The following is a 72089-nucleotide window of genomic DNA, read 5'->3' as shown; positions in this document are numbered from 1 at the left end:
ATGTAATAGCTACAGAACCTTATACTTACAACAAAGCTTTAAAATCCAGTTGTGTCCCATTCCCAGATCGACTGGGGTCTACTCCAACACACACTGAATGAGGTCTTCTGTTCTGACTAGAATCACAGAGATTCAATGTTTCTTGACTTTAGATTACCCTTCCTCAAGTGATTATGAGACCAAGGGGCCAAGGAATCCTTGGCTGGAGTCCACTCACACTTTTAGATCTCTTGGCTGCTTGGAGTAATCTCCAAGCAGCCAAGAGCCTAATAAATTTGTGTTAAAGAACAGTGTTGGAGAACAAATGCCCATTTGGTAATCCAAGACGCTCCCATTATTCCGAGATCAGGATTGGGGCCTTGCTGAATTCCTGTAAATTGGGAAAGAGAAAGGATGCTGTGTAGAATTATTCACCGTTGCCCAATAAATGCCATTGTGACTGTGGGAACATCTCCTTTGCTAAGAACTGTCCTCTTTGTGAAACTCCTTGTTGAGTAACTGCTCCAGGTACAAAAGTTTTCTTACCCAGCTCAAGATTACCAGAGTTGAACAATGAAAATGCAGACTCATGCAAATTCATGGTATACTCTAAATCTGTCTTCCCTGATGTGGTGTCTTCTGAATGCCATTAGTTTATAACGCCTGACATTCCTGGCCAGCGTGTGATGTCTGATCCTTGTCAAGGGCACCAAGTTATGGAAAGCTGGCACAGAAGTTGCAACCCAAACATTCTGAGCATTGTCCTTAGATTATTTATGTTGTTTTTTTTTTCATGGCAAGCTATATTTAAAGCAAAAAAGTAATTCTTCAGCCAAAAAGTTTCCTCGCTGTAGTTTAGGAAAATAGTAATTAGACCATCTCTGCCTTCTGGGTCTACAATCCAAAGATACAAGGGGAGGAAAAATAGAAAAGAAGGAGAAAAGAAAACATGACGATGATTGTTACTTTGGTAGCCCCAGAGAATAGAAATAAATATATTGTGGTCTGATTGCAGTATGTCTTCTTTTCTTCCTGAGCTGGCCTGTCATTCTTTTCATTCTTCTTTTGTTTCCCCCCCCCCCAATCACTATTTTTTCCCTTCTCCCCTTCTCTCTTTTTTTCAGGATAAAATGGTTCTTCTGAGTCAATCAAGCTAACCTCTCGAGCGTAGGTGAGCTGTTCTTTTTCTGCCAGCTGACTCACATTTCTTCTCCAGCTTTTGTTGTATTCCAAGGGAGCGATAGATTTCCAGTAGTATAAATTATCGTCTTTAAAACCAGTAGAGCTCTCAGTCCATACTTTAATGACCTCTGAGAGGGCCCAAACCAATAGTAGACAGCGTGCAACATGGCATTTATAGTGCTTTTACCCAATATATATATATTGGAGCTCTCGTAATTAATCTGATACGGCGAGAACACGCCCGTCAAGCAGAAGAAACAACTCTGTAAGGACCTTGACAGTGAAGCGGTGCCTCCAATTAGTGATTATCACACATATGCTTTGCAGGATAACACGTGGTTATTAAAATAATCTCTCCGTGGTACTACAGTCTGGACTGTCATTGTGTCACATTATCATACCCTAATGATCATCAATTGGCTCATTTTTCAGAATTAGGTCTGTAATTAATTGATGGATGGTTAAGACTTCTGAGTGCCTTTCAATTACTGCCAAAAACATAGCTATTGAAAGCGTGATTGACGATGAGGTTCTCAGACATTGACAACCAATACCTGACGCATCTTCATTTTTGAGTTATCCATGGGAAACAAATAAGATCAGAGCAGTGGCGCCTGCGGAAAAAAGAAATGAATCCAGAGCAACAGGAACATTCATAGCTGGTAACAGAGACATGGCTGAATTTCTCAACCACTCCATCCCCGGGGAGTCTCAACGCAAATGTGATTCATGCAGGGACTAGCCGAGATTTTCATTAAGTTCCACTTATTAAGGTAAATTAGCTGTCTCTTTCAGTCCAATAGCCCTAGGAATTTCTATACTGTAGAAAACGTACAGGCTATATGAACAGTGGAACACAATATTACTGTTGGACCATCTCATATTTCAGAGGTAGACAGTCTCTTTAGTTACAGGTAAGCCTCAACTTACGACCATAGTTGGGATCGCAACTTCCATTGCCAAGCAAGATGGTTGTTAAGTGAATTGTGCTCCAATTTTATTGTCTTTCTTGCTAGGCTCGTTAAGCAAATCACGGTGCTCGTTAAGTGAATCCAGTTTCTCCCACTGACTTTGCTTGCTAGAAACTGGCTGGGAAGGTCATGGAGGGCGATATGCAGGATGCCGCAACCATCGTAAATCCATACGGGTTGCCGAGGGCCCACCTTTCAATCACGTGAATGCAGGGACGAAGCAATGGTTGTAAGCGTGAGGACCGGTCAAAGGTCACTTTTTTCAGCAGCGTTATAACTTTGACTGGTTGCTAAAGGAAGGGCTGTAAGTCAAGGACTACTGGTACATATATTATTGTATGGTGAGTTGGGAAGAGTACATCTGCATGTAAACATATGTACACCAGCGCTAATGCACAAAATCTCTCAGTCCTGTAGCTGTCTCCCCACACATCTGCTTTTCTCTGTCCTATTGCCAATGTGGTTTGGATAGTCCTGAATCACCCAACAATTATGGAACCTTCTCAATACAGAAACAGGAGTGGAAGGACAGCCATGGCAGCTGCAGCAGTGCGAAAGCAGGAAGGAACAAGTGAATGGGGCGGTAGAAGTGGGTCATAAGCATTCTTTGTGGTTCACATCAAATCCCTGGAAGGTCACATGTAACCTGCGGACTGCCTACCCTAGTAAACCTATTTACTTTAGATGAAGTCCTTGCTGAATTCAATGAAAATTGCTTCTGAGTTGCCGCATAGAGAATACCACTGAAGTTATTTTTTTAGGGTTGCTGCGCTGTATCACTTTTAGAAGCTTACAAAGTTGTTCCTAGGAATTTGGAAGAGGAAATCAAGAACTGACTTTCACTGATCAGGTTTTAGTCAGTTGATGGATGGACGGTGAAACGTCAAAGCTAAGCAAGACAGAAAATATTCCACTTGCTGACACGTACGTTCAATTTTGTGATGACATGTTTAAGAGACCAGGAAGTATAGATACTCCTTTCTATCATTAGAAATTTGGGTCTACAAAACAACAGGCTAAGAAATGAAGTAGCAAATCTAGTCCCTAATGCAGCTCAAAATAAGTGATTAGAATAAGGTGCGTGCAAAGCACCTTATTCTCCTATGTTCCCCCCACCGGCGAATGGCAAGCCCCGTAGGGCTTGACAGAGATGAAATTGATTTTTTTTTAAAAAAAAAAAAAAAGAAGAAGTGGCTCTGCTTCTCAAATTGATTTCTGTAAAGGGAAAGTCATAGTAGATTCATGATTATTACAGAGTTAGATAAGTCACCGAGTTAGAAACATGTTAATGAGGCACCCACAGCGCTTTAGGAGAGGACCAGATGCTTGTCACAACATGTTGACCATCAAGTGGCAAAGCAACAGCATGGAGAATGGTATGAGTGTGAAAGAAAGGATTCTTATATATACATGACAAACCCCTGCATTGTGTGCAAAGCTAACTCATTTAATGGAAGAAGGAATAGTTTCACAAATTACAAGATATGACATATCAAAGCCATCACTTTGAAAACTGCTCTTCAGAAATGATTTATAGGTCAGCATCCTCGTGCTTATTTTTAAAAATGTGAATTTCCCAAAAGAAGTTAATAGATAATACTAAGCAATCAATGACCCACTGAGTCCTCATTTTAGAGGATTTAAACAGAGAAACAGAATGACAACCAATGGCCAAAAAGCAGTGAGAGCTGGAAAAACATTCAACTTTCTCTGGCTTCCCCAGTGAGGAGAACCTAGAGGGGAACTTTGGAAATCTTTTTCTTTTTTCTTCTCTTTTCTTTTTTCATCCTTCCTTCTTTCCTTCCTCCCTCCCTCCCACCCTATAATGTAAAGCCTGGAGGATTTAGGCAGTGGAACGGACCTCCAAAGTAGATTATCTGGATAGCAGCAGAAGCATCACCGAGCACTATAAAGGCCTTTATCCCAGTAGGATGTACTTGATGTGCCAGCCTTTCTTTCTTCTTCCTCTACACTTTCCCACACTCAGAAATAAAACAATAAGAACAAATTATATTCACTCCCTGGGAAAGCTGGCTCCTATGGACACAAAAAGAAAAGCAAGTGAGTCCACTGCTGTGACAATAATAAGGAGACTAGACCAGGAGGAAAACATTTGCCTTACTGATTCCAAGACCTGAAACCAGCCCTATAGTTTACTATTGAAATAGAAGCTGTGTATTAAAGGTATGTGCACAGATACAATCTTACTTGTATAAAATAGAACTCTATGAGAAAGCAGTAAATCTCCATCACTGCCATATAAGGCTATCAAGCTGCTGGTTTGTGTGTTTCTAGAAAGGCATTAGAGTATCCAGGGATAGCTTTTAGGTTCAGGACATAATTTATGGTAAAAAATCTCTCTTGTTGTAAATCAAGACAGTAGAGTGTATTGCTTTTTGGCTTTCCTAGCCAATGGAGAGTGCTTGTCCTTTGGATTATCTCAACCAAACTCTCAAGGTCATTTATAAATTACATGTAGTTCAGTGTAAACAGCAACACTAAAAATCTTAGCTACGTGCATGGCTCCTCAGTTGGTTATTGCATATTTAGCACAGCTGGGACATTGATCAGAGAAATGCAGTTTTTCCTTCACCCATATACCCTCACAGATGCACACAATTTCCAAACTGTATCACTCTTTTGATTTCCTTGGAAAAGAACTGAGTTAATCTATGGGAGGGAGACACTCAGGAAGATTCTGCAGACACCTTTTTCTGACTATAACACATTTTATTGAAAGGGTAAAGCTTTCATGAAAGGAGCTCATGAAAGCTTATACTGTTTAATAAAACATCTTAGTTAGAAAAAGTGCTAGCAGACTCCTGAATTTTTTTTCAATTTCTAGCTCTGGCTTCCAGAAAAAGGACTTAGAACATTTATTTATCCTTCAATTAACACCACTGGAATTCTCCAAACTGCAGAATGGTTTTAATGCCATCTAATCCACAGAGATGGTACTTACTTACTTTACTTACTTATTCACTCACTTACTCACTTACTTACTTAAATTTATATGCCACTCATCTCACTCTGAAAAGCAACTTTGGGCAACTTATGATTAAAATCATAACTATAAAAACTATGAAAAAATGTTAAATATAAAGGCAAGAAACAAAAAGGGAAAGATCAATGCCTTATAAGTATAGTATAAATGTAGTATAAACAAGAGTAGTGCTGTTGAGAAGTCAGGAATTTTTTTAAAAAAAAACCTTCTGTAATAAAGCATCACTATATTCTGATTGTAGAGAAAGGAAGGAAAAACTTGCATTCGTAAGCATATACTGCCCTCTAGTGGTGATATTTTTTACCAGCTGAACGGAATTATTGAGTGTAGCTGTACACTCTCATCTTCTCCCATAGGTCTCTAACTAAAGGATTGTCCCATTTCTGCATACCAGAAAGCTCTTCTGTAATCCATGTTATGTTCCTTTGATGATCTGTAGTAGTCCAGCATTTGTTTTTGTTTAATTAAATAAGATTTGTTGATAATCTCACAATTCCTGGCAAATAGATGGGGAAGAAATGGAGGTAGTGACAGATTTTATTTTCCTGGGCTCCAAGATCACCTCAGATGGGGACTGCAGCCAAGAAATTAAAAGACGCTTGCTCCTGGGGAGGAAAGCTATGGCAAATCTAGGCAGCATTCTAAAAAGCAGCGACATCACCCTGCCAACAAAAGTGCGTATAGTCCAGGCCATGGTTTTCCCAGTTGCAATGTATGGCTGTGAAAGTTGGACCATAAGAAAGGCTGAGCGCAAAAGAATTGAGGCCTTTGAACTATGGTGCTGGAGAAGACTCCTGCGAGTCCCTTGGACTGCAAGGCGTTCAAACCGGTCAGTCCTAGAAGAGATCAACCCCGAATGCTCTTTAGAAGGCCAGATCCTGAAGTTGAAACTCAAATACTTTGGCCACCTAATGAGAAGAAAGGACTCACTGGAGAAGGGCCTAATGCTGGGAAAGATGGAGGGCAATAGAAGAAGGGGACGACAGAGAATGAGATGGCTGGATGGAGTCACTGAAGCAGTAGGCGTGAACTTAAATGGATTCCAGAAGATGGACAGGAAGACCTGGAGGAACGTTGTCCATGGGGTCGTGATGGATCAGACACGACTTCGCAATTAACAAGAACAACAAATCTGTTGTGGAGAGGGCTAAAATCAATAGTAGGCTAGGCGGTAATTATTTTTCTCCTTCATTATTTTCCCTTAGGCAGCAGTTTGCCAAAGAGGAAAACCATTCACTCTGGTTTCCTCTCAAAACATTTTTGAAATGAAGCCAAAGACCACTTTTACATTAGACTATAAATTGGTTTAGGATAACAAATTATCTGTTCTGATACAATAAATCTATTACACTTATACATTCTTAATTTGTTCAGTATCTTTAGTTTATGTTATCCATAAATGACAGTGCCAGTCCTATATACATCTCACGTCATCTGGAAAACTATTTTATGTTCTCTAGCTGTAAGCTTCCTGGATTGGAACATAGAATAATAGGATTGGAAGGGAGCTTGGGAGTCTTTTAGTCCAGGGGTCTCCAACCTTGGCCACTTTAAGACTTGTGGACTTCAACTCCCAGAGTTCCTCAGCCAGCAAAGCTGGCTGAGGAACTCTGGGAGTTGAAGCCCACAAGTCTTAAAGTGGCCAAGGTTGAGGACCTCTATTTTAGTCCAACCCATTTAAGAAGATGGCCCTTCTGACTAGTGGTGGGATTCAAATATGTGAACAACTGGTTCTCTGTGTGGATGCCGCTTCTGGAAGTCCATTCTGGGCCTGGGCACCAAAAAATTAGCTACCAGTTCTGCCAAAGTGATGCGAACCAGCTGAATCCCACCACTGCTTCTGACCAAAACAAATGGCTGTCCAATCTCTTCTTGAAAACCCCCAATGATGGAGCACCCACAGCTTCTGGAGGTAAGCTATTCCATTTACTGTTCTCACTGTCAGGAAATTTCTCTCTAATTCTAGATCTATAGATTTCTCTGTGCACAGGGGTTCTCCTCCCATGCTCAACTGTAGTGAGGATAATAGGATTCTGTCTAGGGTGAGATAGGGCAGATAAGAGAGGGAAAAAGGACAATCCATCTTTCCAGCCCTCTCTAATGCCACTCACCTTGCTGTACATTTATCATACAAAGCTACGGTACTGACATTGCAACAGCCCTTTGCTAATGGGCTGTTTAACTACAGTATACAGGAAAATAAGACAATAAGTGTCTATGGAGATTCTCAGTCATCCAGGTTGTCCCAAAGGTGCTTTTTCAAGAGGCAACTGGACTTTGTTTTTCTTTGAAGACACTTGTGCTTCTCCTCCACAAGCGAAGAGAAGCGAAACATCTTCAAAGAAAAACAAGAAAGTCCAGTTGCCGCTTGAAAAAACACAGTTGGGACAAGACAACAAGTGGGTTGGGAGCAAAGAAAATAATTGGTGGATTGACAGATGGGAGTGGGAAAAAGAACTGCACGGGCTGAAATCAGGCTTGTCAGATGCTATATTTTTTCTATTCTGCTCTATGGACTAGAGCAGTGGTTCTCAACCTTTTTAATGCCGCGACCCCCCAATCGGTCGTAAGTCGAGGACTACTCAACCGGTCATAAGTCGAGGACTACTCAACTGGTGCAGCACCGTTTGCAGAATGGGACTTTTGGCGGGCTCAGCAGGGCAGAGACAGCCTGGACAATTCCTATTGGCTTTTGAAAGCCAATAGAATTAAACTCTATTCAAGAGAGTCTATTCTGTTGGCTTTCAAAAGCCAATAGAATAAAAGGGAGTAGCACAGCTAAGGAAAAGGGGGGAAAAATGGCAGACTGCGTTGTTTGGCGACCCCCGTGAAATGGTCGTTCGACCCCAAATGGGGTCCCGACCCACAGGTTGAGAACCACTGGACTAGAGAGTTGGTCTCTGACAGAAGGCCACCTGAAGAGACTAGAAGCATTTGAAATGTGGATTTACAGGCAGCTGTTAACGTATAAGCTGGGTTGACAAGATCAGAAATGAGGTGATAAGCCGCCTGGGAAAGCCAAGGGAAATCATCAAAACAATTAAAAAACCGAAAATTAGAATATTTTGGACATGTGATGCGACACTCAGAAAAATATGGACAAAACTCAGCAGCACTTTTTCGTGCGGCTGCTGATAAAAACAGGATCGCCAACATGATCGCCAACATCCGATAACGGATATGGCACAAGAAGAAGAAGAAGACGGGCTGAAAAGCAGAATATGCAGGATGGTCTTCGATTGCAAATGTTAATTGGGGAAAATACTTCAGACCACATTATAAGCACCCCAAACTCTTATTTTTAAATTCAGAAATACATTGCTCTGTAATAACTATAGTGTTAAAATTTTCTTTTTAAATTTTTGGAGCACCTTCATCTTACTTGTAACGTATACATGCATCGGGTCTAGGACAACTCGCTGTGGCCAACTCACAACAGCCAACACACTGTGGGACAACTCGCTGTGGCCAATTCACAACAGCCAACTCACTGCAGGACAATTCGCTGAGGGACAAGAGTTACACTAATATCAAAGAAACAGTGGAATAGAATCATTCAAGAAAGGATGCCAAAGGAGGGACGAAATGAAATGTGAATGACAAAAAACTTTTTTTTAATTAATTATTTTAAATAATTATATTGAATTGTTGAATTGTCCCTGGCGAGTTGGCTGTCGTGATTTGGCCACGGCGAGTTGTCCCACAGTCAGTTGGCCGTATCAAATTGGCCATGATGAGTTGGCCACAGCAAGTTGGCCATGGCGAGTTGACCACGGCGAGTTGTCCCATCCCAACATGCATCTCTACATCTCCAATGTTCATATTCCCTGTACATTATAAAATGAGACCGCCTTACATACACAATAGTTGAATTGCTTTTAGGTAAATGCCCCAAATTCCTTTTCTATGAAACTTCCCAAACTTCTTTACTCATTGCATTGACCATTATCCTCAGATCATGTGGCCAGCATTTTATTTGGTAAATGTGGGTCAATTCTTATAAATGTATCAATATGGTTGTTACACAGACTCCAGATGTGTTAAAGATGCATCCTTACTGTACCTCCAGCAACTCTGTAAGTGGCCTGGATTCTTTTCCTGAATTCACACAGTAGCCAAATATATGTTTTGAATTCAGGAAGTGGTAATGAGGCACCAAAAGAGTGTGGACATGCAGTTGTATCCTGTCACCGCACAGATACAATGTGAATATACGGGAAAAGACACAGCAGTCCTCTGGTGAGTACAATACAACACTCTCATGCCACATCCAAGGCAGCCTTCTCTCCTTTGATCTTGAACCAGTAAACCTCTATTGACCTGCATCCATTTCAAGTCACTGTTGTCTCCTGGCTCCTCAATCCCATCCCAAGTTAATGACTTTATAGACCTTGATTTTGGAGTGAGAAGGAATGTGCTATTTTAACACCAATGGCTAACAATGACTTGAGCCTCCACAGGTCTCACCATAGGTAATGAGCTAGGTCTGAGATGAAAGAAAAGTCATGGGTCATGGCACTTAAGGCATGGTTATGCCATGGTTAGGTGACAGCCAGTTTAGTGCAGTGGTTAAGGCACCAGACTAGAAACTGGGTCACGCCATAGGCATGAAAAACCAGCTGGGTGACTTTGGTTCAATCACTCTCTCTCAGCTCTAGGAAAGAGGCAGTGGGAAAATACTTCTGAAAAACCTTGCCAACAAAACTGCAGGGACTTGTCCAGGCAGTCATCAGGAGTCAAAGATAGGTAGGTAGATAGGTAGGTAGGTAGGTAGGCAGGTAGATAGAAAGACGCCATTATATATGAATACTAAGTAGCATACCTTTCCCACCCATTCATCCCCAAAAGACTGAAAATTTCATGTAGCACACATTATGCATAATTTTAATTTTAAATTACTACAAAACAATGAGGTGTAATGGGTAACAGCATTAAGTTTTTGCATGCTTTTATATCAACATGTGCATGTTAGAAATAATTATTACAGTTTATTTAACTTCATCGATAGCTAGGCTAACAAATTAATTTCTCATTTGGTTTACACCAAATAAAATAAATCTTTCAATTAATTTGTACCCCACCCCTGGATCATCTTTTTTCCATTTTAAATTAAAACTAATTTGCAATTAATGAGCAGGTGTGAAAAAGTGCACTGGAAAAAACAGTGCCTGATAGCAAGCCTTTTTATAACACACATGCACATAAAAATAGCAACTTCTGCGTTAAAATGTCATTTTGAAAATGTAATGGAACAGTAGTCCCAAACCAAGCCAAGGGCAAATCAAGGTGCTGTTCACAATTAATTTTGCAATTCTTACTCACATCCTACAGCAACCTTTAATCAGTTCTCTTCCAGTTAATTACTTTATTCATCAATCATTACCATCTGCACTATTAAATTCAAAATAAAGTGATGAATAATGCTAGGGATTTGTGGAAGAAAAGAGAGTGGGACAGAGAGAAGGGAAAACTGAGGGAGGAAATGCAGATATAGACATAAAAAGCAGGCTTGGAGCGTAGTTAGAAGCCTGTGATTAGTGAATGGAGGAGACCCATCAACCATTAGGTATTTGGTAGGGAAAACAAAGTCCATCCATCCATCCATCCATCTATCCATCCAAAATCATTATGTTGTTCCTTTTCAGCATATGAAGTATTATGCAAAGCACATAGAAGGTATAATAAATTGTAAGCCAAATTAGGCATGAGATAATAAAAATAGGGAAATGTTATATCTGCTCTTATTTTTCAAATCTTTGCAAATTATCATTGCTTCCACCACAATTGTATACTTCTTCATACATTGTCAAACTGCAAAGTTCTATCCAACCATAGCTTTTCAGTCCCTCTCTTTTTCTCAACCTTCTTCTTCCTATACTTGTTTTGCAATTCAGTCCTTCTTCATTCTCTCTATATCAGGGATCCCCAACTCCTGGGCTGCAATCCACTACCGGCTGCGGCCCATTTGGAACTGGACGGTGCCAGCCCCACGCACGCAAGAGGCAGATGCTGGTACATGCAGCCCCACTCACCCCTTTTGCGAGTGGGGGTGTGCACGCCAACACACACCTCTGGGTGTAACTGGGGTTGTACATGCTAGAATATGCCGCTCGTGCAAGTGGGGCTGCATACGCACACATGCTGCTGGCACAGCCCGATAGTGGGCCACAACCCAAGAGTCGGGGACACCTGTTCTATCTGACTGATTCACCTCAGTGTACTTCTTTCATTCCGGTCACTCGTTTTTACATTAAGTTCCAATTCAAGCAGCATTAGGAAGTTCCGCATTTTAGACCCAAAGCCCAAACAGTGCTTTGAAGCAGGCAGGAGGATGCATACATGATGCAGCACCTTTGAGTACTGTACCTCCTTAAAGAAACAACACTTTTTCCTGGTTTACAAAGTACTCATGCAAGCCAAAGGAAGTACCGTATTTTCCGGCGTATAAGATGACTTTCTAAACCATGAAAATCTTCTCAAAAGTCAGGGGTCATCTTATACGCCCAGTCATCTTATACGGTGGAAAATACGGTATGTTTTTAAATTAAGGAGGTGCCTGCATATTCCCATGCCTGCTCAAAGCCTCTTCTCTCATCCTGCTGTGTCAAGAGAATTCTAGATGAGTTCCAAGAATCCTGCAGTTTTCATTGTCTTAGGTACTAGAGGCACACCCATGGAGGAGATGAACACTGAGGTCTTTTGTAATCCTGTATGCTGAACTCTTTGGATGATTTTGAGCCGTCGGTATCAGATTTACTTTGTAAATGTATTTTATTTTGCTTCCCATACTGTAGCAGCATTATTTATTTCACACACATACAAATATTGTTATCAACTTGAATCAATTAGAGGATGGATACCTTTCCACTGAAGGTTATGGACCACGATCTACCATACAGGAACAGCACAGATTAATAGACCAGTGGTTTTTTTAAAAAAAAATTCCCATTTTAGGACTGAGAGAGTAACTGGCTTCCATGAATGCAAGCCTTTCTGCTGTTCATCCAGCATCTTAACTAATACAGCGTTAGTCTGGCTGTCATATATACACAAACATACAAACAAATTCATCAGGGTTGTATGAAAATGATGCCTTCCGCTTCTAAGTTGCCAACAGATGGCAGTACCAATGCATTACAAGTATCATGTGTCCTTTAGTGTCTACTGTTTCACTTAAGTTGGTAGGAAGTTGCTATGAGAAAAAAAATATGTTACTACCGGCGTATATGCCGGCATATAAAGTGACTTCCGCAAGCGCTAAAATCGGCGCCAAAGACGGGGGTCGTCTTATATGCCGAGTTGTCTTATACGCCAGAAATACTGGTAGTTTCCGGCGTATAAGACGAAGTTCTAGGAATGCGGCTCAGCGCCAAAGACGGGGGTCGTCTTATACGCCGGGTCGCCTTGTACGCCGGCATATACGGTATTTTTGTGAAATGAAAACCAACCGGCGTTATCAATTTGCTTAAGCGATGCAGTGTGGTTGAATTTTCAACTATTGAAGGAGTTTCTTCTATGAAAAATTCACTCTTCACTGTAGGTTAATTATGGTGAGGACATGAGTACTGTCTGCCACTAGGCCAGGGGTAGGCAACCTTGGCTCTTTTATGACTTGTGGACTTTTATGACCATGCTGGCTCAGGAATTCTGGGAGTTGAAGTCCACGAGTCATAAAAGAGCCAAGGTTGCCTACACCTGCACTAGGCCAAAAATGTATATAAAGTTGATGAATCAGGAAGTACTGATTTGTGGACTCAAGAGTGAAATGGATGACTTATGACATCAACCAATCTTGTTTCACATGAAAAAGGTTGATGAACAAACTGATTAAAGATGATCAGTGGCTCAGTTACAAGGAAACTGAAGTCAAGCTTAGCATTTCACAGGGATGTGTGGGTCTGTTTGTTTGTTTATTTAATAGGCTACTTGATTCCTAAACCCGAAGTTGGCGACCATGCATGGTTTGTATTATTTTAACTTAATCTGTTTTATTTTGGCATTTTGCTCTTCTGGTCAGCTGTATTATATATACAGGTAGTCCTTGACTGACAACCACAAAATTTCTGTTCTTAAGTGAGTCATTTTTGAGTGAATTTTGCCCCTTTTTAACAACCATTCCTGCCATGGTTGTTAAGTGAATCACTGCAGCTGATAAGTTAGTAACCCGGTTGTTAAGTGAATCTGGCTTTCCCATTGACTTCACTTGTCAGGAGGTCGCAAAAGGGGATCACATGACCTGGGACACATCCTCACTGGATGTGATTCTTATCAAGAGGACTGACCATAACAATATGGCCATAGCCTTTCATCTACTATCCCTCTGAAGTCTCCCTTCTGCCGGCAGCGAGGAAAAAGGGGTGGAAATGTAACTCCTGGACTCATTACTGGAAGGAAGGTGGGGTGGGGGCTGCTTGGGAACACTTAAAACATTGACTGGTAGGTAGGGGTTGACCCCTCAGATCCTGTCTAGAACGCCTGCAACCATCTTCTCTTAATAAAGATGCCTGTTGAAAGATATATTCCAAGAGTTCTGTCTCCTTAAGATGTAAAATGGGGTGGCTGTATTGATGATACTGGACCTGAAACTAGTAGATGACCTAATGTACATGCTAAAGGGGAGAAACTCTGTGGAAGAAAAAGTTGAACCAGATAGGAAGGATACTGAGGCTTTTGAACTTTAGCATTGGAGAAGACTCCTGAGAACACAGTTGTAGAGGTAAGGGCCAGGCAAAGGTCGTGTGCAGAAAACTGCCCTTCCAACTCCTGGGTGTCTCTTCTCTACATTTATCTCATTCCTTCACATCACCATGGTGATGTGAAAGTGCGCAGGCTTGTGTGACCTTGCCTGCCTGATAGCAGTTAGATCACACCAACAAAATGTTATTGCCAAACTGCTCCCTGTTTCTGGCCTCTGGTTTCTATATTCTTGAGGATTGGTAAAGGAGTTTAGCCAATGAAATGCTATTGTAATGTAGAAACTTTTGCTGCTTGTAAACTGTATATAAACAATAAACGCTGCGTAGGGAGCAGCCATTTTTTGCACCCTGCAATGACTAAGCACTGATTACTACACACAGTGGATAGCAATGAAAACAAACAAATGAATCAAATGCAAATCAATCCCGAGTTCTCACTTGAGGCAGAAATCGCCTGGCTTAAATTATCAATTAGGTGAAGTGTGTTTGGAGATTCTCAGTTATCCAGATTCATAGTTATCCCAAAGGCGCTTTTTCATGAGGCAGTCGGACTTTTTTGTTTTTCTTTGAAGATGTTTTGCTTCTTATCCAAGAAGCTTCTTGGATGAGAACTGAAACATCTTCAAAGAAAAACAAGAAAGTCCAGTTGCCTCATGAAAAAGCACCTTTGGGAAAACATTAGATGAAGCTTTTTTGAGAAGTCTATAATGCTGCAACAAGTGAAAGGAACAAAGAGGATGATCAGCAGCAAGTTGGATAAGATAAGAATCGTCATCAGCGAGATGGATAGCAAAAAAAAAATAACAAATAAATAACATAAATGAACTTTATAGTAGCAACAATTTCATCCCTGGAAGCCCTGAAGGACTAGATTGGGGACAGCTTGTCTTGGAGAAAATCTATGTGATCTCTAAGAATCAATGCTACACACAGACATATATAAAGTGTTTAGCCAATAGATCCTACCAATGGAAGAAATCAATAAACAAATATATTACAGAGCTCAACTCTTAAAACATTTCCTTTGTAAAACCATTGAATACAATCCAAATCCAGAAATCCAGAAATAAGTGGAAAAGCTCTAAATGTCATATAACTATTTCCCACTAGATGGCAATCAATTCTTAGCCAAGCCAATATAAAGTATGGGCCATTCATTTTGCAGTGACCTCTTGTTCCTATGTGTCACAAGGTCAAGTGAGGGCAACATACTTTTCAGAACTACACAATACCCTAAGCCTTGGCATCCAATGCAATTAATGCAGTCAGTGAAGAACAGAGTCCCAAATGCACAGTAACAACTACCTTAATTGTAAGCACAAAATAGGGCCTCCCATTCATTAAATGCTGCTTTCTTTGTGTGATGTACAGGTCCTTGACTTATGACCACAATTGGGATCAGAATTTCAATTGCTAAGCAAGCGGTTGATAAGTGAATCATGCCAGATTTTATGATCTTTTTGTTTTGTTTTGTTTTGCCATAATTGTTAAGTGAATCACTGCAGTTATTAAGTGAATTTTGGTTATTAACTAAATCCGGTTTTCCCCCATTGATTTTGCTTGTCAGAAGCTGGCTGGAAAGGTCATTAATCATGATCACATGTCCCTGGGACACTGCAAGCATCATAAATACATGCCGTTTGCCAAGCACCCAAATTTTGCTCATGTGACCATGGGGATGCTGCAACAGCCATAAGTTTGGGTCATTTTTTTTCATTGCCGTTGTAACGGAACGTCACTAAATGAATAATTGTACTGTAAGTCAAAGGACTTATCTGTAGTCAATGACTTCCAGACTGCAAGATATCTGTTCATCACAAATACCCGTTGGATCAAAATTGGTTTCCCGTTTAATCTCCTCTTTCACAAAATAAATGCAAAGTAAAATCTCTTTTGAAGTGAGCAAAACCACACATTTATATAGTTTTCTTGGCAATAATATGGAAGCAACTGCTGTAGCTTTCTTCCAGGGCTTCTTTTAGACTTTCCCTTGAGGAATAAGAAAGCATCCCAACAATAAATTATAAATAGAAAAACCTAGTGATGGAACTAGTACCCCAAATGGATACTATACCCTAATACAGGGGTCCCCAACCCCCGGTCCATGGACCAGTACTAGGCCGTGGCATGCCAGCAACCAGTCTGCACAAACAAGCAAAGCCTCTTTCGCAAGATGCAGGCAGCATACAAAACCACACCCCCTCTCTGGTCTATGGAAAAACCTCTTTCCATGAAACTAGTCCCTGGTGCCCAAAAGGTTGGGGATCTTTGCCCTAATACAGCGGTTCTCAACCTGTGGGTTGTGACTCCATTTGGGGTCGAACGACCATTTCATGAGGGTCGCCAAACAACGCAGTCCGCCATTTTTTCCCCTTTTCCTTAGCTGTGCTACTCCCTTTTATTCTATTGGCTTTTGAAAGCCAATAGAATAGACTCTCTTGAATAAGAGTCTAATTCTATTGGCTTTCAAAAGCCAATAGGAATTGTCCAGGCTGTCTCTGCCCTGCTGAGCCCGCCAAAAGTCCCATTCTGCAAACGGTGCTGCAAGTTGTCTGCAGCGAAAGCGAGCTGTCTGGAAGTTTCCACCCCTCCCTGCTGAGCAACTACTAAAAATGTAAGTAAAAGAGTGCCAGGGGTGAGAGGTGGGAGGCCGGCAGGCGCAGGGAGGGTTGCTGGTGCGCGTGGGGCCCGGCGGGTGCCTTACCTCCCTTGGGCTGGGCCAGCTGGTGGCCCAGCCGGTGGTCGGCCTGCTCCATCTCTGCCGCTTGCCAGCTACGCCTCAGCCGGCACAGGGGGCGGCACCACGCATGTGCGGCGCTCCCGGGCAGGGAAAGTCCTCAACTTACGACCGGTGGGTAGTCCTCGAGTTACGACTGGTTGGGTAGTCCTCGACTTATGACCAGTTGGGGGTCGCGGCATTAAAAAGGTTGAGAACCACTGCCCTAATAGAATAGAATAGAATAACAGAGTTGGAAGGGACCTTGGAGGTCTTCTAGTCCAAACCCCTGGCTGGCTCAGGAATTCTGGGAGTTGAAGTCCACGAGTCATAAAAAGAACCAAGGTTGCCTACCCCTGCCCTATGCCATGTTCCATAACGTTTTTGTCTGACTTCTCCTGAATTTATTTCTGATGCATTTTGTATTACATTTGTTTTGTAGAGCTGTGTTGTATCCTATTTCTTCCAACAGTTAAAAAACATTTTTTTCAGAAAAATCATTGAAAATTTTAGTCAAATGGGACCCCGTTATACTTACTGGAGCTCACTCCCTGATAACATGCCTAGACTGCAGTTGCAGTAAATAAAGTTAAAAGTTAACTGAACACGTAATGGTCATCTTAACAATACAGACTCCAAGAGACATTACGGTTAGGTTATTGATGGCAAGTGAGAACAGGAAAAATCAGAGGTGCTACTTCTATGTTAATTGGAAGGAAAAACCATCATCGTTATTGACCGAGAGAGGCTATGCATGCTTCTTGCCATTAAGTAGCAAAGCTGGGTATCAGTTTATAATTTAGTGCAAATGGCACTCTCGTTAAACATTGCAGTTTCAAAAGAGCACTGATGACATGCCTCCATTATTCTGGGCAGCACAAAGTTTTTTGTCTTCAGTTTATGGAAATCAGGGTTGAATACCTTTGGTATAAGGTGCTGTTGCTGACCATTAACTTTTGAGATGATAGAAAGCGTCATCCGGGAAGCATCAGATTGCAGATTTTTTTTCCTAAATGCACTAAGGTAGCTGTTTACATCCTGCTTACATTTTCTTCAGTGTCTTTTTTTTTCCTTTCCCCAGTCAAGTAAGTTGTAATTGTTAAAAAAAAAATCCCCAAGGTTGCAGTTAGCTCTGCCCTTCTCTTTTTAGCAGCAAGTTAACTCCAATAAAGCTTCACTAAACAAAATAAAGAAGATAAGGAGACTGAATTTGTTTAATTCCTTTGGGTGCCAAGCTGCCATTAAGGGGATAGGAACAAGGGCAATAAAAAGATAGGCAACCCCAATCTTCACTAATAGTTGCTGATCAGTAATGATTGTATTTATTCAAAATGTAAAGCTGCTTTATCAAATAGGGGTTTGGGGATATGGGGGAGCCGGGGAACAGTACACTGAAAGAATGCCAGGCATGCCCGCAATTCTTGAGGCTTCCCCTTACCCAATTCTCTCCTGGTGCCACTCCAGTTCTCTTAGCAAAAGCCCAATCTGCCAGGGATGTTTGGGATTATGCTTCAACCTCATTTCTTCCAACTTCTCCTACAGCGTGTTACAGTACTTCACCTAAGGCAGGGGTGTCAAGCTCAATTTTATTGAGGGCCGCATCAGCACTGCGGTTGCCCTTGGGGGGGGCAGGTGGGTGCAGCCAGGATGGGTGCAGCCTACTGAGTGGGCATGGATGGAGTGGGTGTGGCCTACTGGGTGGGCGTGGCCAGTTCTACATCATTCGTGTCAAGGGTGCCTATGGGGGCCTGGGCAGGAGTGGGACAGATCTGAGGGTCTCTGGCAGAAGGGGGTGGGTCCGGGGCAAGTGCCAAGGCATGGTCCATTTTTTTATTCCTCACAAAGGGTGACACCTCGCTAGCATGCACCCAGGGGGCGGGGCCGATACGGCAGGGGCTGGTTCCTTGCTGTTTCCAGACCCTTGTGGAGCTAAGACTGAATGTGTTTCAGCAAAATTGTACATTGGCTCCCGGCCGGCCTGGCCAGGGCCAAGGCAGCGGAGGCCGTTCCCTCACTGTTTCCAGGATGACTTCGTGGGCCATATGTAACCACTTCCCGGGCCGCATCTGGCCCCCGGGCCTTGTGTTTGACACGTCTGATCTAAGGGAAGCTGAAGAAGGGTTCCCTGCCAACTTGCCCTGCTTAGCTGATCTACTTATCCATTTAGTCCTCAACTATTGCAGCCATTTGTCTGGTGACTGTTTAAAGTTACTATAGCACTGAAAAAAGTAACTTAGGACCATTTTTCACACTTAGAATCATTGCAGCACCTCCATGGTGACGGGATCAAAATTCAGATGCTTGGCAACTGACTCATACTTAAGACGGTCGCAGTGTCACAGGGCCATGTGATCACCTTTTGCAACCTTCTGACAAACAAACTCAATGGGAAAGCCAGATAAGTGTTACTCACTTATCAACTGCAGCGATTCACTTAACAACTGTGGCAAGAAAGGTAGTAAAATAGGGGAAAACTCACATAATAACTCTTTTTTTATTATTAATTTTTTTTTATTTTTTAAAACATACAATCATTTATAAAAATACAATAAAATTTTAAAGTAAACCCCCCCTTACCCTCCCTCCCACCCCCAACCCCCCTCCCTTCACTTCCCAGAGCAGAATACAGGGTTAATAATAAGGAAAAAAAATTATAATAATTAAGAAAAAAGAAAAAAAGAAAAAAAAAGAGAAGAAAAAAAAATATCATAATTAACCTTTAACTCCATAACCTATAAAACAATTCTCTATAATATTTAATATTCACTCATAAAATAAATGAAACTTTTTAATTCCATACTTTTTCTGAATATAATCTATCTACCTTCCCCATACAGTAATATATCTTTCTTGTGTATGATCCTTTAAATAAGCAGAAATTTTTGCCATTTCTGCAAAAGTAGATACTTTAAATATCCATTCATCTAAAGTAGGCAAGGAATCTTTCTTCCAATATAAACCTACTAGTAACCTTGCTTCAGTTAATAAATTCAACATCAAAGTAGTTTCTTTTTCATTTAAGTCAACAAAAATACCAAGTAAAAATAGTTGAGGTGTAAACTTTATCTTTTTTCTAAAAATCTTTTGAATTTTCCACCAAATCATAATCCAAAAAGCCTTTACTTTTTTACAATTCCACCAAATATGAAAGTATGTCGCATCAGTATTGCCACATCTCCAACATTTGGGCTGTATATTGGAATACATACAAGATAATTTTTTAGGATCTAAATGCCATCTATAAAACATTTTATAAAAATTTTCTCTCAAATTTTGAGCTTGTGTAAATTTAACATTTCTTATCCAAATTGTCTCCCATAAATCCAATGAGATCAGCTCCTGTATATTCTGAGCCCATTTAATCATACAGTCTTTAACCAATTCTGTTTCCGAATCTAACTCTAATAAAACATTGTATATTCTTTTTATATGAGCCGGACTTTGGTTTTTAATCTGAATGACCAATTGTCTATCTTCTAGTGTTATTCCCTCTTTCTTGTCTACAGTCCATCTATCCATTATTTTAAATATTGAAACCATGACTGTAGAAAACAACTCTCTTGTTTAGCAATGGAAACATTGAGCTCAATTGTGGTTGTAAATCAAGGACTTCCTGGAGTTCTTCCTTCCTTTCCTGTCTGGAGTGTAAATTGATGGTTTGTCAGAATGCAAGGGGAGACTTGGAGAAACCTTTCTTTCCCTTCTTATTCTAGTAGATTATTTAAGATGGGTAGGTGGCTTGAGACAGGACTCCCCAACTTGGTGCGCCATTGCACATGTGGCCCTGTTTGAAACAGGCCACAGCCCAGGGGTTGGGGACTTCTGATTTAAGTCATTTTTTTTTATTTTTTTCCCGTTGCGGCTATAATTTTGAAAATACTAAAGGGCTATAAATTTCATTTTTTCCCTCAGGGCCTTGCCCAGGTCCAAATTAAAAATAAATGTAGATTCTTGACATTCTCATAATAGATCAATGTATAAATATTGCATTTTATGCAATATATATAGGTCTCTTTTTAAGTTAGCCCATTAAGGCTGTTCCTCAATTCTCTACGGCACTTCTGGTAATAATGTCTGTCTTATTTTTCTTATCAGATTTGCCATAAAAACCTCATCTGATCTAGCTTTAATTCCTGATTTTGTCACTAGGCAATACAGTTGGATCATTTTAGATTCTGAACCCAATGGCTTTATATTTCCTGTGCCCTTTGGAGGAATACAACCATTGGCTTCAAAACTGGCAAACAGTGGATCCTTCTGTCCCTGAAGTCAATATTGCTAGATTGATTTTAGGCTTTGTCATTTCAATAGTGGTCAAAGCCCTTGATCAATTGCCCACAACGTAACTAAAGAAAAATCTGGCAGAAAGTAATGACTGAATGTAACAGCCTCCTCCATATTAAAAGCAGTAGGCTGAAAACTTTAAACCCAGCCCAGCATTAACCAGTGTGGGAATTTGCTAGCCATTATGCTCCTCACAATGCAGCTCTGGACGCTTTCTTTGTAAGCAATCCATTGCTCAGAGCAGGGATTAAGCACAGACACTGAGGGAATGAATGACCTGAGTAGCACAGAAGAGTGAAGTTCTCACCTTTTAGGACTAAGGCAAAAACTGTCAGATGGTTTGTGTGAGAATTTGGCACATAGTTAAAACGGAAAAGAGCATATTTTAATCCTGAACACTAACTCCAAATTGACCTGAATAAACCAAGACCAGGTTATGCTCAATAACTAAGCTAATTACTTGAAGCTAATTATTCGGATGCTGCTTCTACTTTCTTCTGCAAGTCAAGGTAGTTATCTTCACTAGCAATACTGATCCCAAATTTTTATTTTTATTTTTTTGTCCTTTGAGTCAGTTTTTTGTTTTGTTTTGTTTCACTCTTGGCCATTTTTTTTTCTTTCCATGAGGCTCAGTTCACAAAGAAGCAGACTAACAAACCAACCAGATCTGATGCTTAATACTGTACTTTGTAAACTGGAGCAGTGACTCAGTCCCTCTAAATTGCACTCTGAGCTTGTCAGTTTTGCAATTTTGGGTGGAAAATGTGTCAGTTTCACCTTTTCTCAGTCAACAGGACACATGAAAACACACCTATATGCAAATAAGCAGAAAGCATTTGATGGCTGCAACAAACATTTCTGGGGTCGACTGGAGTGGCTTCTTGCTTTTTTTTCTAACCGAGGCAACCAGAGTTGGCAACCTGACCAAACACAGGGCTCCTTTTGCTCAGCATACAGATAGTTCTCGACTTACAACAGTTTGTTTAGTGACTGTTGGAAGTTACAACAGCACTGGAAAAAGTGACTTATGACTGTTTTCCACACTTCCAACTGTTGCAGCATCCCCATGATTAAAGTTCAGACGCTTAGCAACCGACTCATATTTCTGACGGTTGCACTATCCCGGGGGTCTTGTGATCCCCTTTTGCGACCTGCTGACAAGCAAAGACAATAGGGAAGCCAGATTCATGTAACAACCAGGTTACTAATTTCACAACTGCAACGGTTCACTTAACGACTGTGGCCAGAAAAGTCGTAAAACGGGGCAAACCCACATACATGTCTCGCTGAGCAACATAAATTTCGCGGCCGTTAAGTCGAGGTCTGTCTCTATTTAGTTTTCTTTCAAAACCCCAAAGGGCGCTTCTTCTGAAGTTAGCTGTGTACTTCCACTTCAATGCACCTGTTTGAAAAGGAAGAGGATTCAGACGTTCTCGAATCCTCGAGTTCTTTCGCACCATAGCATCCCGCGAGCTGCACCCTTACTCCCCTCTCTCAGTTTCCCGTCTAGCCATTCACCCCAAGAGCCCCGGGCCTCCGTTCCGCCTAGCGGCACAAGAAGTTCGGCGCTAGACCAGCTTCTCCACGTGGGTTCGGCCGGGCGCCTAGAGGGCAGGGGGCGTGGTCGTCTAGGCGGCTTTCTCGTCGCTCTTCCGCCGCGGTCCCCTCAGACGGTTGCTTCAGCGCCAGTCGTCGCAGCCGCCTTCCCTGCTCCCCTCGGATCTCGCAGCATGACCGCCAGAGGCTGGGCTCCGTGGCTATCGCTGGCTCTCTGCTGGGCTCTAGCGTCGACCGGTTCGGCGTGCGCTCCGTGCCAGCCGGAGCTCTGCGCTCTTGTGCAATGCGCCGTGCCGGAGCTGACCGCGCGGGACGAGTGCGGCTGCTGCGAGCGTTGCCTCAGCGCGGAGGGGGAACGCTGTGGCGGGACGCGGGGCGCTCGCTGCGGCCTGGGGTTGGTGTGCGTGAGCCAGCGCCAGGCAGGAGCAGCGCCCGAAGCCGACGCCGAAGAGGGAACCGGGCATTGCGTCTGCAAGGAGGACGGCGCCGTCTGCGGCTCCGACGGCCGGTCCTACAGTAGCGTCTGCGCTCTGCACCTGCACAGCTGGCGCGCGCTCCTCGACGGCCGAGAGCGCGTCCGGAAGGCCCACGACGGCGAGTGCAAACTTGGTGAGCCGCGCGGCGCGAGGGGGAAGCCGAGAGTGCTGCTGCGGGGAGCGGCCGGCACGTAACACCCTGACTTTCTTTCTCTCGTTCCTGACTGCCCCAAACTTTCGAAATATTGAACTCTTGACGTTTTAATCAGAGAGAAATACAGGTCAATCTAAATAGGAACAAAGACTTGTTCTTTATATAACCCCTCTCTCTCCCTCCCCCTCCCTCTCTCTCTCTCTCTCACACACACAGAGAGAGAGAGAGAGAGAGAGAGAGAGAGAGAGAGCGAGCAATCAAGGCGAGAGAGAGAGAGAGAGAGAGAGCAAGCAATCAAGGCGAGAGAGAGAGAGAGAGAGAGAGAGAGAGAGAGAGAGCAATCAAGGCAAAAACGCGCTAGAACATGTGCAAAGATTTCTGCAACAACCACAGCCTGGGGCACTATTTTTAAAACTTTATTATTGTATCTATTAAGACTTTTGGCAGTTTGCAGTAGCTTGCAGCTGTTAGTGTAGCTCTTGAGTGTGTGTATAGATAAGCACAGACATAATTACACCGTTTCATTCAGGTAAAGCAACAGTATACAAAAACAATAAATAAACTACAATATGGGGGGGAAAAAACAAGGGAATTCTAAATATAGGTCATTGTACTTCTCAGGAACTGTCTAGCTCTAGCCTGACAACTGTTCTTACTTCCATCTTGTTCATATATTGCCTTCGGTTCCTTGCATCTTTCCCCAGACTAAATATATGATCTGTTCAAAGGGGTAGCATCCAGTCTGCTTAGGGAAGCAAATATCAGTTCAAGTGGGGGAATTTAGAATTTGGACTATTAAATGTTCCATGAACATGAACCTCGTATGGCTGTCGGTACTCCAACAATCTGAATGTAGGCACACACTTGTAATCCTGGCTCCTTGGTTTCATGCAGTTACTCATAATTTAGTTAAATTAAGTCATGTTCTGGGTTCAAAAAGCATGGGTTATGCTTCCACAACAGGTTCGGCCACATTCCCCAGACACTACCGTCACACTAGCTCAGAAGTCACCTTCTTATGCCACTACAACATCTAGGCGCAAACTTTTCCTAACAACTTTCCATAAACACAGCCAGGTTGGGTATTACAGAAAGAGTGTTCCATTCGCGCAAATTAAGCAGTCTGGGATTTTATGTGGCCCGTTGGGCTTGGATTAAGAAGATCTAGATCCACCTCCCCTCCCACCTCTAAAGATCAGTAGATGGCCCTCAGCCAACTGATTCTCTTTCCGCTTAACTCGCATGTTTGTCACAAAATTAAAAAGGTGGGAAAGGAAGAAGGGAGACTCATCATGTGTAGTGAGCATGGAGACAGATGGAAGAACTGCTACCAAGGTCGGACAAGTGGGGTTTGAACTCAGGAGAGGAAACTAATTTGAGAAAACATCTCAAATTCACAGGAAGGTTAAAGTGAGACAGTGGGGAGAACATTTAGATACTTGAAAGATACTGTTCCAATAATATTAGTTTCAGACTTACATGGCATTGAATTCTTTGTCTAGTCTATCTTACAGAGCTGACACATGTGCTATTCCAACATGCGTAATAAATAATGGTTTAAATGGGGCTACCGTTGCCTATTATTGTATTATTACGTGCATCTTTTCAGCTGTCTATTTAGATGGTAATAAAAGTACGGGCAAAGGAGAAAGGGACACATTTCTCTGTTAGTAGGTACTTCATTATATCTTAACCCAGGGGCACTAATTTACACACATATAATCAGTGGGGTAATATTTAATGGCCCCCTTTGGGAACCAGGCTGTGCATAACAGCTGCTTCTGTTTCTATTGGTAATCAGAATTGTTCCTTTTAATTTGGTGTGTGTGTGTGTGTGTGTGTGTGTGTGTGTGTGTGTGTGTAGATATAGATGGAGATATATAAGCACTACATTCATAAACTACATTTCTTTTTTAGATTTATTTGTGCAGTGTAGCACATTACTATTTTAGAAATAAGTGTCCTTATTTCAAATCTCTATGGTGTGGCTAGAAATGCCCAACCACCTTTTGGATATTCCCCTATATTATTTAATGTAATGCTGCCCGTACTGGAGGGTTGAAGCCCTGGATAGGTGTTAATAAAGTCACTGTATTCATGATTTGTAGCACTTTCTTTATAAACAAAAGCCTAGTTTTTCCCCACCCACCCCCCTGAACTTCATTCAGTCTTGCTTAAGACAGGACTGGGAGAAGTGGGAATCTTAACTTGAGAAAGGACTCTTTCAAAAGGGCCTGTGTCTCCTATAAGCTGCTTTCTCCCAAGGGTCAGCCAGCTTTATAATGTTCTGACTACTGTGTCAGGAAAAAAAAATGACAGATCTCTTTTTGTATCACCAGCAGTGCTTTTCATACCCTGTAATCCTCTTGCTGACTCAACCAGTCTGAGATTAGTTTGAAATCTGCTCATTTCACTGCCACTTATGGTTATAGGTTACACCATTTCCACGAGTTTTGTATATACTTTTCTGTGGATGAGCAAATTTCAGAATCCCCTTTGATTTTAAAGGCAATTCAGGAAGGAAGGAAGGAAGGAAGGAAGGAAGGAAGGAAGGAAGGAAGGAAGGAAGGAAGGAAAAATCAAAATAATTCAAACAGAAATCAGCAATAATCACAGAAGTCCAAAATATAAAAAAATATTTAAGTAATGGAGGCTGGGGTGGAGTACCAGAATGTTTTTTTCCTATAATGTTTTTATGCTAATTTTGTTTTGCCTTTTTTTCAAACTTAACAACATCTGTTTATAACGTATTTTCATTTCAACCTTTGCTCTAATCTAGTGTAAATTTATTTTATGTATGTATATGCATTCTTATCCCTTTCCTTTGTTTCTGCTTTTTTGTTTGCTTTACCTAATTCATATAAAAATAAAACCAGGAGAGGGGAGAATGAAATGTTCTTCCAATTGTAGCTTAGGTAAAAGAACTACCAAGTAGTCTTACTTATTTATCCAATAAATAGGAAGATTAAGCAAAGAGTGATGTTCCTGTGAGAAACAAAAGAAGTGGGGAGTGAAATCCTGAAGAAAAGAGAATGGGAAAAATTCTTTTCATTTGTTTCCTGAGTCTGCTTTGGAGTGGAAGGTGAATTTGACCCTCGCTTTCCTATTTAAATGCAGTGTAAAAGTAGTTGTGTGTGGTGATGATGAAGATGATGACGATGACGACAACAACAACAACAACAACAACAACAATAATAATAATAATAATAATAATAATAATAATAATAATAATAATGTTGGAAGGGACCTTGGAGGTGATCAAGTCCAACCCCCTGCTCAGGCAGGTAACCCTATACCATTTCAGACAAATGGCTGTCCAGTCTCTTCTTAAAAACTTCCAGTGCTGGAACATTCACCGCTTCTGGAGGCAGGTTGTTCCACTGGTTAATTGTTCTGTCCGGAAGTTTCTCCTTAGTTCTAGGTTGCTTCTCTCCTTGATTAGTTTCCACCTGTTGCTTCTTATCCTGCCTTCAGGCACTTTGGAGAATAGCTTGACTCCCTCTTCTTTGTGGCAGCCCCTGAGATATTGGAACACTGCTATCATGTCCCCCCTCGTCCTTCTCTTCATTAAACTAGACATACCCAGTTCCAGCAACCGTTCCTTATATGTTTTAGCCTCCAGTCCCCTAATCATCTTTGTTGCTCATCTGTACTCTTTCTAAGAATCTCAACATCTTTTTTACATTGTGGTGACCAAAACTGGATGCAATATTCTAAGTGTGGCCTTACCAAGGCATTGTAAAGTGATATTAATACTTCATGTGATCTTGATTCTATCCCTCTGTTAATGCAGCCTAGCACAGTGTTGGCTTTTTTGGCAGCTGCAGCAACTGCTGGCTCCTATTTAAGTGATTGTCCATTAGGACTCCGAGGTCCCTCTCACAGTTACTACTATTGAGCAAGGTACCCCCTATACTAAACCTGTACATTTGGTTTTTCTTGCCTAAATGTAGAACCTTGCTTTTTTCACCATTGAATTTCATTTTGTTAGATAGCGCCCAGTGTTCAAGTCTGTCCAGATCCTCCTGTATCCTAAGCCTGTCTTCTGGAGTGTTGGCTATTCCTGCCAGCTAGGTGTCGTCTGCAAATTTGATGATTTCCCCATCTATCCCCTTGTCCAAATCGTTGATGAAGATGTTGAAGAGCCCTGGGCCCAGAACAGAGTCCTGGGGCACCCCACTACACACTTCCCTCCATGTAGATGCGGTTCCATTGAAGACCACATGCTGAGTATGGCCGGTCAGCCAGCTACGGATCCATCTGGTGGTGATGCTGTCTAACCCACATTTTTCTATCTTATCAAGTAGTAGGTTGTGATCTACTTTGTCAAATGCCTTACTGAAGTCCTGTACAATGTTTTTTTTTTTTAGATATATCTAAGCATAAGCACTTGAGAGTTGTGACCTTAGCATGCTTGAAATGATGTCCTTGAAATCTCTCCCAGTCCTCCTAAAGATTAGAGTTGGATTTTCTTCTAGTAACTTGGAGTGTTATGGCTGTCAAAAAGCATCACTGTTCATATGGCATTTACATAACCCTTCTGGGATTTACAGTTCCTATTCTGAGTTCATTTAAACTCAGAATATTTTTAAGATATTCACTCCAAACTGGCTTCTTTCTTCCTTCTAGTATCCTAAGAGCCAATATCTATTTGGGAGGGGGGCTATGAAAATCTATAAGGTGTTAATACAGAAGTTTGGAGAATCAGGAGGCTTGTTTGTGAGAGGCACCCAGAAACACACACTAACACAGAGATGGTTTTATTGTCCCAAATAGCCTGATGACTCTAGATCAGTGGTTCTCAACCTGTGGGTCGGGACCCCATTTGGGGTCAAACGACCATTTCATGGGGGTCGCCAAACCACGCTGTCTGCCATTTTTTTCCCTTTTCCCTAGCTGTCCTACTTCCTCTTATTGGTGGCCAAACCCACTTGGGGGTCACCACAACATGGGGAATTGTATTATGGGGTCACGGCATTAAAAAGGTTGAGAACCACTGCTCTAGATCTGTTAGAATTACAACTCTCATCAATTGCTCATTGAAGAATATTGTAGCTTTACACACCTGGAAAGATCACCGGATGACATAGAATCTATAGATTAGACTATAACATTGAAGAAAAGAAATAAGTTTACAAAGATACATTTTAGAAAAATGAATGACAACTTGAAACAATTCTAATTAACAATTTAGTGCACTGCTTCCCAAAATGTTTTGTTCATTACTCAAAGCTGCTTATCAGAAAGTCTTACTGAACTATGACCAGTCCTAAGTCCTTTTCTTTAGAGTCCTTTAACATTGCTGAATGAATGATTATAACTTCAAGATATTATTGTATTATAAAAACAATATCATTGAATATTATCTTTTTGTCATTTCAAAAAATTACCATTGCTAATTTCTTTGATTTTCATCTTATTGTTAGAATCTTAGTTTTTTTTGGGGGGGAATTTAAATATATTTTAGTGCATGTGGCAATCTTCGTGTCAATTTAAATGTCCCTGTTGTGATGGATTTGTATGTCATTACCCAAAGAAAACATTTTTACCCAATTTGAGGTAATTTACTCAGGTTTGGGATTTAATAGGCTTTTCTTTCTTTTGTGTATGTATTTCAGATTTCTTGTTCCCATGAGTATTTTCAAAGCTTTTTTATTATTATTCTGAGAACATATAAATGTCAAAAATCTTACTGTTCAAGCTTTTTCCTCATGCTCAGTTCATCTTAGAAACTGACATGGTGTGAAATGAACATATAATATGTAACATAGGTTTCACATGTTATACGTTACATAGGTCTTTACAAGAATAAGACAAGCAGTGGAATTGTGCCCTACTGATTTATTAGCTTCTTGATGACGCATAGGTTTTTTTTCCTCATTATAACTATTTCTATAATGCCACAGACACCAGCGCATGGCATGATTACCAGTCTCTCTTTTGAAATCCTAAGAACTAGTCTAGTGAAGATGAGCCTCAGTTTATTTATTTATTTATATCAGGGGTCTTCAAACTTGGCCCTTTTATGACTTGTGGACTTCAACTCGCAGAATTCCTCAGCCAGCGTGCCTGGCTGAGGAATTCTGCGAGTTGAAGTCCACAAGTCATAAAAGGGCTAAGTTTGAAGACCCCTGATTTATATCTACTAAAGGAGCCCAGCTATATTTACATTCTGATGGTAACCGTGGCTAGTAATAGGATATTCAGTGTCTAAAGTACAAAAATAGAGAAGCGGAAATTATAAAGGGAAGATGTCAGCATCTATGCAGAGCTAAAACTGAATGATGAAATGATAACTCACTGTAGAATTCAGCAAGCGAGTACATGGATTGGGAAATAAGTTTTGTTTCAAATCCCAAAAAAACAAATTACCTAGTTTTTCTGAATGATTCCAAATGGTGGTTTGAAAGGAAACCTGGAGCATTACAGGTAGTCCTCGACTTATGGCCTCAATTGAGTCCAACATTTCTGTTGATACGTGAGACATTTAAGTGAGTTTTGCCCCATTTTACAACCTTTCTTGCTGCAGTTGTTAAGTGAATCGCCACAGTTGTTAAATTAGTCACATGGTTGTTAAGTGAATCTGGCTTCACCGTTGATTTTGCTTTTCAGAAAGTCGCAAAAGGGGATCGCTGCAACCGTCATAAATATGAGACAGTTGCCAAGCATCTGAATTTTGATCATGGGACCATGGGAACCCTGCAACAGTTGTAAGTGTGAAAAATGGTCATAAGTCCCATTTTTCAGTGATGAAACGTCAAATAGACACTAAAAGAACTGTCGTAAGTTGAGGACCACCTGTAGTTATTCCAACTTCTAGGCCAGTGATGGCGAACCTTTTAGAGACTGAGTGCCCAAACTGCAACCCAAAACCCACTTATGCATCGTCGAGTGCCGGGTGGGTGTGGCCCATTGGCTGGGTGTTGCTAATTGGGTGGGCATGGCCAATTGGGTGGGCGTGACTGCGGTGGTAATGGCAGACTGGGTGGGACTAAAAAATTAAATCAATCAATTCCAACTTTGCAAGATCTTTTTTTCCCCGCGAGGTTGAAATTGACTGATTGAATCTTTTTTTTCTTTTTTTTTTTCTTTTTTTTTTTTTTTTTACACATGGTGGCAGAGGCCTAAAGTGAAAAGGTTTTATAAAACCCAGCTAAAGGCCTACGACTGGGGCGATGGCACGTGTGCCCACAGAGAAGGCTCTGAGTGCTGCCTCTGGCACCCATGCCATAGGTTCACCACCACTGTTCTAGGCTGCATTAACAGAGGGATAGAATGAAGATCATGGGAGCTTTATAAAGCCTTAGTAAGAGGTAGAGACTCTGGAAAGAGTGCAGAAAAGAGCAAGAAAGAGCAGTATTCCAATATTTGACGGCTGCTACAAAGAGGAGGGCGGTCAATCTATTCTCCAAAGCACCTGAAGGCAGGACAAGAAGCAGTGGATGGAAACTAATCAAGGAGAGAAACAACCTGGAACTAAAGAGAAATTTCATAAAGGTAAGAAAAACCATGGAAACTCTTGCCTTCAGAAGCTGTTGGTGCTTCATCACTGAAGGCTTTTAACAAGAGACCGGACAGCCACTTGTCTGGAATGGTATAGGGTCTCCTGATTGAGTAGGGGGTTGGACTAGAAGACCTCCAAGGTCCCTTCCAATTCTGTTATCGTTATTTTCCATTTCCTTTCCCTAGCTATTGCCCTATCTTAGTACAGTGTATTCCAAGGTCCCCTCCCATTGATTTCTCCAGTGACTTCGCTCTCTTCCATCATCTGTCACCAAGGAAATCTCTTACCCATAAGTTTTTTCCCAGTTGTATCTCTTCCACCCCTCCCCCCCCCAAAAAAGAGAATTCTCCAGGAAACAACCTCATTTTGGTCTGCATCTGGGGGGAAAAAGACTTTGTTCTGCATTGAGACCACACCCATCTCATTTGGGCACAAAATCCTCCTAACCAATTACTCAGTGCATGGAATGATTTTGCAAGTAACTATCGTATATCTGTGCTATTTTGCCTGAAATCCAGAGACGATCATTTTTGGCTTAACCAAGTATGTTCTTTGGAATCATCACATTGACCAAGGAGAAAGTATAAGGAGGATAAATCCTATGTGTCAAGTAACTGAAAATAGTCATCTACAAGCAGGGTTAGACATTCTCTGAAATCCAAGATGGCATCAGAAATATTTAATGAAACAGAGTGTGTAAATTTACTATGCTCTAGGACAGGGATAGGCAACCTTGGCTCTTTTATGACTCATGGACTTCAACTCCCAGAATTCCTGAGCCAGCATGAAGTCCACAAGTCATAAAAGAGCCAAGGTTGCCTACCCCTGCTCTAGGATGTAAAGTGCTCCCGTAACTATTACTAGAGAGAAGGGAAAAGCTGAATGAGATGATGCCACATAATTTTTTTCTAACTAAAATGTATCTACAGAGGATGGGGAAGACATAAGAAGACTGGGTTCAATGGCAATGAACAGAGTATTTTCCAGGAGAATTTCATGCAAAGTTATATTTGATTGTCTTAGCTGAACATGAAGACTTTCAGGTGTTTATTCCAAATATTATTATTATGATTCATCGCTTAGTCAGCCAGATGTTCAGACTGGATTTGGCATTTCTGTCCATCTCTCAAGTCCTTTCCAAGGACCTGGGATAGGCAGATGCTGATGTTAGACGGGGTTAAAGATATTGTTGCAGGATGTAAGATTATTATTATTTATTAAATTTATTTGCCACCTATCTCGCTGTGAAGCTAGTCAAAGTGGCTTACAACAGTAAAAGCAGAAAAAAGTGTAAACATAACAATAACAAAACAGTGAAACAATGAAATAAACAAATAATGAAAGTAATAACAGATTAAAAGATAGGCGGTGGAGTGGGGGGAGCAGAGAATGCAGAGGGGGACGTGGGGTTTGCTATCAATCTAGTACAGTGATGGTGAACCTTTTAGAGACCGAGTGCCCAAACTGCAACCCAAAACCCACTTATGTATTGCCGGGTGCCAGGTGGGCGTGGCCCACTGGGTGGGCGTGGATGTCATGGCAGACTGAGTGGGTGTGGCCAAGGTGGGTGTGGTCACCTAGATGTTGCTTGTGGGGAGGGAGCCTGTGGGGGCCTGGCAGGGTTGGGAGAGATCCAAGGGGTCTCTGGCAGGTGGGGCAATGGGCAGGAGGCTCGTCCTGTGGGTGAGGCAAGGCAAGGCAGGGCGGGGGTGCCATTGTCATAGGGCAAGGCAAGGCTGGAGCGCCTGCTGCCTGACAACATCGGTCCCCACATACAGAGGCCAAGGGGGCTGACAGTGTCTGTCAGCAGCCACAGCCTGCCGGCCCCTCAACCAGCGCACTCTGGGGCTCCGCAGCCCACGGCCAGCAGTTCAGAGAAGCCGCCTCTGAGCTGGACGGTCAGCCGACAGCTGAGGAGGCAATGCAGTGGGTTATACCTGGGAAAAGGAGAGCATGCGAGGCCAGGAGGGATGGGACGGGGGGGGGAAGGTAAACCAGCTGTGCTGGGATGCATCCAGCCATGTGGGACCTCAGGAAGTAAGCGGGCGGTTGGTTGAAGAGGGATAGTTGCCATCTCCTGGGCATGGCACGCATGCCCACAGAGAGGGCTCTGAGTGCCACCTCTGGCACACGTGCCATAGGTTCGCCACCACTGATCTAGTAGCTACCTCCAGGGTGGTACTTTCCCAAAATATCAGAAAGCATCTATCAAAATTCTCCAGCAAATGCTCTGTAATTATTTGTAAAGTTTGTAAGGCTTTTGTTACTATAGTTGTACCTGTTTTTCTTTTCGACCATCTTTGTGGGGGAAGGCAGTTCTTGCTAGCAATCCAGTAAAAAAAGCTTTTTTAAAAAAGAGAAAGGGAGATGCCTGACAACCCTTCAATAAAGGAATCAAAGGTTTGTCTGGATTAATCTTACAGGGACTGCTTTTGGTCCCAGGTGCATTGTCTCGCTTTTGAAATTGTTGGTTCTCATGCTTTCTACTCTGTCCTGGCTTTGTCGTCTGCATTTGCCTGAAAAACTGAAGCTTCTGTAAGCAGATTTAATAATGACCTAATGAGCAGAAACACATCAGAAGCCCGTCAAAGAAACAAGAACCCTTTTGAAGTGATGGGACTTTTCCAAAATCTTTGTACACATGCCATTCCAGCCAATCAGTTCTTGAACTGCAGAGTTATATCCCATAAAAGCATTCCTGTGAACTTATTTTTCTTTAACATGCCTTTGAGTGGGGGGAATTAATAGGTTATATTAAGTTTAAAATATACTACTTCTTGCTGGAAGACAACATGACTAAATTCACACATTGGGCCAAGCAATATCATGATTTACTTGGTTTTGTCTCAAAACCTGTGAATTGTAAACATGCTTTATGGCTTAAAACATTGTGTAAATGGAGGATATAAGTTCACGCAATATGATGAAAGAAAAGTCTCCTTCAGTCAAGCTCGGCTGAATGCAATGCTTCAACCTAGTCCTGCAGTGGCGAACCTAAGGCACGCATGCCACAGGCGGCACACAGAGCCCTCTCTGTGGGCACGCGTGCCGTCGCCCCAGTCCTAGGCCTTCAGCTGGGTTTTATAAAACCTTTTCACTTTAAGCCTCCATCACCGTGTGCAAAAAAAAAAAGGTTCAATCAATCAATTTCAACTTCTCGTGGGAAAAAAAAAGATCTTGCAAAGTTGGAATTGATTGATTGAACTTTTCAGTCCCACCCAGTCTGCCATTACCACCAGAGCCACGCCCACCCAATGGGCCATGCCCACCTGGCATCCGACGATACGTAAGTGGGTTTTGATTGCAGTTTGGGCACTCGGTCTCTAAAAGGTTCGCCATTACTGACCTGGTCTAACCCATCACCAGTGTTCAAACAAGATTCGCTTGCCTAGTCCTGTTGGTTTTTTGTACATGGAAGGAGATGGAGTGTCATCTTGTCAGTCACAAATTTCATTGGTGACATTTCTTTTTTATAATTGCCATTCATCCAATTGAAAATATATTAATTTGCTTGACTTTTTTTTAATCTTGCATTATTCTCGGGTAATGTTTCAAAGGTGTATTCCGATTGGGAACAGAACATACGTTTCTTTTTTCCTTTTTAATTAAAGTAAAAAAGTAGATTTTGTTGAGAAAATGAAAGTAGGCAGAAAGGAAGGAGGTAAACAGTGCACCGAAAGTTTTCATAATCAAACTTTTTGAAACTAACCATGAAATTTGTTATTGTTATGTAAATTAGGAAATTTCAATTACTATAATTATTATTAATATCATGTAAATTGCAGCATAAGAATGATGAAGTATGATCTGATTTAATACATGTCTGAGGTATCTGACTTAAGAAATACTAAAATGAAGAAACTTTTTAATCATGAATTTTCTTAATACACTGCTAAAAATTACAAGGCAAAATAAATCATTTTCTCACCCAAAATTAATTCAGGAGCAGCTCTAGGTGTCAGAAATTGAAAATACATATATATAAATTTTGTTTGAGAACTTTAGGGGTTTTACAAGGCTGTGTAAAATTACTGAATTTTTGATTATTGGATTACTATTGAAAAATTGTTGAATTATTGGATTGAGCCAACCAAGTTTAATGCTTCTGTGAATGATGAATATTTTTAACTTCATCTTTGTAAACCTTTAATATAAATTAAAACATGGTAGTCCTTAAAAACTGATTCTTTTTTTATGTACGGCAAGTTACCAAGCAATTATAAAATCTTGAATTGACTTCAGAGCATCAGTGCATTTGACGCTCAGCAAGTTGCATTCAGAAATGTCTTTTTAAAGTAAGATCTCACCCTTAAATAGCAAAGCTCATCAGCATTTATTTTTCCACTGTTGAAATCAGGGAGAAATCTGCTAATAGTTCTGCATTTGCAGTATAGAGAGTTCCTTCCATAGTCTTAAAAAAAGATCTGAACTTTTTTTTTTAAGCAATTCAGCTGGATACAGTTTGCCAAACACTTTATATTTTATTTATATAAAGGAATAATTTATGTAGAGCATTATGATTCTCGGTTTATTTTGAAAGTTCTACATACTGTGAAGTATTACTCCATCTGCCGCAATGCGAAGTCCCCACTAATCTTGTGCATCCCAGTTTTGCTTGAGGAACAGAGAGAATGGCAATTGCTGGATCAGCAAGACAACAATAGGACTAAGAGAAAAATTTGGCTTTCCAAAGGCTTCAACAGTGTCCATCAGAGCTGTGCCAATAAGGAAGTGCTGAGACAAGCTGTTCAATGAGACTACAAGTAGTCCTCGACTTACAACAATTCATTTAGTGACTGTTTGAAGTTACAACGGCACTAAAAAAACTGACTTATGACTTTTTTTTCCTCACAACCATTGCAGTATGGTCATGTGATCAAAATTCAGATGCTTGATAAACTAATAAAAATAAGAGTTTAAAAAAAATCATACGCTTGGCAACGGACTCGTATTTATGACGGTTACAGTGTCCTTGGGTCATGTGATCACCTTTTACAAATTAAGTAGGGAAGCCAGATTCACTTAACAACTGTGTTACTAATTTAACAACTGCAGTGATTCACTTAACAACTGTGGCAAGAAAGGTCCTAAAATGGGGCAAAATTCACTTAACATACTACGTCTTGGTTAGCAACAGAAATTTTGGACTCAGTTGTGGTCATAATTTGAGGATTGCCTATATAAGAAGTCAGGGACAAGAAAACAGCCTGATTCCCAACTACTAGGTTAGACTTTCTCTAATCTGTTTTTCTTTCTATCTTGTATAACTCTATTGGGCTGTATTGCTTCCTCCTTAGAGATACAATTTTTAGTGTGAAGCTGCCTCTTTCATGTGCCCTTATCTCTTTTCTTTTCTCTCTCCTTCTGAAATTTTTCCTTTTCTGGCTTACATACTCCCTGCTTCAAACTGTCTCTGCACAATTTGAGCTACCCTCTCCCTCACTTCTTTCTGTTTTTCTCTGTTGCCTCTGTGCTCACTAGCCATTCAACTACTAGAGTAGTTCTTTCTCTCATGTCTCCATTAATTGCTCATTCATTGCTAGATATTGAAAAATGAAACTTCTCTGTGTTTGGTCGCCCTAACAGTATGGCGTCCGTCTGCCCACCAGGATCCTGTTATTTCATAAGTTCTGGATTGTAGAAGGAACTCTGTCAATATTCTTGTTCCTGTCCCTTCTCACATTTCATGCCAGTACATCCTGCACTATTAGAAGTGCTGCAGGGATTTGACTCTCTCTGTTGTTCCTATTTACCCTAAACGCAAAGGGACTGAGACTTCAGGCTGAATGTGACAGCCCAGAGTCTGACTAGAAATTGCTATCCAAGGAGAGGTTTCAATCTGTGATGGAGCAATTATTTAATACATGAAGAACATTTATTGACACTGTTCTATAATAATGTGCAGAGTGATGGAAAATCATTCACAATAATATGAAAAAGTAGACTCAAAAATTTTACTGAGACAAAATGTTATACACACACATACACATCTCGAAAAGGTACAATTTGGAAGGACGAGGGAAAAAAACTTTAAGAAATTATAAAATGGATATCAGCTTGACATTACATCATACCAACAGTATCTCATAGAATAGAATAGAATAGAATAGAATAGAATAGAATAGAATAGAATAGAATAGAATAGAATAGAATAGAATAATTCTTTATTGGCCAAGTGTGATTGAACACACAAGGAATTTGTCTCCGGTGCATAAGCTCTCAGTGTACATACAAGCAACAGGTGATAACACATGATCATCATCATCATAAAAATATTCATCCATAAATCATAAGATACAACACTTAGTGATAGTCATAGGATACTAAAGAAGCAAACAACATAAATCATACTAAGATACTAAATAAAACAATATACATCGTAAGATACAAACAAGTTATAGTCATAAGAAGATAAGGAAATAGGTAATAGGAAAGATAAAAAGAATAATAGTAATATAACCTGACAGTATTGCAGGAATTAGTTGTTTAGCAGAGTGACAGCATGGAAAAAAACTGTCCATGTATCTAGTTTTGGCCAGCAATGCCCTAAAGCGCTGTCTTGAGGGAAGTTGAAACAGTTTATGTCCAGGATGTGAGGAGTTTGTAGATATTTTCTCAGCCATCTTTCTTGCTCGTGAAACATACAGGTCCTCAATGGAAGGCAGGCTGGTAGCAATTGTTTTTTCTGTAGTTGTAACTATCCGTTGAAGTCTGTGTCTGTCTTGTTTGGCTGCAATGCCAAACCAGACAGTTAATAGAGGTGCAAATGACAGACTCAACAATTTCTTTATAGAATTGTATCATCAGCAACTTGGGCAGTCTGAGCTTTCTGAGTTGGCACAGGAAGAACAATCTTTGTTGTGCTTTTTTGATGACAGTTTTGACAGTAGGTGTCCACTTTAAGTTTTAAGGTATTATAGAACCTAGAAACTCTCTCCTGTTGATACTGTGTTATCCCATATTGTAAGAGTTGGTAGAATAGGAGGGTTTCTCATAAAATCTACTATCATTTCTACAGCCTTGAGTTGTTCAGTTCAAAATTGTTCTGGCTACACCACAATGTCCAACCTCCCGTCTATATGCAGATTTCATATTTGTCGTTTCAAATGAGACCAATCACTGTTGTATCATCTACAAACTTCATTACTTTAGCAGAGGGATCCTTCAAGATGCATCCGTGGGTATAGAGAGAGAAGTGGAGAGAGGGGCCCCTGTGCTAATTGTACAGGTATCTCATGTGATTTTTGCCTAGATTCACTTCTATGCAAATGAAATCAAATGTATTCTGTATCCAGGCTGCGTTCATTTCTTTTTTCCAACCTTGCCTATATTTTAGAGGGCAAAGGCCAAGTCTAGCCTTTGGACAGGAGAAAAAGGGTTCTTCCCAGGCTACATTATCCAAAGAGTTGTTGCCCATTTCAAGGGGAGATGCTAATGAACACTGTGCCTACACAATGCTGCTGCCCATAACAGTGAAAAACAGACTGGGCTACAACACCTGATTGTGCTTATCTGTGCCAGGGACACTATTATTTGTGTCTTAGTGTAGACTAAATACTATTTTATTCAGGAGCGACAAATAAGAGGAGGGTCAAGGGGAAGATGAAAAGTGCAAGAGCATGATGTCAGGCTAAACTGTAGTGGGGGACAGGTCCTCCCTTTGTTGCTTATAAAGTTGGCAAAATATTGTTACAATATTTTCTGTAATGAACAGGCAACCTACAGCCTAGGACTCCATGTAGCTCCTCATTTTTTTTTTGCAGCTGTGAAAATCTTATCCAATTGCACCACAATTAATTGCAACGTTTCTAAAAAATGGCTGGCAGTTTTCCATCCTTTCCCAACCAAAAAGAAGAAGAAAAGAAAAAAATAGCACATCTAATGAACAACGCATGCAGGCTTGGTTTTTATCACTGCTAGTGTGGTTCCTGCCTGCCAAATATTACTTATTCCAGCTGTGGATAATGGTGTAGTAAATGTCTTTTTACTCTGTAACTGTAACTGTCTGAAATTGGCTGCGACTCTAGGAAGATGTTTTGCACAGAACATTCAGGGATGTTAGCCATAAGAACACACTGATTATTGTTACTGTTTGTCCAATGATTCACTGAAAAACAAGAGCCAAAAGAATAGACTATACCTGCAGATGTCACTCTGATTAAGGAGAGAGGGTGATATCAGAGCTGAGTTCAAAGAATCATTCACCTATCCTTGAAATGAGTGACAGTTTTCATACCTAGCTATGCTAATTATCACTCTTTCTGTTCACCAAATGCCAATTAGCCAGGTACCAGCATGCTGAGGTCAGAAATGCTAACAAAAGCTCTGCAATTTCTGCTTCCAGTGTTTTTGTTGAAAGCCAAGACGTTTGCAATGAATTAGTCATCATACTACGAGTATCTGCTGTTTAAATAAATGTGTTTGTATACAGTTTGCATACAAATACTCATAATTCAAATGATCCAGTTCAATCCATGAAAGCCTTCACTATACAGCAATGGCAAGCCTCTAGATTTCTAGAGAAATTGTAGAGAAATTTCTAGAAAAATTGTAAAGCTTCTGTACCAGAGGCAAATTCCTTGTGTGTCTAATCACACTTGGCAAATAAAGCTACTGTATCTCTCTATCATATCGCATTGCATCGCATCCTATCCTATACCCTACCCTACCCTACCCTACCATACCATACTAATTTTGTTGTCAGGCTTCTCTAATAATAGTTTTCCAAGGATCCAAAAGCTCAGATAAAGAGACTTTTTGTAGAAAAACTATGAATCAAATCAGGTAGGAAATAATTCTAGCAACTGCTGTATATCAAAGATGGATAGTTTCTGTTTAATTTGTTGATAATAACATTCCTGTCCACATTCTTATGTTTGTTTCTCACACCCATGGAATAGAAACTGCTGGAAGTCACTCTCTTTGAGGTAGGAGGAATTGCTTTCATTTGTTTCTGGATTTTATCATCATACCTTCTGATGTGAACTTATAGCATCTCTCACCATTGGCCAGGCTGACAGCAGATTGTGACAATTCTAGTTTGAAAAGCATCATAGCCTTAATAGGAGAAGCAGAATGGTCCAGAAGAAGACCTTTATTTACTATTGGGAAAAACATGTCACAGAACTTTGAAAGTCTGTTAATTAAGAAAATTACTTGCCACATAATCTTGACATGTAACCTGTTGCGGGCATCTATATAATATTTGATTGTTTGATGATTGTTGCTGGGTTGGGGGTTAGAAGTTTATTGGGCTTGGTGTTTGGTGTTTTACTTCTTAAACCCCCTGGAGTCACCATGAATCATGTTGATTTTCTTAATAAATAAATACAGTATATGCATGCATGCATGAATGAATGGTTTAAAATTATGATTACCGTGAAGGTAGATAAGGTGATTCTGGTAGTATTTGGAGGAAGGAGCATAAGGATAAGGTAACTAGCCAAAAGAAGTTTAGAGAAGTTTGGAAAACATAATTAATCTGTATTTTCTCAACACATATAGGGGTCCAAAGACAGGAGGCTAACTAAGTAAAAATGGGAAAGAAGTAGATGTCTTTTAGATCTGACTGTAAACTTTGAGAGACAAACTTTTTGAAGAAGTAAGCTCTGTTTTTTTCTAGAAATCAGAGGTAGGACAGTGGATTTAAGTACAAGTTGGAATGCAAAGTGTTTCCACTTATAAAAGAGCAACCAGATCTCTCTATATATGTAAATAAAATAAATAACAACTAAACTTTTTCTAACAGGACTGAAATCTAAAAACAAGTGTTAGCTTCTAGAGATTTCTCAACATGTTGGTGCAAAATTGTTCATCTCTTAGAGTGAGAGAGCACAATCCTTCATTTGTAGTAACTCCCTTTGGCATTAACTAATTCTCACATAATTTCACAGGAACAGCTATTTTTGCAAAGAAGCAAATTTTTGCATGGAAACAAAATTTTGTTCATACGCATCAGACTTATTCATGCCTTGATGGTAAATTTCATTACCATCTGACCAGATTATAATCACGAAAATTCTAGAAGGTGCAGAAATGTATAGACTAACGTTAGAGATTAAAGAGAAGGAAGACGCGGTATATTTTAAAACATGAGAAAAATTTTATCAATGGTTAACAATATGATCTAGCGAGAAGGGAATGTGAAATTTAATAGGCTGAATAATATTTACTAATTAACTATTACTCTCATGATTATTGTTACTTTTGGTGATTATAATTGTTTAGTATTATATTAATTACTGCTACTTAATATTTGTACCCAGACGATAGTCTGCTTGCTAAAGCGTTGAATGATTGTACCTACCCTAACCCTACTCCTCAACCCTACCCAATACCCATATCGACCCCATCCCTTCCTTATCCTTATTAAATCTAATAAAATATATTTAAAAAAGACTTATTCATGCCTTGTTTTCAAAACTAGGGAAAAAATAATATTGCTTCACTATGTTCTAGTAGTTAATGCAGCCAGATGAATTAGACAATGTCTGTATTTACACATTACATTAAACCAGGATTTTGTTGCTCTTTTAGGCAGGGTTCATTAAATGGACTCAGTAAGTAGCTGTGCACCTAGCCAATTTTGTCTGGGCTAAGAAGAATGGGGTTAATTAGTATTTGGATGGGTGAGTACCAAGGAGTATCAGGTTTGTAGACCTGATGGTTTAAAAACATCCAGGAGAAAATAGCAACGCCAATACTATGTGGATGGCGGTGGAGGTGGTATTCTATGTATTTGTACGAGTCCATCTGAAAGCAGGAATCTCACCTGAGCAATGATGAGGCAGGTTTTATAAAAAAACAGATACTATATAGATAGCCAAGCCTAATGTTTACCTGACTACATCCTGCAGAAGAAAAATCAAAAGGCATATGCTCTGCTAGTGTGCCTAGGGGAAAAAAGCAGAAGGAAGTGACCTCAGATTAGTAATCTCAATTTAGACAGGAGCTTGCAGAGCAATTACCAGAAAGGGCGTGCAAAATAAACATTTAACATATATCCCACTGCATTTTTGTGTTCAGTAGATGACGAAGACTTAAAGAATCAGTGCCATTGGATATGGATCCCCTTCTCAATGTCTTCAGTGTCAATTCACACTGTTGTTGATAAACAGTGTTTCAGTTTAGTGGGTCTCTCTTCTTGAGCACCTAACATATAGTGGTGCTTGGTGCCTGTTTTTTTTTTTTTTTTGGGTTGTTTTTGTCGTGGATGTAACATTCTTCATTTGAGGGAGTTGAATGCTTCCTTGCTCGTCTTCACACAGAAGAGTTGGTTTTGGTTCTCCTATCCAAAAGTGTTTGTGCTATAGATACATACTCTGTTTTGAGGGACAATATAATATAATATAATAATAAAGTTGGAAGGGACCTTGGAGATCATCGAGTCCAACCCCCTGCTCGGGCAGGAAACCCTATACCATTTTGGACAAATGGCTGTCCAGTCTTTTCTTAAAAACTTCCAATATTGGAGCATTCACCACTTCTGGAGGCAGGTTGTTCCACTGGTTAATTGTTCTCACTGTCAGGAAGTTTCTCCTTAGTTCTAGGTTGCTCTTTGCTTACTTGATCCCACCATCTCAATATCAGTGCAACAGTTTCAGTCTGCCCAGTCTTCTGCCGAACCAGTTTGATATTGCTGTGACACCTATTGCCGGCAATGGGAAAAAAGGCGCGATATGTCGCGTCATGTCACATGGCATTGCGAGTTTGACACCCCTGGTATAGGGTTTCCTGCCTGAGCAGGAGGTTGGACTAGAAGACCTCTAAGGTCCCTTCCAACTCTCTTATTCTGTTAAAATGCCTAAAAAGCTTGTCATCCTATGCAGGTTAAAAGGTGACAAAATAATCTTTCCTCCAATAGAATTTTGAAAAAATGAGTGCGGCAAAAAAAGTACGCCTCTCCTGAATTTGTACATCCAAATAATGATGCAAAACTCAGGAGGCAGACTCTGGCTGTAGAGGGAGATAGCAACAGCAGGGAAAGAGCATCCAAGGGTTTACCAATAAGAACTCATTTTTTCCAATCCAGTCCTTCCAGTGCCATTTGGAAGTCAAGGGGGATGCTGAGATTTTGTTTTCCACAAATTTGTAAAATTTTCCTATGCAATAGAATTGCCATATGGTCATGTACTTTAGGCTCCTTAGCAATAGTCATATTTAGGGGCTATGGCCAGAGGTTATCTTGATTCTCTTTCAGTGGATCCTTCCTGGCAAAATCCTCCTTAGAGACAGCTTTGTTTTTGTTTCTTGGTTCTATTAATTCAGTGGTTCTCAACCTGTGGGTCAGGACCCCATTTGGGATCGAACGACCATTTCACGGGGGTCGCCAAACAACGCAGTCTGCCATTTTTTTCCCCTTTTCCTTAGCTGTGCTACTCCCTTTTATTCTATTGGCTTTTGAAAGCCAATAGAATAGACTCTCTTGAATAGAGTCTAATTCTATTGGCTTTCAAAAGCCAATAGGAATTGTCCAGGCTGTCTCTGCCCTGCTGAGCCCGCCAAAAGTCCCATTCTGCAAACGGTGCTGCACCAGTTGAGTAGTCCTCGACTTACAACCTGTTGAGTAGTCCTCGACTTATGACCGGTTGGGGGGGTCACAGCATTAAAAAGGTTGAGAACCACTGTATTAATTAGTAATAGAACCTGAACTCATCTCCCCTTTTTCCAATACCTCAACTTATGGCCACAATTGGGACCAGATGGCTAAACCAGATGATTATTAAATGAGTCAATTTTATGACTTTTTTGCCACGGTCGTTAAGCAAATCACTGCAGTTGTTAAGTGAATCACACGGTCATTAAACAAATCTGGCTTCCCCTACTGACTTTGCTTGTCGGAAGTTGGTTGGGAAGGTTACAAATGACAATCACATGATCCTGGAAGCCATGGTAAATGCTGCCGATTGTCAAGCACCTGGAATTTGGTCACGTGACTAGGGGAATGCTGCAACGGTCGTACGTATGAGGACCAAATATAAGTCATTTTTTTCAGTGCCATTGTAATGCCAAATGGTCACTAAGCAAATAGTTGTAAGTCAAAGACCGCTTGTATTCACAAATCTTTCTAGATCTGCTTTAAGGACTTTATTGTCCTTTGGCCTTGGTTTAAGTGCATATATTGATATATTCACAGGTGAGAAATTAGTACATTATAGGGAAAATGAGAAATCTTAATCTGTACTGAATAACACCAGTGGACAGAAAAATATGGTGAGTGGGTAACTGTATATTTTTGTTGTCATCTTCTAGTTATCCAGAGTTTTATAGCCTAGCTATGAAAAGCTTAAACTTTTGAGGCCTTTTTACACCTAGCTGCTGACTCATCAATTCCACATAAGGGATGTTCAATGACTGTGACTGCTACACAGCCATCAGAGACCACTTCTGAACTGAAGCTGTGTTTGACCTATGTTGTTTTGTTGAACTCAGACAACAAATTTAAGGAGATTTTGCAACTCACGTGTGGATCTTTAAAAAGAAATTGCTTTCAGTTAGGTTCTCTGATTGAAAAATTGGCATCTCACTTAAAAGCCATTACTCTGCTAGTGATTTATAACAACTTCTAATCTCCCCAGACTGTTTACAGCCACTCTTCCTTCATCCATTGTAGCCCAGACAAAATTGATAGGAGTTTTGTCTCCCCCCTCCCACCATACTTCAGGAGGGACCAGCATGCTGCAAAACACCAGAATGCATAATTTTTTTTTCTGTTATCAAATAACATCCCTGGAGATACATTCTAAACTGAAATTGTACAAGGGAAAGAGAATAATGATTTCATTGAGTTAGGAGACAGGAGTTGGGGGTGAAGTGTTCCCTCCAGGGAAAAAGCTCAGCTTTTCAAAAGAAACTATTTGCTTCACTGCAGTTTCAGTTAATCTGTAGCTAAGCCAGAACTAAATTGTTTCACCTCTTGAATATTGCCAACATCATTGGAACACTGAAGTTTGGAGCTGCCTTCCTGGACTGGTTGATCCTGCACACTATCACTCAGGCTCTTGTGAGCCATCATGGTGCAGTGGTTAGAATGCAATATTGCAGACTAATTCTGCCGACTGCCATCAGTTCGATTCTCATTTGCTCAAGATTGACTCAGCCTTCCATCTTTCTGAAGTCAGTAAAACAAGGACCATATTGTTGGAGGCAATACACTGACTCTGTAAACCACATAGAGAGGGCTGTAAAGCACGGTGAAGCGGTATATAAGTCTTAATTTAAGTACTGTTGCTATTGCTATTACAATGCACTCTACATTGAGCTGCCCTTGACAAGCATTTGAAAGTTTCAGTTTGGTGCAGAATGTAGCAGCAATTGTAGTACTGTAAATGGCTCTACTTATTCAGGGTCTCTAACACTACTACTTTGTGAGCTGCCTTGGTTGCCAGTGTGCTTCCAAATAGAATTCAAAGTGCCGATTTTCACCTTTAAAGCCCTTCGTGACTTAGGATCAGGTTACTTGAGGAACCATTTCACCCCAATTGTTTTTATCAATCTAGTCCAGTCAGACTGGATGGGCATGCTTCAGATCCCGTCATCTAAAGAATGCCAGTTGGCAGGTCCTACACACCTATTCTGCCACGGTGTCCACTTTGTCGTTCATTCCTCCTCCAGAGATCAGGATGGCCCCGTCTGTGCCCTTTCTTTGTAAAATCTGGTTCTGTGCCCGGGCCTGGGGGGCCTGACAATGTACAGAAAGCCACTTTCTGGTTTTGATAGTGACGTGGCTTGATGTTGCTCAGCCACTGTATTTTAACTTTTAAGATGTTTAAAATTGTTTTTATTTTATAAAATAAAATAAATGATTAACTGTGTTCACCATGTAGAGGAGGGGTGTCAAACTCACTGCGTCACGTGACGTGTCACGATGTATCACGACTTTTTTCCCCTTGCCGGAGCTGGGATGGGCGCAGCTTCCATGTGACGCATCTGTCCCATGGGCCGGCAGTTTGACACCCCTGATCTAGAGTCACTTGTTGAAATGGGTGACCATATAAATCAGATGGTGGGATGGGTGGATGGGTAAACGAATAAAATAGAGAATCAAAGCATGGTTTCTTAAATTTTAATACTTTATCATACTTTTTTAAAATTTTCACCAAAATAGAAATTAAGTATTGCTGGTAGTGCTCTGCTTGTATTTCAGCCATGTCTTAAAATAGTTCGGAGCAAGTTATTGTTGCTTTCTGCTGCTAAGGCTACATTTAACCATTATATAAAGCTGAGCTTTATGGCCCCACTTTGCCAGCGTGCCACTTACTCTGCTAGTATCAGTAGAGCTTAATCCACATACTGTGTTTTCCCCAACACAAAAATGAAGGGAGAGGAGCATAATTCCATAGAACTTTAGAATAATACACTGTACTACGTGCTTCTCTTTCATGGCATCCCTTCAAGAGCAATTGTATAAATCAACACAGCCGTGAAATTCCCAGAAGAAATACTTGGGATGTTTTAGTACTGTTTTCTATTATCCAAAGAAAGAAAATGTGAAGGTTTTTAATGCTTTGGATTCAGTTTGGAAGAAACACTTCAGAATGTGCAGGGAGCACTAACTTTTATTGTTATAATTTCCTGGCTTTTTATATATATAACTCAAGTGGGTGAACATATCTAATACACCTGCTTCCTATTTTTCCCACAACAACAATCCACAAATTCAGCCTTTGTCTGGGACTGCAGTTTGTCTTATTCCACTATGTAATGTTACCTATTTGGAGCACTCTATATGATTATATTACTTACCATGACTGACATTCTTTATATTCTTTTTATAGAGATTTTTATCATTAAAACCTAAGATCTCCCACTGCGTATGTAGACCTAATTAAATGTTCAGAATACCAGCTGAATATTGTCGAATTTGCATTTATGGGCATGTTAATTGGACTTAGTTGATTTAAAACCAACCTACAGCCCATATGAACCCTTTTTTTTCTTTTTTAAAGCCAGTTTCAAACTCCTATTTGTTAGCTAAGAGCTTTTACCCTTTCCCTTCCAAGAGAAATAAAGCTTTGTTAAGAACTTAGTTTTCCTTCATGTCTAATTGAAGATAAATTGTAGTATTTGCTGTTAATGGGTAGTTTAAAATGTATTTTACGTTAACAGATTGCATTTGAAATCCTTATTTTTAAAACGTTGCCTGGTTTTTATGCTGTAAGTCATCTTGGGAGAATTTGAGGTCTTGCAAAATGGCTAGAAAAGTGATTAAAACAAAGTAAAACAATTGTTCGTGGAGTAGGAATTGTGAAGTAGGTTAGTGAAGAGTTAAACTTTAAGAAGCTTAAATTATAAGAATATTCCATAGACAGTGAGATTGACAGTATAATGGACTCAGAAAAGAGGCTGACACATGCTGGATTATCATATTGTATGGTTTGAAAAAAAATAAGAATGGCTTGTTTGCTTACATTTGTGTTATGAAACTGTCATACTGCAGATGTTGCCTTAAAAATCTGCATTATTTCAAAGAGTTATCGGTGTAGATGTCATGAAAAACTGTTTGTGAGCTGGGCGGGGTTGGCAATTTTTTATTGGGAATCTGAAATATTGCAGCATGTCAGCTGCTGATGGCAGCAACCACTGTATGGTGTTCCTTTGTCATAGAATGCCTTGTACCACTCAATTGCAAAACCTATCCTATTACACATTTTCTTTGGCTGGTCCCCCAACAGGAACCAGATTTTTGGGGAGGAGTGGGGGTTAGCATAGGAAAGGCAATTTTGTTGAAATAAATGGTTTGCAAGAAAAAAAAACCCTCGGATATTTATGCCCAGTGCATGGCTTCCATAAAGGTGTTCCATCTACAGGGCTATCTCTGGGAGGAAGAGTATAAAAAAGCCAATATGGCACCCACAACCAACCAATCATGATGCATATAAAAGGGGGGGGTAAGATTTCAATTGCATGATTGTAACTGCCATCTTTTTTTTTTACTGTTTTTACAGATAGTCTTCACTTAGCAAACTACCTCATTTAGCAACCAGAGTTACAACAGTGATGAAAAGTAATTTTGTGAGCAATCTACAAAGTTATCACCTTTGCAGATCTGTAAAGCAAAAGAGAGCTGAAGTAAAATCATAAACACAGTCATAGATTCACTTAGCCACTGCTTTGCTTAACAGCTGAGTTGCCGGTCCCAACTGTGGTTGCTAAACAAGGGCTACCTGTACTACTTCTTTTGAGTACGCCTACTCTTCTATCACTTTCTCACTTACATCCAGCTGCAGCTCTTAGACAGTTCTTTGAACTAGGAAAGGCTATGAGTTCAAAAGCATGCAAATGCGAGTAGATAAATAGGTACCACTTTGGTGGGAAAGTAACAGTGTTCCACGTGCACCTGGGCATATAATGCTTGCCACGTGACCCCGGAAGTGTCATTGGACAATGCTGGCTCCCTCCAGATGAGCACCCCTAGAGTCAGACGTGACTGGACAGGGGAAACTTTTACCTATGACAGTGTTTCCCAAACTTGACAATTTTAAGGCATGAGGACTTCAACTCCCAAAATTCCACAGCCAGCAATGCTGGCTGTGGAATTCTGGGAGTTGAAGTCCACATGCCTTAAAATTGTCAAGTTTGGGAAACACTGACCTATGAGGAAGATAAAACTAACAGACTTTCACGCACCACATCAATCTCTCTGCAGAAGTCCTTTCAGGGAATGAAATTGGCAACAAGTTTAAAACATTCTTGGACAGAAACTGTGTCGGTTTCATATTCATTCTAAGCAGTATTTCTTTAAGCCTAAAAGGATGCGCAAATCCAGATATCCAGTTAAGCAGTTTCCCCCCCATTTTCCATTGTCAGCACTTGTTTCCCTACTATTTTCAGCAAAGATCTGCAATGGCCACATTATTTATTTGGATTATCATTTAATTTGATGACTGCATTTTTTTAAAAGGCTAATTCTCATAGTTTGCATATATTTAAGGGAGAGAGGTGACCACGCAGAGATCCATTCTAGCCTCTAAAGGAGCTTTGTGGCCTTTGTCTGTGGAGATTCTCAATCATCCAGGTCATGACTGTCCCAAAGGTGCTTTTCCAAAAGGCAACTGAACTTTCTTGGGGTTTTTTTTCCTCTTGAAAACGTTTTACTTCTCATCCAAGAAACTTCTTCAGTTCTGGCTGAATCTCCCCTTGGAGAACTGTCAGAACATTTGGTCAAAACTGAAGAAGCTTCTTGGATGAGAAGTGAAACATTTTCAAGGGTTAGGGTTAGGAGGAAAAAAAAAAACCCCAAGAAAATCCAGTTGCCTTTAGGAAAAGCACCTTTGGGGCATTTGTGGCCTTTGCTATTGGTTTCCTTCCCAGGACTGATCTAATTGGGTGTTGTTAGAAAAACCACAGCTAGTAGTACCCTGACCATTAAACCACTGTTTATAAACCACGCTGGCTGACTATAGTTAGCAGACTATGCCAAAATATAAAATCATATTTTGGCTCTACAGGATGTACAACTGCATACCAAATGCATACATTATTTACCTCAGCTGCTTTCTTCTCCAAAAGCAGCACTGGCAGACTTCACACAACTCAAAAAAGTAAAAATGTGTTTGGATAATTTACAGCTTTAGAGTTCAGTTGGCTGCCTGAGGCTTGGACAATTAGTTAATTCTGATAAATCATGATAATGGATTACCATGTTTGAATGGCTTGTATGAACTGAAGTTCATCTACCTCTGTTGCTTCCTCTGAAAGAAACAAGCATCCGGCTGTTTTTTGTTTGTTTTTGGCTTTTTGTTTGTTTGTTTGTTTGTTTTACATGGAGGAAAGAGAAGCACCTCATTCCTCCCTGAACGTTGATTGCAACACATGAAGTAGCTTTTTGCTAGAATCTCTTATTTTCACAGTGAGGCTTTGTCCATAGGCTCAGTTCATATGAAAGTGACTCAGAGGCTTCTTTCCTTGCTCTTCCAGGACTTCTAACAATACTAAAAATATTTTGGAGTCTGAATCGGGTTGGGTAAAACCAGGTAAAGTAGTAAAAAGCTGCACATTCATTAAGAGGTTCTTATTGGTTGGCATCGTTTTTTTCAACGAGTTTAACTATGAACCCAAGACTTAGCAAGGAAAGGAGATTTGGGGGTGAGGGAGAGAATGGGAAGAGGTCTTTAATCAATGGCTGAGATTCAAGAAAAGATGCTGATTTGCATGTCTTCTCTAGTTTTGAGTAGTCATTCTAGCTGCTTCAATTTAGGCTTTACTCAGCCTTTATGAAGCATCTGCGGGAAACTCTGCCTAGACTGAATTGCATTGACATCTGTGAAGCTTAGCTCTGTAGATGAATAAACGGTGTCTGGGCAAATCCCACTTATTTTGGCTCCTGTGAAAATGCAGAAAATATGGAAGAGATAATGAACAAAGCAAACCAATACAATGGCAGTGTGGAAATGTCATCCTTGTAATTGAATTTGTGGTGGATAAAATGATCTGCCAAGTTACAGACGGGGCAAATCCAGGCACAATCCTTTTATTAAAATACAGGAATCAAGCTCATTATTTATTATAACCATGGCTTGTCTTTATTTAAAGCAGACATGTCAAACTCGCGACGTCACGTGACGTTGCACAACGTATCGGAGCTTTTTCACCGTTGCCGGCAATGGGGTGGGCGCAGCTCCGGTATGATGAAACCAGCCCGCGGGCCGGCAGTTTGACACCCCTGATTTAAAGGAATTTATGATGGTATTTATCAAAGATGCCCGTTTATTATTATTATTGTTTTGACAAGATATAGCTTAGAAGAAATACCATGTTCTTAGTCATGAGCAAGAGCTATTTCTTGAAGCTATACTTTTTATGAATTTGAATTTGATTTTTAAAAGCTACATTTTTATCAGTTTGAGCCATCATCTCAATTAGCTCTTTATTTTACATGCCATATTGGTTTATTAGAAAGCCAGTTTGATATAGTGGTTAAAACACCATGCTAGGAACTAGGAGATTGTGAGTTCTAGTTTTGCCTTAGACACAAAGCCACCTGGGTCACCTTGGGCCAGTTACTCTCTCCCAATCCCAGGAAGGAGGCAATAGCAAATCATTTCTGAAATTATTGTCAAGAAAATTACACGGACTGACCCAGTTTCCAGGAGTCAAGACTGGCTCAAAGACAAAAATAGTTTATTACTTCTTTTTAGTTATTCTTAATTAAAAAGATAGAATCTTATACCACTGTTGTAACAAAACCTTCCTGTTATCTATGTGTCCTTGAAAAAGTAATTGAAAATGGAGATTCTTTATATATCCCAGTGTTTTAGTATTTTGAAACAGCTCCCCTTCCTGTTCTTTTTTGATGGAGGGATAGAACATGTTATACTTAAAACAATGAACAGAAAAATGTAGCATTTTTTTCTACATTTTTTTCTTTTACATTCTTAATAAATGTCTACTACCTTTTGTTAAAAATGATGCTTTCTCCCAAATTCTCTACATAATAAATACATAGTAATATTACTGACAGAAATGGATTCTGCTTTTTTATCTCATCTCTTTCATCTCTTGTCTAAGATGTCATTGTTCATCTGTCTATAACAATGTTTTCTCAGCCTTAACGTAGTTGGCTGGGAAATTGTAGGAGCTGAAATTCACACATCTTAAATAAAGTTTCCAAGGTTGAGAAACACTGGTTTAGAAGGAAGCTGTATTAAGTCTGCCAAAGCAAATGCAGCAAGTTTTATGACATCTTAAGAACTACTGATTTTATCATGGTGTATATTTGTTAGTTCTTGCAGGCTAAAAGTTTCTAAAACAATATTGTTGATCCTAATAGTGTTGATTTTATCATGTGCTATGACCATTCTGATACAAACTGGAGAAATACATGATTTCTCAGGCCTATAAAACAAGAGAAGAAGGGGTCAGTCTATTCTCCAAAGCACCTGAAAACAGGACAAGAAGCAATAGATGGAAACTAATTAAGAAGAGAAGCAACCTAGAACTAAGGAGAAATTTCTTGACAGAACAATTAATCAGTGGAACAACTTGCCTCCAGAAGTTGTGGATGCTCCGCCACTGGAAGTTTTTGAGAAGCAATTGGACAACCATTTGTCAGAAATAGTATAGGGTTTCTTGCTTGAGCAGGGGTTGGACTAGAAGACCTCCATGGTCCCTTCTACTCCAGTATCCATGCCGTATTTCTTACTGGATTCTAGATAATGAGATTTGTTTATAAATCTGTTGCCTAATGTCACATTTTTGCAGACCATTTGGATTTCATTCTTTGGCAATCTAGTTTACATCTTTTTTTGCCCACCAAAAGAATTGGCAAGGGACTTAATGTGGTTACGACATTGCTGCCCATTAAACTTGGCAAATCTAGTACAAATGGAAGAACTGTAAAATAAAAAGTTATAGCCATCTGCTACAAAGAATAAAATCTAAAACTATTCTGCTATTGCTCCTCACCACCAAAGGTACAGTGCATCTAACAGACAACCCTGTATTAAAGCACATGTAAACAGTTATGTTCCCTCGTTATCCTAATTCAGGAACCAGAAGAGTCTCAGCAGCTATACAGGCACTCCTTGTTTAATGACAACTGGGATCAGCAACTTTGTTGTTAAGTAAATACATTGCTAAGTGAAACATCACAATTTTACGTTCTTATTTCCGTTTTCCTTGGCTTTACAGACTTGTGAAAGTTGTAAATACAAAGACTGGTTGCCAAGTTTCTTTTCCATCCTCATTATAACTGCTAAATGGCTACCTGTAATGCTGGCATCTAAAGGAAATTAGTAGATGGGACATTTCACCTTTTTTAAAGAGGCAGTTAAATAAAATTACTACAAACATTAATTTCTCATTTGAAATGTTACAGATGGGAGTTCTTCTAACAGATGGCCTTTCACTCCCTCGCTTTCCCGTCATTTTCAAAGAACATTGTGACAAGGGACAGGTGCCAGCCATGCATCCCTGTCTTCTATGTTGCTTTAGCTGCAGGCATCTTCTATTTGGGATTCTCCCAGCATGCCAGGTGTGGAACACATCTTGCTATGTCAGTTGCAAACCGCCAAGCCTAATGGAGATGGGGATTTTGTATTGTGTTCTCAGAGGCAGATTCAGAAGTCTCTCTTCTTCTCTCCCTCTACCCCACCCCCAGGGTGATAATTGCCATCTGCAAAGGAAGCAGTGCTAATGGCAAGGGAATCCAGGCTGTCTGCATATTCCTTGTGAATTGTGGAAGCTGAAAGGAAATTGGCTTAATTTTGCAAGCCTCCTCCCTCCATCCCAGAAGGCTTGCCATCATTCTGAAATGTTGCCATAGATACAGCTAAGAGGGAACTCTGCGTGAAATCAAAAGGGGGACTATAGAAAGATTAAGTAAGACAGGTGAACCTGTCTTAGTTGCCTTGCTAGTTTGAAAGAGCAGTCACTACTCTCAGGATGTATATTTATGCCATTTTCACTTCTGCCAAATAAGACGTAAAGAATAGCTGCTGACAATTGGTCCTGGGTGTCCCGGAACAATAGAGACTCGAGAATAATCAAAAACATGGAGTTATAATCCTTTCCAGTATAGAAAACCACGCATATGTTGGCTTTGGAACTCCCCCCACCCCACCCGGCCTTCAGAAGATAATGTTGAAAAATCCTGATATTAAAAATCTCTTGGGTGCATAGAATTAAGAATTACTATAGAACAGCTGTTCATTACGTCCCGTTTTTTTTTTCTTTGGGGGTGCATAGCAGAATATCTGGGAATCTTCTTTTCTTGCATTTAATCATTTCAATAGTAGTTCCAATACAGGTGATTGGATTCAAAAGCCCCTGACCCAAAAGTCACCCAGTCAAATAGAACATAGTTGAATGAGGAATGTGTGTTTTCATACCAGTAGTCTTAAATCACTAAGCCTGTTAATCTTAAGAGGCTTAGAATTGCACTTTTACTAAAATAATACTTAGTAACATGCAAACCTAGATAGATAGATAGATAGATAGATAGATAGATAGATAGATAGATAGATAGATAGATAGATAGAGACATAGACATAGATATATGCATGCATCAGAAGCATAGTTTTCTTTAAATCCTTACCAAAATTAACAGCAGGAGATTATACTAAAATTAAGTATTTTAAAATATTAAATACTAGGGAAGATAATTATTTTTTTTACAAACTATTTAAACTGTTAGAAGCTTTGATAAGTAAGCTCCAGCTTACCTTCTTTGAATCATGATTTAATATTAGGAATTTGGAGGTTGTTTAACCACAATTCCCAGAAGTCCCAGCATTAGCTATACTGGTTGGGGGGGGGGGGGGTCTTGGGAATTGAATTCAACAACTTCTGGAAATTCCAGGTTGTCTGTTTCTGCATTTAATGGAGTGTGGACTGTTTTAATAGCAGACTGAACATTTTGTTTCAAAATTCTTTTTTTCTTACCAGGATCAGATCAGGGCATAATTCAATTCCCCTGAAACTCACATGTTGCACAATGGTGCAGATCAGGCACTTCTGCGATTCTTGCTTTGTACATCTGTAATCATGTTCATACTTCATTTACATGTTTTAAGAGTCTGATTTTTTTCAGACCCTGAAATTTTCTTGCACAAGAATTTAAGAACTCTGAATACAGGTAGTTAAGAAAATCTTCATGAAAAAGCACTATTGGATTCCATGAAAGAGCAACAGCACCACATCCTGGACAACTGCAGCTTTTTTCTTAAATTGTCTTTGTGTTTCCTGATGTATCTCTACAGTTGCCCCAGAAGACTGGACAATGAAAAAGATATACTACATATCTTTAATTTATATGCCACTCAAGAATCCAAATTCTTTGCAAGGCTCCAGATTGTTCTTCATGAATTGTTAAGCATTAAATTTCCACCCTAGCAAATGAAATACAACTTTAAGGCAGATGTACTAATATTAGTGCAAAGAATTAACCTGCAACCAACCATTAGGGGAACTATTTTTATGGTCTGCATTCAATGAAAACTCACAAGGCTAAAAAGTGCAGCCTTCAGATGTATCTGTTTATTTCCATATAGATGCACAGTAATTCTAAAATGCTATATATCTGTTTCTTACAGCTCCCGCTATAGTTGTGCCACCGAAAATGATTCACAATGTAACTGGAGCCCAAGTCTATCTATCCTGTGAAGTGAAAGCAGTTCCAACACCAATCATCACTTGGAAGAAAGTAGGTTAAGGGTCTTTCTAGATGCCAGTTGGTTGAATCAGGCAGCTACATCAATGCCAGGCAAATTTCTGATTCAAAAGCAATATCTAACTTGTGAGAACAGGTTGTGATCTATATACAGTTGATCCTGGATCCTCTAGAACAGGGATGTCAAACGGCCGGCCTGCGGGCCGGTTGTATCATACAGATAACGTGCCCACTCCAGCTCCAGCAGTGCAAAAAAGTCACGATACGTCACATTACGGGACGTGGCAAGTTTGATACCTGTGCTCTAGAACTCAAAAAAGATCAATTTACAAGATATAGAGGTGTTCACAGAATGGATCTTAAAGGTTCCATTAAAATCCTTCAGGAGTGCAGAGCAGCTCCTTATTTGGATGTATTAACAATTTTTTCTGTATCCTTAATTAGCTGGAGCTGACAAAAGCATTGAAGTCCTGAAGATAGATGTATTTTAAATTCAGTGAGCTCTGTTTATTCTTAAATATACAGTGTAAGAAGAGACTGTTGTGTGGTAAAGGTAGATTAGGGCCAGGCTATTTACGAGACCGCCTACTACCTCATAGTTCCCTACGTCCGGTTAGATCCCACAGGCTGGGCCTCCTTCAGGTCCCGTCGGCCAAGCAGTGCCATTTGGTGGGGCCGCGGAGGAGGGCTTTCTCTGATGGCGCCCACGTTTTGGAACCAGCTCCCCCCGGAGATTAGGACCGCTCCCACCCTGTTGGTTTTCCGTAAGCTGCTTAAGACCTGGCTTTTCCGGCAGGCCTGGGGTTTATAAAATCTGACCCCTGGATGACTGTTCTTGTACTGTTTGTTTTGTTATGTTTTATGTGTTTTTTATTGTTAGCCGCCCAGAGTTTTCCGGGAGTGGGGCGGCTTATAAATTTTAAAAATAAAATAAAATAAAATAAATTCTCACCCTTTTTGAAGGATTGTAGCGAATGAGGTAAAGATACAATATACATATGGCAAGCCTTCTCTATTATTTTTTAAATAAATCTTTGCATTGTGGCTATTTTAGGACTTGCACAACAAATGTCTTGTGTTTCCTTTCTCATAATGCTTTTGATTTTTGGCAGCAGATACCAGAAGGGGCTCTGAGGATGCAAAAAAGTGGTCCAAAGGCCTCTCACTGTCCACCCTACATTAGATGGTTAAGCCTATGACTATCCCAGGAAGGGGAATCTTGAGTTACGGTAGGCTAGGAAAAGCAGTACAATAGCTATAGCAAATAAAGTGTCATAGAGTATTGGAATGTAAGGTTATGATGAGGCATAATATTAAACAAAGCAAGAAAACAACTAAGCTCAGAAAGCACCAAGGACCCGTCATTTCAACTCTGAGTGACAAATATTCCCCGTTGAACAAAGCCGTAAGATTTTTTTTTTAAATTACAAGTTGTTACATAAAAAATGTTTGAATAAAATATATAATTTTAAGCCAATGAATCTCTTTCGAACATGCTGTCTTTGTTAAATTCCACAGGTCACTGAGTCCCCAAGGGGAGTTAGGCTCTTGGAGGAATTGCCCGGAGACAGAGTTAACATGGCTGTTCAGGTTCGAGGTGGTCCTTCTAAGCATGAGAGCACCGGTTGGGTTTTGGTAAGTACGTCAGAAGGAGCAAGAAGGCAATTTGTAATGGGACAGCTACAGGGACATGGAACGATTTTTCTGCGTAGGATCTCATTTCTTTGGTGAATGATCCATTAGGATTGCATATCATCAGTGAGTGTGATTAAACTCAGTCATTTGTGGTATAAAAGCCAAATTTATTTATTTGTCAAATGTATTTGCCTCCTATCTCACTGTGGGGCTACTCTAGGCAGCTTACAACAACATCAACAAAAACGGAGAAATGAAAAGAAGTGTAAACATAACAGTAGCAAAGCAATGGAACAATAGAATAAACCGTGAAAAAAAAACAATAAAGATATAGCGACATGAGACTAAAAGATGGGTGGCTGGGAAAGCAGGAGGGGGAAGGTGGGATTTGCTGTCAATTAGTAGCCCCTCCAGCGGGTTAATGGTTTCATCTCCTCTTTTATTTTATTTTATTTTCTTCTGTCATTCCATTTATTCCTACCGTCATGATCCTACCCTTCTCAACAGACTGTCAGGCGATAGATAGGTTGCCCATGCCAGAAACTGATTTGATTGCAACTAGACAGATTTTGAAATTTAGCCAAAGGATTGGGATTTTATGGGGAAGGGTGCTTTCTTAGAAGTATGAAACAATAAAACTGGGAATAATTGACTCAGTTGCAGGGTTTCAGAAGTATTAGGGCATAAAATGGATGCTTAGAGTGGGCGTGGTTTAAAGCACCCATTTTGCCTCACGAAGTTCCTTAATTCTCTCTTATAAAAAGAACGTGCTAAAAGTATTAGCTCCACCAAATGCAGTGGTGCTTTGCTGCATTTAGAAATGTCCTGGGTCTGCTAAAAGGATACTAGAGGCAAGTATGGAAACTACAGCTTCTGCATCTATGGGTGGAACAGGATCTCCACCATTATTCATTCTATTTGTTATGCTGGCTTAAAGGATATCATTGGTGTAAGGGAAGATCAAAAGGACTTTAGGCTTTGTAGCAAGTATGCAAGTCTCTTTTAAGTGCCTTTTCACTGACAATAAGAATATTCATCCTTACACTCATCCTTACACGCATATTCACAAAGTAATGTGCTGAAACTCTTTGTTTTCTACTTGGAAATCTGAACTTGAGCAACCCATAAAACTGAAATATATTATGTATGAAGTAGTATTTCCTTCTGTATTTTTTCTTCAACTATTAATTGAATTCTAGTGACAAGCACATCTTCCTACTGATGTTATATTTCAAACTGCATTCTGTTTTTTCCCCTATTTTTCCCATAAAAATTATAGCTGGTGAAAGTTAATAATATGTTTAAAAACCCATAAAAATAATTATATATTGTGATATAAAATAGCAATATATAACATGATAAAATTTGGAATAGAATAGAATAGAGCTGGAAGGGATCTTAGAGGTCTTCTAGTCCAGCCTCCTGCTCAAGCAGAAGAACCTATACCATCTCAGACAAGTGACTGTCCAGTCTCTTCTTAAAAACCTCCAGTGATGGGGCGACCACAATTTCTGGAGGCAAGCTGTTCCACTGGTTAATTATCCTCACTGTTAGGAAGTTTCTCCTTAATTCCAGGCTGCTTCTCTCTGATCAGTTTCCAACTATTGTTTCTTGTCCTGCCCTCTGATGCTCTGGAGAATAATTTGACTCCCTCTTCTTTGTGGCAGCCCCTCAAATATTGAAATACTGCTGTCATGTCTCTCCTATTTCTTCTTTTCTTTAGACTAGCCCAGAAGTAAGCAACCTTGGCTCTTTTATGACTTGTGAACTTCAACTCCCAGAATTCCTGAGCCAGCATGGCTCAGCTTGGAAACTTCTCCCTTTTCCCTCAGCATGGCTGAGAGGGAGTTGAAGTCCAGGAGCCATAAAAGAGCCAAGGTTAACTACCCCTGGACTAGCCAAACCCAAGTCATTTTATTGATAAAAATGTACTTGAAGATTTAATATGTATTAGAATGTCAATACCATTTTCAGTAATGTAGAATATCTTCCTAGACCAGGGGTCCTCAGAATTGGCCACTTTAAGATTGTGGACTTCAACTTTTTTAATAGTTGATTGTAATATTATAGAAAAATAAGTAACAACATAGCAATAAATAACTTTCTATTTATAATAAAATCATAAAGCTTACAATAGAAACCCAATTAATTATATATATTGTAAATAAACCAAAACTCCTTCTATCTTCAGGAAAAAACCTCTTAATAACAATTTTGTCTACGGAGAATTGCCCGTAGCTGCCATTGTCTAATCTTAAAATGTTAAGCCGTCAAACCAATATGTCCTCAGGATGTGATCAAAAAAGTCAAGATGACAGCACAATGGTGACATCAAAGCCCCTTTAATGTGTGACACAAATTAAAGACCAGTACTTGAATGGGGGATCAAGAATAGAGCCTGCAGCTGTAGGCTAACACAGGAAACGCAAAAGCAGCCAGGAAGGAGGCTGTAGCAAACCACCTCTCTTTTTGCCAAGAGATCCACCATTGATCTTAATTTAGGGAGCCTTTATCTTTGATGATGATTGCCGTTGATTTTATTGGACGTTGTACATGTCATGTTTGCTACTAATTTTATAGGAGTTGTATACCTTGAAATAATAAACAATACAATAGACAAGGTTGTTTTTCCCAATTGATCACCAAGAAATTATCAAGTTTGTTCTGGACGGATCAAAACGGTATCTATACTTGGCAGACAAGGAGAGGACTTACCATTTAACAAGAATTATTGTTCCTAAATAGCAAAGGAACTGCTGTACCCAAAGGTTCACTGAATGATGCTGTCAGAAAGAGGTATATATAAAAAAGGATTGTTGTTGTTGTTAATTGCGAAGTCGTGTCCGACCCATCGCGACCCCATGGACAACATTCCTCCAGGTCTTCCTGTCCTCTACCATCTTCTGGAGTCCATTTAAATTCACACCTACTGCTTCAGTGACTCCATCCAGCCATCTCATTCTCTGTCGTCCCCTTCTTCTATTGCCCTCAATCTTTCCCCGCATTAGGCTCTTCTCCAGTGAATCCTTCCTTCTCATTAGGTGGCCAAAGTACTTGAGTTTCAACTTCAGGATCTGGCCTTCTAAAGAGCAGTCGGGGTTGATCTCTTCTAGGACCGACCGGTTTGAAAGCCTTGCAGTCCAAGGGACTCGCAGGAGTCTTCTCCAGCACCACAGTTCAAAGGCCTCAATTCTTTTGCGCTCAGCCTTTCTTATGGTCAAACTTTCACAGCCATACATTGCAACTGGGAAAATCATGGCCTGGACTATGCGCACTTTTGTTGGCAGGGTGATGTCTCTGCTTTTTAGAATGCTGTCTAGATTTGCCATAGCTTTTCTCCCCAGGAGCAAGCGTCTTTTAATTTCTTGGCTGCAGTCTCCATCTGAGGTGATCTTGGAGCCCAGAAAAATAAAATCTGTCACTACCTCCATTTCTTCCCCATCTGTTTGCCAGGAATTGAGAGGGCCGGATGCCATGATTTTGGTTTTCTTAATGTTGAGTTTCAAGCCAACTTTTGCACTCTCCTTCTTCACCCGCATCAAGAGGCTCTTTAGTTCCTCTCCACTTTCTGCCATTAGAGTGGTATCATCTGCATATCTTAGGTTGTTGATATTTCTCCCGGCAATCTTAATTCCAACTTTTGATTCATCTAGCCCTGCCTTTCTCATGATGTGCTCTGCATATAAGTTAAATAGGCAGGGCGAAAGTATACAGCCTTGCCGGACTCCTTTTCCAATTTTGAACCAATCAGTGGTTCCGTGTTCGGTTCTCACTGTTGCTTCTTGACCCGCATATAGGTTTCTCAAGAGACAAATGAGATGGTCTGGTACTCCCATCTCTTTAAGAACTTGCCACAAAAAAGGATTACGGATATGCAAACACAATCACACTGCAATTATAGGAGAAGGAAGGAAGGAAGGGAGGGAGGGAGGAAAGGAAAGAAAGAAAGAAAGAAAGAAAGAAAGAAAGAAAGAAAGAAAGAAAGAAAGAAAGAAAGAAAGAAAGAAAGAAAGAAAGAAAGAAAGAAAGAAGACTCCAAATAATACGTTTCGTGTGCTTGTTTGTCCCCTAGATTAATCCACTGACAAAAGATGATGAGGGCATTTACCAGTGTCATGCCGCAAATATGGTGGGAGAAACACAGGCAGAGGGGACTATTAAAGTCCTACACCAGAGTAAAAATAAGAAGAATCACTTCCCAGCATCAGAAGACGCAAAGTAGTAAGGTAACCTTGATCCCTTTAGTCCTCGTTGGTAGAAATGCCTTTTTAAATGAATGTAAATGCCTGCCTTTTTTTTTCAGACAAGGATGGCATAATAAAATGAAAAAGGGGGGAAAGGCTTACAAGTCTGTTTTAACCTAAAGGCAAACAGATCTTGACCACCGTGGAATATTTATACGCACACGGTTGCAGTTTCCACACCATTATTGCACATGTTACAGGAATTATCCACTGAAAGAACTTTATACTACATTGGCTATGTTTCTAACTTTTTAAAAAGGAAATTAGTAGGTATCCTTTGCCTAGTGCTGTCGAACAGAATCAATGTACATTTTACTATAGGCAAAATCAAGGCACTGTAGAAACTATGGAAACGTTGCTGGAAATAGCCACTCTATGGCTATCTCCTCAATTCTGATCTCTGAAGCATCTCAGAAATGAGACCTTTTGCAGCAGTGATTTATTTTTGGGTAATTGGGGATTGCTATCCTCAACTTCATAATTTACATGATGGATTTCAATGCAGAAATATCTGTGAAGCCAGATAGGTTGGCTCACTTTCTCAAAAAAAAAAAAAAAAAAAAGATGGAGAAAACTGAGACTTACTGGGACAGTGAAATGCTTAGACCACACAGTAATGAGAACAGGTTAAGGGACTTGGTAGCATACATGGATCTCGTATTGCTTAAGGTGGTAATGGTAGTGGGGAGACTGGAGCATCCTTTCTTATTAATGCAGTATCATAATTGTTTGTGTCTTTAACCTGTTTAACTCCACCGAAACATGTTAATACGGGGCAAAATAAAAGATTGTGAGCCAATCACAACTCCTTTTCTCATTGTATTTGTAGTATAGAGACTCTATACTAGATGCAAAATTAAGATTTGTGGACTTAACTCCCATGGCCGGCTAGGTATGTAATTCTAAGAGTTGGAAGTCCACAAGTTGCCAAAATTAGACACCCCTGCTCTACAGTGTGTGATATTATCCTACATTTTTCCAAGAACTACTCCATGTGTTTGAGAAATACAGCAATTGATGCCACATTTTCTGGTATATGACTGCCAATCATTCTGCAAATAGCCCACAATCATTTATATGCACACTATGCAAGTAGTTTTGGCTGTAAAAGCTGCCACACAAAGCAGGATCAGTGAATGTTGGCCAAAGTTGAAATGTAGCACTTTCCCCTCCTCGTCTTAAAAGGAAAACAGAGAACCAGAACAGATGGGACTATGGTAGCACAGGAGAAAGTGCATTTTAGGATCTTATAAAAATAGGAATTAAAAGGTAGGAATGAAAAGAGGAAGAGTATGCATCTTTGGATACAAAGAAAATTAGTGGGTTACATAAGGACAGTGCATGGAAAGAGAACAATTAATGGAACAATAAGCTGAATTATAACCAATTATTTATCTGTACCTGACGATACAACCCTCTGAATCTAAAACAGAAGCCTTCAAATTAATTTTCTATAAAACTGCATATAAATATTATTTGTGGATGCCACTAGTTAATTTTTTTTCTCTCCTTCCCCCACTTCTGTCTAGGAGACATCCTCCAGTGGGACTGGAACTGAACACAATCTAGAAGCCAATGAATTAGTGAATGCTTTCTTACTTTCTGAAGACTAGAAGATACCATCTCAATCTTTTCTTGAGTAATAGCGATATTTGTACCCCCTTTTTTAGTGTTTGATGAATATTGAGCATATAGTTAGTATGTAACAAAAACATAATAAAAGCATGTTTTTTTAAAAAAATGTTTTTATTACCACTCTTAAGTGTATCTAGAAAACATTACAACTTACTATAGCAACCAACTAACTGGCAAAACATTAATTATTGTATTCGAGGCCATTTAAAATTGAGACAAAATATTCATTGGACCTCTCCCTTCACTAAGCAATTGATTCTCCATCATTTTTGTCCCTAAAATTAAATGGCCCTGTGAGAAATATCAGAAACAACATTGTATTTACAATGTTAACCACTTGAATGTGGTTAAACTAATATTGCATTAGTTTAACCACTTGAATGAAATTTGCTAGATTTATATTCACTTTTCTTCCAAGACCTTTACTTCATTATATACTCACCACAGCCCTGTAAATTGAGAGAAGAGTGAGTGACTGGTTCAAAGTTATCCATTGAATTGTCATGGCTCCGGTGGAGTAGAATCTTTTCTCTCTTGTATCTTAAATTTTGTACTAGCCCAACAGTTCAATCACTATACTGGCACAGCCTACAAAATGATAGAGGGCAGGGGGTAGGCAACCTTGGCTCTTTTATGACTCGTGAACTTCAACTGCCAGAATTCCTGAGCCAACCATGCTGAGGGGAAAGTGAGAGGTTTCCAAGCTGAGCCATGCTGGTTCAGGAATTCTGGGAGTTGAAGTCCATGAGTCATAAAAGAGCCAAGGTTGCCTACCCCTGGGATGGGGTTTCCTGCTTGAGCAGAGGGTTGAACTAAAAGATCTCCAAGGTCCCTTCCAACTGTTATACTGTTACTATTACATCTTTAAAAGTGCGCCAAATTTGAGAACATACTGTTTCATCTGTATGGTCTTAGTTGCTTGACTTATTATAGAATAATGCCTTTAATCTAGCTGTATTTTCTCTCCTATGTAAAAATTGAGGAAACACTTTTCATATTGTAATGATTGTTAAAATAGAATAGACAAGATGGAAACTCACAGTTATAGTGCAGTTTCCTGCATGCTTATACCCATTTGCTAGAAAAGAAATTCCTGTTATTCTATCGCTCAACTCCGAGTTTACTTATATATTTTGACTGGATAGGGGTGTACTTCCAAGACAAAACAACCCTTAAATTTCAGGGCCCTCCCCCCAGTTTTTATTTTCTAAAGATAGTCCACAAATTTTGATGGAACCTAATGAAATCCCTATTTAAAAATGACCACACCACTTTTCTTAGAATAAAGATTGCTTACTTAGCCATGGCTGCTTTCATTCAGGGAAATGTTCACGATATATTCACATATTGTTCTGAATTGTCACCATTTTAAGAGAAATCAAAGAAAACAGCCTCATACACAAACCCCAGACTGCTTTTTGAATGAAATGAAAGCGCCTGGAAGAAGCTGATATGGATGTGAAAGAGAGCGTTTTCTCCTTTTTGTACATGGCATCTGGATACTAAGCTTTGCTATCTTGCAGTTAGGTTTTATCTGGCTGACCTAGCCTCCGTTGATTTAATCTTTAAAAAAAAAAAAAAAAAACTTCTGAAGCTGCACCTAATTTCTTCATTGCTCTCAAGGGAGACAATACCAGTAGGTTGACTCTGACCTTGATTCATTTCAAATCAATATTTTTGGGAGCAGGCAGATCAGTACGGCTGCAATTCCTGTCTTTAATATGGAAGTCATGTCTAAACTAGTACCTATCTCCCCATTGTATGGTATTCTTCCTTTCTTTACTATGACTGACAAACTTCATTAGATGAGTCCACATTTTAATTATATCTGAATTGTTCTGTCTATTCCATGCCTTTTTTTTTTTTTTTTGCTTGTTTGCTTAACAAAACTGAGTATCATCACAAAAAAGACAAACAAGAAGTAGTCAGCTTTGCTTTTGGCTCAATTTAGCATTACCTGTTTTTGATCTTTTGAAAAGCTTCAAGCACAGTGCTGTTTTTTATTCTCATCTTGAAGTGTCAGAACTTAACGAAAAGGATGCAGTATGAAAGAACAAGTTTAACTGATCTGACCAGAAATATTGCAGAACACTATTATTAGAACATATGCTCCATTTATTTTAATCTTTCAGGATACATTCATAAGGTTTCACATGGAGATTGTATAGTGACAACACTGTTTATACTTCAAAGATAATTATATTCCAATGCATATTCAGCAGCTTTCCCAAATCAGATCTGGTTATAAACTCTGAATAAAAACAAGATTGCACCAAACATGAAGCAGGAACAAAATTACAAGAATTATTTTTCAGCTGCTCTATAATCTTCATATGGAAATATTCAGGATCCATCTGTCAGGATATGGAGTCACTTGTCTATAGTCCATTCTTAGCAAAGCTTACAAAGTCCAGCTTGGTCTTCCATGTAGGCAACCCTCAAAGTTCATACTATCATATGCTGTCCAGCTTCTTTAAAATGTATGGAGCTATGGAAAGAAACACAGTGATGCACTGAACAAACAAAATGAAAACTCCCGATTTAAAGTTTGCTAGATAAGGAGGAAAGTGATAGTATATATAGGTAATTGACAATAAATGTCCTGCGAAGGTGTAACCAAACCATGGTAAATGTTTTAATAAATATTACTCGCTTAGTTTCTTCCCCATGGCGATGAGCCAAAATGCTTTGTAGTCATGCACTAAATATTCTGATCTTGAAAAAAAATAGATTTAACAAAATTGCACTGAAAACAAGTTGAGTTTTCTATTTCTTGGGCACTGAAAGAATCGATATACTTTAAAGTTATAAAATACAGGTGTATAAATCGTGAAAAACTAGAGATATATTAAAAATGTGAAATGAAACAGAATGACATTATTCACAAGAGCCAAATCGTAAGCAGGCCCATTGAAAGATTTTCTCTCTACTTTAATTTCTGGGTGTCTACTGTTGAAACTCAGGGGCCAAGTGGCAATATTGAAAGAATCACCAACAGTCCAAGACTGGTTTTATGAAATACTGTATTGCACAGTAGTGTCATTCTATGTTAGCTGCAAAAATGCAGTCATCTGTTAAATTACAGTTTCCTTTCCTATTTTGTTGCTAGCATCTAATGACTGGATTTTTGCAACTTGGATTAATATCTCTACTACTAAGATTGGAATGGAGGAGAGTGTTGTGGGCTGCATCAGAAAATTTAGCTGTAGCACCAGGTTTTCCTGAGTTTTTTTAAATTGTATATTATGTTTTTATCCTTGGGTTGTAATTCCCCAGAGTTTGGTTTAAGATAGGCAGCCATATAAATATGTATACTAACTTTGGTTATTTAAAACAAGCTTGTTAGCATTGATTATACCTTGCGTCAGTGTCTCATCCTTGTCCATTGGACTTGGGCAGCCAATAAATTTATATACACTCGACTTACAACAGTTCATTTAGTAGCTGTTCAAAGTTACAACAGTACTGAAAAAAGGGACTTATGAGAGTTTTTCAGAGTTAACGGCTTTTGTAGCACCCCATGGTCATGTGATCAAAATTCAGATGCCTGGCAACTGGTTCATACTTATGACCGTTACTGCATCCCAGGGTCATGTGATCACTTTTTGCGACCTTCTTGCAAGCAAAGTCAATGGGGAAGCCAGATTCACTTAACAACCTTATCAACTCACAGTATTCCAGCTGAGCTATTCAAAATCTTAAAAGACGATGCAGTAAAAGTGCTACACTCAATTTGTCAGCAAATTTGGAAAACTCAACAATGGCCACAGGATTGGAAAAAGTCAGTTTACATTCCAATGCCAAAGAATGTTCAAACTATTGCACCATTGCACTCATTTCACATGCTAGTGAAGTTATGCTTAAAATCCTACAAGCTAGACTCCAGCAGTATGTGGATCGAGAACTACCAGAAGTACAGGCAGGATTTCGAAGAGGCAGAGGACCTAGAGATCAAATTGCCAACATATGCTGGATCATGGAGAAAGCTAGGGAGTTCCAGAAAAACATTTACTTCTGCTTCATTGACTATGCTAAAGCCTTTGATTGTGTGGATCACAACAAATTGTGGCAAGTTCTTAAAGAGATGGGAGTACCAGACCATCTTATTTGTCTCTTGAGAAACCTATATGTGGGTCAAGAAGCAATAGTGAGAACTGGACACGGAACCACTGATTGGTTCAAAATTGGGAAAGGAGTCCGGCAAGGCTGTATACTGTCGCCCTGCCTATTTAACTTATATGCAGAGCACATCATGAGAAAGGCAAGGCTAGATGAATCAAAAGTTGGAATTAAGATTGCTGGGAGAAATATCAACAACCTAAGATATGCAGATGATACCACTCTAATGCAGAAAGTGAAGAGGAACTAAAGAGGCTCTTGATGCGGGTGACGAAGGAGAGTGCAAAAGTTGGCTTGAAACTGAACATTAAGAAAATCAAAATCATGGCATCCAGCCCTCTCAATTCCTGGCAAATAGATGGGGAAGAAATGGAGGTAGTGACAGATTTTATTTTCCTGGGCTCCAAGATCACCTCAGATGGGACTGTAGCCAAGAAATTAAAAGACGCTTGCTCCTGGGGAGGAAAGCTATGGCAAATCTAGACAGCATTCTAAAAAGCAGAAACATCACCCTGCCAACAAAAGTGCGTATAGTCCAAGCCATGGTTTTCCCAGTTGCAATGTATGGATGTGAAAGGTGGACCATAAGAAAGGCTGAGCAACAAAGAACTGAGGCCTTTGAACTATGGTGCTGGAGAAGACTCCTGCGAGTGTCTTGGACTGCAAGGCAATCAAACCGGTCAGTCCTAGAAGAGATCAACCCCAATTGCTCTTTAGAAGGCCAGATCCTGAAGTTGAAACTCAAAATACTTTGGCCACCTAATGAGAAGGAAGGACTCACTGGAGAAGGGTCTAATGCTGGGAAAGATTGAGGGCAATAAAAGAAGGGGACGACAGAGAATGAGGTGGCTGGATGGAGTCACTGAAGCAGTAGGCGTGAACTTAAATGGACTCCAGAAGATGGTAGAGGACAGGAAGACCTGGAGGAACGTTGTCCATGGTGTCGCGATGGGTCGGACACGACTTCGCAATTAACAACAACAAACTGCAAATTGCCTTTCCCATTTTTCCCGCAAATACCTCGGCAGGGTTGGCCCGAGGCATGCCTGGCCAAAGGTCCCTCTCTCCCCCCTCCCCACCCGTGGACCTTCCATGAGCCAGAGTTGCCTTGAATCCAATTCCGCTCTGGACCTACTTCAACCCCTTAGCCACTACTCCACCCCGATCTACTAATGATATGAAATACTGGAGCCCGTATAAAAGCCCAATGTGAAGATCACTCATAAATCCTGGTTTTGCAGCGGCTCCCAAGAAAATTCCCCAGCACGTGGCAGCCGCTGTCCCAGATGTGGGCGCGCGAGAGGTACTTACCGACGCGCAGCACGGCTACGTAGATGAGGAAGTTGCGGATCGAACAGAGGACGTCCTCGCGCATTTTGCGCTTCATTTCCTCCGGGTCCAGCTTGGGCCCCAGACCCTCAAGGCGGAACATGGTCTCTCAGCTGCCGTCGGCGACCACCGTTCCCTGAGCCAAAGAAGCTTCCGAAAAACTACCCAGAGGCTCTTCTCGAAATAATCCCGCCCTCTCTACGGATGTCATAGAGGGACAAATTTCTTGCTATGGTCGGCGCCCACGGGGAAAGACTATTCCCCTTCGATACTTCCGGTACAGAATGATGGTCAATTCTGAGTTCCGGTGCCGAAGGAAAGTTCTCATCCTAAGCGCGATGTGAGATGAAATAAAGTCTCTTAGGGCTGGTCGAAAATCGCAGGTGCTTTTTTTCTAATTTTTAACGTTTCTTTTTTTCCTCTCTCTCATAGCTTCCCTATTATGTAGAGTCTCTTTTAAACTCTTGTTTTTCCTGCTCTCTGCAGAAAGGTAATGCTACTTTAAACATTAAGATTGGAAGGGCGGGTTTATTACAGCATTTGTATAATATTTCTGCTAGGAGAAAAAAACAAACGATTCAATTTTATATCCAACAGTATGCTGCAAATTGCAATAACTATTTGAGATGTAGATTGGGAAGTTGAGACTGAAAAATACTATCCTCGTGTGCCAGAGCTTGTCTTCGTTTTCTTCTGTTTACAAGAATAAAAAGAGATTTTTAGAATAAGGTAAAGAATTCTAGGGATAGAATAAAGCACAAATGGGACATACAGTATCCAATCCATCTATAGGTGTAGCCAGTTTACAGATAGCAAATTGGAAGATGATTCCATGGTGACCTTGATCACAAATTACTTGCTGAATAGGAGGTTTGCACAATTCACTGTGAACACTCTAATATCACAACCTGGCTATAACTGGATTGTGACGCAATATAGATTTCCGCTGTGAACGCTTTAATATCACAACCTGGCCGTAAGTGGATTGTGACACAATATGGACTTTATTCTGGATGCTTGCAATGATAATTAATGGGACATTAATGGACATTTCAGTAGCAACTACTACTCAAGCATTGTTCAGAATTGGCCCAAGACATTTGGTTACTTACAATAGAATATCAAATGGTACTATTCAGTTGGGAAGAACCCCATTTTCAAGCCAAGGTTCACAGTATTTAAAGCCAGCAAAATGTTGACACCAGTGCAGCTCATCCATGATAGCAAATCATCTTTACCATCTTCACTATTTTTTATGTTATCTAAAATCAACTGTTTCCCAGCCGTCTCCATATAATAATATGGCACTGCCTGCCATCCAAATTGCAATTTACAAATAGGAAAGAAACATCTCTGGCTTCAAACTGCTGGCAAAATCCTTCTCAGTTCTGGGGAAAAAAAACTGCTCACCATTTTAAATCCCACCAATCTACATCAAGTGTTATAAAACATGATGGAACATTTAAAATGATAGCTATCTTCCTCAGCTTCACCCACTTGTGCTGTTGAATAAGCTTGGGATTGGGGAACTGTTTTTGTATATAACTGCTGCGAGACTATTACATGTACAAAAATGGAAAAACTGAATTATAATGGTGAGATAGTTGGCAAAGGTGACATAATTAGCAGAGATAGCTAAATTGATTTTCCTGATTAGGAAAAGGGACAGTAACCATATTTATTGGAAATGATTGGAAACACCTTTTGGATTTTTGGCTGAAAAAAAGATATTATAAAAATTATTATAATTTTTTTCTTTTTTTCTTTCTTTTTCTTCTATTACATCTTTTTTCACTTATTACTAACTTTACTCTTTTTTCCAAAATTTGTATTGCTTTTATTCTCAACATTCATTTAATAAACATTTTTGTAAAAAAAGGATTGGGCAGCTGATTGGTAGAAGAGTCACTGGGTTCTGACTAAGAGCTTTTTACTACAAGCAATCATTAATGAAACTCAGCTCTTGCTAGAGCAGTTGAAAGGACAATCAACATTATCCTAACTCTGTTACATGGTTTGGGGCATAGAAAATAGGAAAGAAACAAAGCCATGAGGACAAGCGATAAAACTGGGGTTGCTAGGCAATTTCAGTGGTTCTACAAATAGTTAATGAAGAAAGGCTCAGAATTTGGTCCCTCACACTGATGTAAAAGTCTATGTTACGCTTGACTCTATGTTTTACGTTGCCTAAGGGGAGAAGGACATGATTGCTAGACAAGGTATAAGTCTTCCTTGGCTTTTGCAGTGTGAGATTTGGGAGTTGAATGCAACATGTACATGTTGGATATCTGTGAACACTTCAAGGTTTACCTTCTCGTTGTTTTAGGGTCTCTCTGAAATTAGAGTGGTATCCTAAAAGTGCTTTGTCACTGCTGTAAACATCATTAAAATAGAGAAAGACAGGAACATCTAGGAAGCCGTGTTCATACATTGGCAATTAATGTTTATCTATAATTCATTCCTACTCATTCAGTTGGCAAAAATTAGAGGTACTGCAGAACCAAAAACTTAGGCCTGTGGGAGAAGATAGTGGAAGAGCAGAGAGCTTCTACAAACAACTCATAGAGCTTTGACAATTACTGCTAAGACGAAAGGAGAAATACTAAGAGATAAGGATAAAAGTGGGATCTTTAGAAATTTTGTTTTCTTTTCCAAAAACACAAAAAAATTCAAAGTATCTGATGGGCTAGGTCAGGGGTAGGCAACCCAAAACACTCAAAGAGCCACTTGGACCTGTTTCCCACCAAAAACAAAACACTGGGAGCCGCAAAACCCTTTTGATATCTAAAATGAAGATAACACTGCATATATCCTTTTTTACCTTTATTATAGGTGTGTGTGTGTGTGTGTGTATGTGTATGTGTGTATACACACACACACACACACACAAACATATACACATTAAAAATAAAAGTAAAAATATGACTCTTGGGAATATCCATACTATTAAAACAATGATCACCAAGAGAATGCTTTAAGAGAATAAAATTACATACACACAAGGGTAAAAAAGGATATATGCAGTGTTATCTTCATTTTAGATGTCAAAAGGGTCTCTCTCCCCCTCCCTCTCTATCTGCCCTTGGTCTGCCACTCCTCTTCCCCCACTCTCTCTCTCTCTCCCTCTCTCTCTTTCTCTCTCTCTCTTTCTCCCCCCCCCCTCCTATCTGCTGCTCACCTGGCAAGCTTCAAGCTGTTGTCCAACAAGCTCAGGGGTAAGCAACCTCGTCTCTTTTATGACTCATGGACTTCAACTCCCAGAATTCCTGAGTCAGCCTAGCTGGGCTAGCTAGCTCTCTCCTGCCTTTCCTGCTTCCTGCTTCCTTCAGAGACGCAGCAAAGGGAGGAGCTCCGCCCAGAAAGCTTTTCAGCTCCTCGGAGAACACTGTGAGTGCACTCTCTTTTACACATATACACACACACACACACACACACAGAGGGAGAGAGAGAGAGAGAGAGAGAGAAGCGGGGAAGTGCAATTGCCTCTATCTGTCTCTGTCTCTCTCTGCAAAGGCAGAGGAGGCTGGGAGCCACAGGGGAAGGCTCAAAGAGCCGCATGCGGCTCCGGAGCCGCAGGTTGCCGACCTGTGGGCTAGGTGAACTGAAGAACCTTTCAGATATAATCTCTGAAAACACCTGATTAATTGCAGTACATTTTTCAAACAAGGAACCACACTTGTTTAATTTGTGTCAATTCACCTTGGTTACCTAGAATAATAAATTATATCTGGAATTGATGTGGCAAAGATTTCTCATATATTTTCCACCATCCTAGAATTGTATGTATCATAATAGGATGGGAGAAAAATGAACTAAATTTCTATATTCAGAAATGGTAATATCATAGACATTTGTTTGCTTCTTTTTAACAGGATTTGGACAAGCTGTTTTGCAATAAATCTAACCCTTTTTTGCATATTGTAAGATCCAGTTTGGAAGTCTAAAAGCTGTCCACCATATCATCTAAAAATATAAACAATGTAAAAATGGCCATAAAATCAGCCATGTTTTTCCTCTGTCAAGTTTTGCAGTGATTTTGTTTAATTGGTGTAATAAAACTATTGCTATTATGGATTTTCTCCTTCATGGATTACTGCCTTGTTGTGGCGAAGGGGCTTGTGTAACTCAATGAAGCTATGAGCTATGCCCTGCAGAGCCACCCAAGACGGACAGGTAATAGCAGAGAGTTCTGACAAAATGTGATCCACTCGAGAAGGAAATGGCAAACCACTCCAGTATCTTTGCCATGAAAACCCCATGGACAATACTAAAAGGCAAAAAGATATGACGCTGGAAGATGAGCCCCTCAGGTCGGAAGGTGTCCAATATGCTACTGGGGAAGAGCAGAGGGCTAGTACTAGTAGCGCCAGAAAGAATGAAGTGACTGGGCCAAAGCCGAAAGGACGCTCAGCTGTGGATGCATCTGGTGGTGAAAAGAAAATCCGATGCTGTAAAGATCTTTTCTCCATAGGAACCTGGAATGTAAGATCCATGA

General features: G+C 40.1%; 2 protein-coding genes across 2 annotated transcripts; one reads left to right on the top strand and one right to left on the bottom strand.

Annotated features, from left to right (window-relative positions):
• The first annotated feature begins 22413 nt into the window (after window positions 1-22413).
• IGFBPL1 (insulin like growth factor binding protein like 1) lies at window positions 22414-62252 on the top strand. The gene is made up of 5 exons (XM_039344843.1): window positions 22414-22998; window positions 54556-54665; window positions 56151-56267; window positions 60340-60493; window positions 62041-62252. The coding sequence occupies exons 1-4, from the start codon at window positions 22563-22565 to the stop codon at window positions 60487-60489; spliced, it is 813 nt and encodes a 270-aa protein (XP_039200777.1). The 5' UTR covers window positions 22414-22562; the 3' UTR covers window positions 60490-60493; window positions 62041-62252.
• Window positions 62253-64243: 1991 nt separating this feature from the next.
• On the bottom strand, window positions 64244-67832 carry TOMM5 (translocase of outer mitochondrial membrane 5). Its single transcript, XM_039344844.1, has 2 exons — window positions 67577-67832; window positions 64244-64634 (listed from the first exon to the last, which is right to left on the bottom strand). The coding sequence occupies exons 1-2, from the start codon at window positions 67695-67697 to the stop codon at window positions 64600-64602; spliced, it is 156 nt and encodes a 51-aa protein (XP_039200778.1). The 5' UTR covers window positions 67698-67832; the 3' UTR covers window positions 64244-64599.
• Between the last annotated feature and the right edge of the window lie 4257 nt (window positions 67833-72089).

The sequence above is a fragment of the Crotalus tigris genome, unplaced genomic scaffold (assembly GCF_016545835.1).
Source record: "Crotalus tigris isolate CLP2741 ecotype Arizona unplaced genomic scaffold, ASM1654583v1 scf7180000017939.2460400, whole genome shotgun sequence".
NCBI lineage: Eukaryota > Metazoa > Chordata > Lepidosauria > Squamata > Viperidae > Crotalus > Crotalus tigris.
Note: the sequence above shows the minus strand (reverse complement) of the source record. Positions and strands in the feature narration are given on the sequence as shown.

What these genes read in the sequence shown, in the direction of transcription:
- TOMM5 (XM_039344844.1), bottom strand. Translation starts at nt 67,697, where the DNA reads ATGTTCCGCCTTGAGGGTCTGGGGCCCAAGCTGGACCCGGAGGAAATG. An exon ending in CGTAGCCGTGCTGCGCGTCG is followed by an intron (nt 64,635 to 67,576) that starts GTAAGTACCTCT and finishes TTCTTTCCATAG; the next exon opens with CTCCATACATTTTAAAGAAG.
- IGFBPL1 (XM_039344843.1), top strand. Translation starts at nt 22,563, where the DNA reads ATGACCGCCAGAGGCTGGGCTCCGTGGCTATCGCTGGCTCTCTGCTGG. An exon ending in CAATCATCACTTGGAAGAAA is followed by an intron (nt 54,666 to 56,150) that starts GTAGGTTAAGGG and finishes TAAATTCCACAG; the next exon opens with GTCACTGAGTCCCCAAGGGG. An exon ending in AGAGCACCGGTTGGGTTTTG is followed by an intron (nt 56,268 to 60,339) that starts GTAAGTACGTCA and finishes TTTGTCCCCTAG; the next exon opens with ATTAATCCACTGACAAAAGA.